Genomic DNA, 72089 nt, shown 5'->3' on the forward strand with positions numbered 1-72089 from the left:
AAACCAAAGTTTTGGCCATATAAACCAAAGCAAATGTGTATACAGGGGGTTTCAACGAAGACAATCCAACAAAACAATGCCTGCAGGTGCTAGGCTATCATTAGGCAAGTGAAAACTCTTGCGCAAACAGCACAATGATCTGCCCCAATGGAGGTAATGTAGCTGGAAGGTGGTTTTCTAATATTCACTCCAATTAGGCTCAAGAATGGTGTAAATTACCCTCAGTCAGAGAAGATGGCAAAAAAGTCTCAAAAAGGCCTAATAGTCCAGAGTTTTAAGCTTACATTTCAACTAAGGTGAAGTCTGCAAGGTTGAGGTAGGATCAGAATGGCAGGGGGTACATCCCATTTCCCTTATTTGACTCGATCCTCCTTGAACTGGAAGTTGTTGTGGTCTGCCATCTTGCAGGCCGTCCCAGAGCTCTGATTTGTGCTCAGAGGATACACCACAGCTGCCTTCCTGGAAGATGCTCACTTGGCGCATGCTGACGTATAAATAAGCCGCCCCCAACCTCTGGCACATTTGAGCACATTGAGAAGCAATTTAAGTGTAAGTACCAGTTATTGTCTTCCTTGCAATGAATTGCTGTAATTCAGACGTGACTACATGAAGAACTCCAAAGACCGATTACCTTTGGGTTTATTCCAACCACATGAATCTCAGCATGTGTGTGATACATGTGATCACTATTGCTCAGTATTCCATTGTTGACTGGACCTTGTGTTGTACAGTTACATTACGGCGGTAACAACATCACAGGCCTTCACATGGCTGCCACATGCGTAGCTGCAGAACCAACTGTCACTGATATAAACCACACAGAGTGGCCAGTCATGAATTGTTGTGCGTGTTATATGAGTGAAGTAATGCGTTTAATAGGTTGTAGGTTGCCCTTCACTGGCAGGGCCAGATGAGGAGACCAAGGCGCTAATCAAGCACCATAGGGAAAGTGACAGTCTCCTCACATGCAAGAAGGCCTGGGAGAGTACACTGTTTTACATCCGTATACACAATGCTTTTAAACTCACCAGCACAGGTCTACAGTGTGTTATAAAAAATGTAATAACAGACTTTGAATTAATAACCCTCCACAGTTGAACATGTTCAACATCTTCAGAGTTGCTGTGATAACAACAGATGCTTTTTATTAGTAGGCTATTGAACATGAATATCACACGTCTGGGATCATACCAGGGAGTTAACTCTTAACAGCACAGTCATTAGGTTGATGGGTATGGAGGGGAGGCTTCAAGCCACACAGCTTGTTATATTGTGAGGTGGCCTGTGCCCCAGGCCTTCATGTTCTTGTAATTCGACAGGGTGCACACACGGAGCAGAGAGCAGCCCTGCCACGTGGTCCTGCTGGCCATGTCCGCTTCGTTCCCTGCTCACTGGACATGGCGGAACCGCACTAATGTTCCCAACAAACAGGCTCAAGGATGTCCCCCGCTGTGAGGCAGGTGTTGTGGAGCACTGCACAGACGATGATGACCGTAGGGACAAAGGTATAGCTGACCGTCAGAGCCCTGAAAACAGTGATTTCCAACAGGTCCTCAACATGCCAAGGCCCACTGTATGATGGAACTGGCCTTGGCATGATGTGGTTAAGGCAGCTGCCTTGCAGTGGTTTTCTATATGATGTGATGATGGCCACAGGTATTTCAATGCAGGGTAGCAGCTATCACCCACAATGAAATATCCTGAAGGCAGTGGGACACCAAAAATTTATATTTTTATTGATGAATAGATGTATAAGAAAGTCACTTTAGTATCACCTCAGGATACAGATCTTCTCTAGATCCTGCTGTTCTTCGGGACTCCGGTGTCATGGATGGAGCCATGTGTTGATGAAGCTGCCCTTGCCATCACATACTCCTGCAGCTGTATGAATGGGAAGAGCTTTCCGTTGAGGTAATCCTGGCCACCGGATCCTGGGGGGGCACCCACACACCTGGAGTGCACTGGGCTGTTGGCCAGCTCTGCTAATGCTCAGCCAACCTAATCAGTTCCTCCAGGGGTGGGCAGATTAATGGTTCCATGGCGAAGGGCTGCGATCCTCTCCACTCCAGTATGCACCAGTCAGGCTGTAGACTTGGGACCATGAAAGGCCCTGGATACCTCACTGTATGATAAGCTTTGTGCCAACCAGTACACAGTGACCAATATACGTACCTCATGTGACCAGCCTTGTATGTACTTCAGTTGCAGAATACTCAATAATGCCTCCTTGAACTGACGTCACAGCCTGTAGTCAGCCATGATGTCCTCCTGACCATCAAAGTACACAGCAAGGTCTGTTCAAACAATGAATCCTTAGATTTGTGTCATAATTACCTCAAGCAAATACAGGATTTAACACAGCCGTTGTGCTCTCCTGCATCTTGACTGCACTTGAACATTGTGGAGCATGTTCCACGTTGCGGTGGCCATTTTCTTAGTGGACATCTAGACTTCTCTACTTGTGGCTTCCTGACATCTTTCCATAAATCCTTGCTGGCTAAGATGCAAAAAAAGACAGGGAAATGTGGATGCAGTTTTAAGGGAAAGGAGATGTACCCATGGGCAAGCAATTCCCCATCTCAGTTAAGTCCCAAAGAAAGGGCTTCATCAAACACTGATTGGTGAATGGGGGAATGCATCAAGCTGCTTTCAGTTATTATTCAGGAGACAGTCTCCGCACCCTGTAACAGGTGATTTGAATACCCATCCAATCAACTTAGAGGAGATTTGCTGATTAGCTAAGAAGAATTGGAGGGAAAAGGGAAATGTCCACAAGCACCAGAGAATGGAAGACTGCAAAACTACAACTACCACCTCACAACAGTGAATTTGATGCAGGACACTTGCTATAATTACTTGTACTATATACTACTATAATACTTAATAAACCGACTAGTCAATCAACTAGCACTCAGTAGAGCACTTACCTCCACCAAGGTCCAACAGTCCCCTTTAATTCAATCAAGACTAATCCAATATCAAACTTGATAGCACCATTTTACTCTAGGATCTACTGTACATCAAATTGTAGTTGCTCACAGATACCAGCTACCTAAAAGGGATTTTTTTTTCATCAAGATCCATGTATTATGCAATGAAAAACTGTTGAAAAAAATGTTCAAGAAAGTGAGAAATGAGAAATGTTTATATGTGTTTATATTTCTGTTTATATTTCTATTGAGTGTATTTAAAAACCACTGCATTAACTGGAAATGTCAATGCCAAGCCAAAAATCAGACTCAGCGGTGGAAACCGGGTCTTGCTATCCACCCAGTTCAAGAGAAGCAACACAGTGGGACATGAGTCAAACTCAGAGGAAATCAGATCAGCCCGGCACTCGTCTCTAGCGTTGGTTACCAATGGTGCTCAGTGCTGTATAAGTTGCAGCCTGTAAAGCTGGTATGGGTGCATGGTTAAATGTTAGTAAATTTCCTTAGATATAACAACTTATTATTTATCTAAGTGAAGTGCCTGTCCTTTATCCAGTGCCACAACACTATCAAAACCTGGATACTTGACCCCAATGTCGAACATCTGTCTTGGCCTGTTTGATCACATCATTACTGCAAAACAATCTACTTATAGACTGGCTGTTTTCCAGCTGCCTTTAAAACTACCTTGAAAAAACAGCACTTTAGATGTCAGTAGCATTAAACCCCTTGAAAAATACTCAAACGTGGTTTTTCGTCAGCCATCATTCTTAAATTCTCCAATAGTATATATTTTTGAATTACACATTCAATGGTAAAGCTAACTTGCTGCCCAGGAACAGTCAAATTTTAGCATAAGAAGTTCATACATTTTTGACATTCAATATGTGTAACTTTTTCCACATTCAATATACTGTATGTGCATTTACTATTACAAAAATTAATTGACCCAGTGGTCGTTGACATTGCAACATTCACTTCCATGTTTCCCTTACCAAACAGCTTGTTTCTCAGTTTTCTCATTTACCACAATACCTCAAAGATGAGTACATTATCTTGCCTGTTAACTGTGACATTGCAAGCCATTGGTCCAGCTGACATTCATATATCATATGAGGTCAACAACTAATTGCAATACCACAAAACTATACTGTATATTTCTAAAATCTATTTCAGGTGAAAGAGATGAAAATTAATGAAATGAACATTCTTGCACATGCCTATTGCATCATTTTCTGTATCATACAAAACAATATCTTTATATAAGACCAGATCTGGCCCAATCCTCCACTCAGTTTTCTCCCGAGTGTATTTAGGAAGCCCCAAAACAGATGTACACTGAGGTTTACCGAGGCTGGGCTTTTATCTACAGCGTGTTTCATCCCATTTATGAGCCTCAGAGTAACTGCCCTGGGATTCAGGGCTGTTCCTGGACATACCAAAGACTCAAATGCGGCAAAGGAAATACCTAATTCATAATTTCTGGATTTGACAGAGTCATAATTTGTGCATTTGAAGATGTCAGAGTTGAAGCTGCTTTGACCTCACCGAAGTGAGACATGATGGCCCACAGGCCCCCGGGATCTGTGGATGTGGCCATGGCTGGAGCAGACCACACCACATGATTCCCATACTCATTACCGCAGCTCGGTAGGTGGCTGGCCGTCTGCGTCTGTGCTGGAGTCTATGTCAGTGTCTCTGGACTTATCTTTGTGTTCTGAAGGTTCATATAATGCATGTACCATCCAACATTACTGTGTCCTTTCTGATTACATGATATGAAGGATTATATTAGCCACCAGGTTTGAGGGTTTAGTTCCACCCACAGACACATCACATCTGCCTTTATATTTACTGACATGAATGTTTAGTAACCTAGATTTTACTCATCTATGTATCATAAACCCTCAAAGTTTTTTATATATGTATATATATTACATTTATTTATTTGGATGCTCATAAATGCTGCAGCACAACAGCTAATATCGCCTTAGTCCACAAGAAAAAATAACATTTCATGTGATTATGTAAATTTCAAATTATGTGAAAATAGAGAAAATAAAGTGAAATAAGATTATATACAGATGCATATGCACATACATATAGAGAAACTGTCACAGAAAATCTGACCCAAGTCCTTCACAAAGAAATCCACAGCTCAGCAGTATTAAACAACTTAAACAACTTGTCCACAGGCTTGTATAGGCGGCCGAGAGAGACGTGAAGGTCTAATTTTTAACACACACATTTCCACTTACATATGACTAATATAGTGATTAATAGAGGCCTCCATGTAATTGCTACAAATTGTTACATATATAATAAAAATATACACTATAATCAGCATAATATGCAGTTACACAACTATCTAATCTGCAAATACAACAAAGAACACTTCACTTTCCAGTTACATTTTTGTTTAAAAAAAAGAATAAAGAAAGGTTATATTTTGATTGTCAGTTCTAATTAATGCAAAATGCATAGATGTATAAGTAAATATTTCATTTAAAAAGAGGAATTCAATGTTATTTATGTGGGTTTGTGGAGTGAATTGTATGTTTTGTGTTGTATTTTGTGTTTTGTTTAATCATCTGTACACTGTGCTGCCATTTAGGCCAGGACTCACCAAACTATACCACTATAATAATTCATCTTGCAGTTCTATTAAGTTTGATATTTTTTAAGTTTTACACTGAGTGTACATGTTTCTGCAATAGGCAGTCATGTCAATAGTGAACTGTTCCAGAAATACCACTAGAGTGCAGCAGAGGACATGATATGCAGTCTAACACACAGCCACACATGCCTGTCCTTCACTTTAACTGACTGGCCAATATGTCAACATGAACTAGATCCAGATGTGCTGTGATTCTATTAATTCTAATGACTTATCTTCTACAATATCCCAAAATTTGGACGAATAATAGATCATTCCTATCATGAATAATCCAATATTTTAAGATATTTTTTGTAATATCACTGTCATTTTGTTTTTCTGTAAACATTTCCATGAACAACTCTGTTCCTCTAAGTCCAGTAAACTTGACCACATACGCCTGCACAGCTCCACCAAAACCTGATGGGGGAGGAGGACGACTGTGAGGTAGCCCAGGGAAACAGGTTGGAGGAGGGTGGGGGGGTTCATCAGGAAGTTGGAATGTGGGTCCTTGTGTGTGATGTGATTGTTAGCAGAAACGTGTCAGCCCCGAGCCCACCGCCACCAACCCACCACCACCACCAACCCAGAGCCCACAGCCCGGCTCAGGTTGTGAAAGCAGAGCTCTGTACGTGAATATGTGTGTGTGTGTGTATGTGTGTTCATCTGCGTACACACGATATACCTCTGAGGCCCAGATACCTTATCATTGCCTTTTCTAGTGGAACAAGGGTAAACTCGCTCACGAGGTCGGCATTGGAGGAGCTGGCTGGGGTGGGGGGCAGACCACAGGCCCATGTGTGGCCATGCAGGGTGAAACCATACTGGATTAGAAGGGTGTTTACAGCTCTTTATATAGAGAAACTGAAAGACAGAGGAGGATGGTGGTGGCTGAATGGGAATGTTCATTCACCTCACCAGCATCAATCAATATACATCACTTCCCAGTCCTTATAATAACCTCACATGCATTGCTTCTTTTTGTCACAATGCTCAGTTTTGTGCCTTCAGAAGTCATGTAATGCTGCCAGTTCATATAAGACAGGAGCTACATGCCAGATTTAATTTTCTGGCAGCTTGAATTTATTTCAGATCAGCTGGCTGGACATTAAAGGTGCAGTCTGTACATGAGAATTCAGCCTCTACTATCTTCGAGCAGCATCTGTCTCCTCATTTGACAGTGGAATGTTTGCTGAATACACAAACAGCCGAGTGCTGACTATTCATGAGCAACAGAACTTTATCCCACCAGAATGAGTCATAATATTCCTTTGTTTACATTTTGGAAATTGGTCATAAAATCCTCTCCATGCTTGTGTTAGACCCATTAATACTGTGGAGTGCAAATGAAAACACACTGCACACAGGAATGACTATATTTATACATCTTTGAAATGAAGAGATTTCAGTCTCATACTTGAGGGGACTCCTCAGTGCCACCTGGAAAAGATCTAACCCCACCAAAAAAAAAAAAAAAAATGCAATTCTGCAGCTTTTGTTTTCCTTCTCTCCCTCTTCCCTCTTTCCTGTCCTCTGGCTCGGCTCCTGAGAGCCGAAACTGCGGATGGGTTTTCAGCCACAAACCTCACAGCTGGTCTTTGGTGCGGAGCATCTGGGCAGGCTCCCCTCCCCAGATCCAGGAGTCCTGGCTGCACTGGTGGTTAGCCACACCAGCGCTTTCACCTGCCCGTCTGCTCAAGTCTCACCAGACTTTAAGCGGCTCTAAACAAGCGGTAACATCAGACCACACACTCAATAGTGCTGGACAGCCAGGAGGTAGGGAGGATGTATTTAACCCCTGCATGTGTGTGTGCGTGTGTGTGTTTTTTCCAGCATGCAGTTCACACAATCACTGGTTGTTTGCTCATAACCCTGCAGGTTTATCACCTTTTTCAAAATACATATATCTCAAAGTTTTGACACCTGAGTGGGGATTTGTAGTTCTTTAACAGGAGCTGTTCCTGCCACACAGTGTGTCTGGTCACTGGCTGTATGCTTATTTTTGAAGATATGACGTGAACAGGCTGGAGACATCCAGCAGTTTGATGTGAATGCTGCACATTTACAGTCTATATGAGAGCAGCAGTGAGACCGTTTAGATGCCACTGGTCAGTATACTGTTGCTCGCTGACTTTTGTGGTTGATGCATTGTATGTCTTCCAGGCTACATTTAGATTTTATGTTTCAGAGTAAATACTAATTGGCCGGCATGGTCACGCAACATGTCGAGATTTATTTTTTTTAGAAGTGAGGACAGGTTTTATGTACTTTACAGTATTCATAAACAGGCTCTTTAAAAGGCTCAGTATATTCTGCCACAGCGTGGAGAAAACTGTCCTCTGTCCTTTTTCATCAGTTACATAATTTTGCTTTACAACACACTTAAAGTTCTTTTTACATAATAATTTGGTCTTGCTGAACTTTAGCTGCTTTACGCCCCCTCAGCTTCTCTTTCATGCAGACTAAGTGATAAAAACTACATTTCTGTGTCTGCAGTTTCTCTTTGCAGAATCTTAAAAACACACACAGTTTAATTTTTATGTTTTTTTTATTCGTTGGAGTGTGTGAAGGAGCTGCACATGTTGAATATGCGTTGTGTTACTTGGAGGATAGGGGTTATAATGTCAAATGAGTGTATGCAGTGTGTGTTTATAATGCTGTTTTCCATATAACACCTGGACCTCTGTAGTTTTGTGGAGCCATTACTGTGTCTTCTTTTGCTTTGATTTAATTTCATGTACAGTTTTACTTCGCAGTGTGAGTTTTTTTTACATGCGTTTTACAAGGCAGCATTAGATCTCACGTGTTTAGGTATTTAAAAAAGTTGTGATCTCAAAAAGAGGCATTTTACCAAAGTTGTTCATGGTGTGCAAAGAACTATTCACGTGACTTTAAAACGAATGCAACCAAAAATCTGCTCTGATTATTTCATTTTATTTAACTTTTACTTGAATAACTTATTTAGATTTATTTGCACAATACTGAACGTGCCACGGTAGTGTTCATGTCGTCGATTACTTCAGCTGAACTTTAACAAATCATTACGCAAGGCCGATTCAATTCCACTACTTGTGTAATTAAACACTCATTGTTCTTGTTCTTTCTTCTTTTTTTATTCTTTTTTATATTGTGGCAGTGGGATGTGACTCATGACTCACACAGAAAGCTACATTACATGTCAGAGTATTTTATATTTGGCTGCCTATATTTTTGAAATCATAGCTTACACGAATGAATCTCGTTTTATTATTTATGTTACATTTATTTATTATAATTTACCTGTTCGCACAGAATTTATTTACCATACCTGAGGCTCATTTTGACAAACGCTTTTTCTGCGCAGCACAAGAGACGTGACACCTTTAACATTTCATTCCTCGCTAAATTTGTCCATTTGTTGTTTTTTCAGTGTCCAAAATTACCGCACGTACGGGTTTAATGTTTAAATGTTAATGTTTTTTGCTGTTGTTGTTTTTTTTTATTCTAACCGGGATGTAATTGGTGTGACGCAGCGTCAACGCGCCTCTTGTCGGAGGCAGAGTTGATTCTAGTGAGTGAAGTTTTTTCTCGTCCACGTCATCTGTTTGTGAGCTCTGCCTTTAACTGTTTAAAATGATCAAAACATTTGCGCTTGTTGAACCGCTCTTACCGCTTTTTTTCCCCCCTTCCCCTTTGCTTTCTCATTAGGCCTGCTATTCATTTCCACGTGCTCCGCTCCTCTTAAATAACGAGTTTCACTGCTGAGCTCTAATCAGATCCTTTTATGGAAGACAGCTTTTTTTTTTTTTTCTCGGTTATGTGGCTCTTTGGTATTCTACCACCTAAAAAACTTGTGTCGATGAATATATTTCCTGAATGGCTTTAATGTCTCAATTAGTAGGGTGAAAAAATACAATGGAGGTGCAGGATGTGAGGCACAACTGGCTGCTGGGACGTGTGGGTTTGTGGGGAAATCAATTTCTAGCACCAGGACATTACAGACTGGAGGAAGGTTTTAACTTTAAAAATTGTTTTGACTGTTTTTAATTGTTGCGCAATGGAAACTCTGAACCTGACAGCTTCTTTCGTTTTCTCTCCTACAGAAACGCACTTTTTTCCTTTTTATTATTGTTATTCAACAACGAGATTTATGTAACTCACAGGTATTATCTTACAATAACACAGTAATGTGAGGACAAATTAGAGCTCCGATAATCACACGTGTTCACTGATCTTGGGCCAGTTTTTAAGGCCTGTACGTCCCGGCTCATGTTTGAAAACAACATTAGTGCAGTGCAGGAGTTCTCTGTGGCCTCGTCCAACTTCTGCAAAGCCTACGCTATTTGTGTTGGTACAGTAATGGAGAGGCGCGCACTCGGAAGTTGGTTTGCAGCTGCGCGTGTGTGACAGTGAGTGTGTGAGAGAGAGAGGGAGATGGGGGGTCTTTATACCTTACTAAATATTTTATGAGACTGATTTCAGAGCCTCTTTTAGCTTCGTTTTCTTTCAGACCCTTCAGTAGACTACATCGTTTTTATTCTAGATAATGGCAAAAAATGTGCAGGTTTGCTATCAAGTAAAGTTTGTCTTCATACGGAATTATCCGTTTTTGTTTTTTGTGAAGTTTTCCAGGAGAATGTAAGACAAACACAGTGGCGGTTGCTCTCTCAATATTTAAAAACACTCAGTAATTAATTCACATATTTTCAAATAAATGTTCTAATACAAGATGTAGACGTTTACCTTCTATGCTTCCATCATCAAGAAATGCTCATCAAGTGTCAAACATGCAGCTCGTGTGTGTGTGTGTGTGTGTGTGTGTGTGTGTGTGTGTGTGTGTGTGTTTGTGTCTCTCTCTGTCTCTTTGTGTGTCTCTGTGTGTCTGTCTCTCTGTCTGTCTGTGTCTCTCTGTGTCTCTGCCTCTGTGTGTGTGTGTGTGTGTGTGTGTCTGTCTGTGTCTCTGCCTCTCTCTCTCTCTCTCTCTGTCTGTATGTGTCTCTCTGTGTGTCTCTATGTCTCTCTGCGGGTGTCTGTGCGTGTCTCTGTGTCTTGGTGAAATTAAATCATGTGGGCGCGTGCGTAATGAGACAACAGCCTCAAACGCAAATGAGAGGTTTCAGTGCGCACACTGCAAAAAATGCCAACTTTAGCGAGTCGTGTTTTGTCGCAGTTGATGTGTCGCTTGTTTCAGGGGGAAAGAAAACCGGCCAGGCAGATTTACACTTCATCCATTTGAATCACAGCTTGAGAACAACTCCGGTTAAAAGACATTGAGAATGGCCAAATGTTGAGACTTATTATTATTATTATTCTTTTTCGAGGCGTTGTACGCAAAATGTAATAGTTTCTTTGCCACTATGAGGTAGGCTGTCCGGTAGCGTGGCTCCAGTTCTGAAACCGGCGGTTTATTGTGATCATTAAAAGTCAGAATCTGAAGTCCAGTGTCCTTTGAAACAGCCCTCAGTGAGCAGATTAAACCCGTGTGAAGCCACAGGCCTAAACATAGCCTCCACTCACCGCCCCAGGTTTCTGTTTTTTCTCTCTGTGGGGACAAGTATCCAATTTGTGACTTTTAGGCCTTCTCTCAGTCATGGACGCTGTTTTGTACCTTTTTTTTCTGCAGGGTGATACTGTGAGGTTCATTCATAACATTTAGAGACGAGCTGCCCGGGCAGACGCTCCGTTAATTGGCACAGTTAATTGTTCAGACGCTTCTGGCGAAAGAAACATGGTCGATTAATCAATTAATCCTAATTATTCGTAACCTGTTGATCGACTACATCTAATGATGCGCCTATCAAATTTAAATCAAGCTTAATAAACTCGATCTTCTCTGTTGTCTGGAGGCTACGGCGAAGCGGAGGTTGCGTAATGGCGCATGAAGCAGCAAATGTCAAATGGATCCCGTCCACCAGCCTGGGATTATGGAGAGGTTCAGGACACAAACTGGGGTGGGGGGGGACTTCGGAGGAATTATCATTTGGGGCATAAACCAATGCTATTCCTGCACAGACGTCTCCCCCAGCACCCCCCTCCTCGGTCCTACGTCGCGGACACAGCTTCCGCTTCGCACGGTTGGTCATTGATGCGCAGTGGAGGGTTGGAGAGGGGAGCGCGCGAGAGGGAGAAAGAGAGAGAGAGAGGGGAGGGAGAGGTAGGATTGACAAGGCAAAGAGACTGCGAGAGAGAGAGGAGGGAAGAAGGAGGTGACGGACCTGCTCCTCTGGGACTCGGCTGCAGCTCACTGCTAGGTGCTATCAGCGGGGTTGGCTCACAAAACGCTCCTCGGCTGGAAAATGCGCAATACGGCACCGAGTAGCGCCTCGTAGCTGTCACCGAAGCTCCGCCAGAGTCTCCACACGGTCGCTGCTCCCGTTCCGCTTGTGCAGGAAATCTGGACTTACTGTGAGAGGGAAGGATTCATGGAGATTCCCGTCGAGGGAAGCGTCTGGATTATCTGATTTGGGGGACGAAGCGTTGAACATTTTTTTTTTAAAAAGTGGTGTTTGCGCGTCGTGCCACCGCCGCGTCCAACTGCAGCCCGCGACGTGTTTCTGTTTTTTAGGTAAGCTGATCCTGCTCTGATCCGGCTACGTGTGTATGTGTGTGTGTGCGCGCTGCTGTTGCACTTCACAGCGGTTTGCATCGCAGCACCGTTACAGGCTGCTCTGCGTGGCAGGAATCGCAGCTCTCTGCAAAAAGTGAGTGTGGAGGATTGGGTTTGTAAGAGGATTCATTGTGTTCTGGACTTCAGCGTGAAGCGGCGGAACAATACAGCTCATGTCTTTTGTTTGGGGGGCATTGGAAAGGAAATCGCGTTTCCTAAAAGCGAATGTGCAGCCTTGTTCCCCTAAAATAAGTTGGTCACGGGCGAGATAGACCGTGCACAATTTCAAAAATATATTTGTCAGTAACCTGAAATGTTTGTGATAGGCATCCCGACACAAGCTGCCAAACTTTCAGCTTGTTGAAACAATGTAAAACACGCTCAATTGCATCGTGCTTTTAATCTGAAAGTCTTCCATTCCAAATCAAGGTCATGCGTAAATAACTTGTGCTTGTTTTTTGAGTGTAACTTGGTTTTTAAAGCTGATATTTCCGAGCTCTGTTAGCCTGTAAAACATATGGTGAAAAATAAAGTTGATCTGTGTGTAAACTTCTGTCTCTAACCATGTTTAAAAAAAAAAAAAAAAAAAAGTGAGGTCCAGTCCCTCTCACTGACATCTCTGTTTGGGTCTTGCAGCTGGGACAGTGTAAGCTCTCGGAGCTCCGGCGGTCATGGCGGACCAAGAGGAGACTTTTGGCCTTCAAAACTCTCCCGGTGGCTCGGATTCAAGGGAATTACCGAGCGATAATAAATCAGAGAAACAGAACGGGACCTCGAGCAAATCTCCATCATCACAGACAACTTACATCCAGCAGGTCAGTGTCGGTCAGTGTGAAGGTAGGCCCCACTCTCAGGCTGCTCAGCCGAGGACTAATGGGGGTCACACTCACGATAAAAGATGTTTATTATTCACCAGAACGTGCGCTTCATCCTCGACTCGGGTGTTAAAATACGCACGAAATCTTACAGAGAATGTGATAAAGTGATTTATCTAATTTAGCTTCTTTTACTTCTTCTGAAGTTTTTTTTTTTTTACTTTCTTTCATTCGATGTTTACTGTGTGCACAAATAAACTGACCTCAGAGAATTAATTTGAGAAGTGAAGCAACTTTTAAAAAAAATTTAAAAGAACTTTTCGCTCATTTTTAAGACTAAATTCCGAGAGGAATAAATTCTGTAGGAGAATAATGAACAAGGCGCTCTGACTGTGTGCATATTATTTATATGTGTGTTTGTATTAAGACAGAGAGACAGATCACAACCACATGTTAAATTAAGTGGTTCCACAGGGTTACACTGTCACTACATGCCCTGCATTATGTATTGTTTTGACTTTAATGTACAGCTGAGGGGTGCACAGTTTCTTGCATGGCTCTTGAATTTTTTTTAATCATATTTTTAAGACAGCAGGCGATTTAACTCAGGCGGCCTCACAGCCACGTTAGTGTTGCAGCAGTGCTTGACACCTCTGCGTAAAAAGTGTAATTGTTGCAGCGATGCTGTGCGCACCATGGGCACTGAGATGTTTTATTTTGAAGGGAATGGAGGGAATAAAGGTCTACTTGCACGAGAGGGAACTCTGGGCGAAGTTTCACGAGGTGGGGACGGAGATGATCATCACCAAAGCTGGAAGGTAAGAAGACAAACATAAAAATATTCATCATCATCATCATCATTGTTATTATTATTATTATTTAACACCTTTCCAGAGGATTGACTGCATGCACGGCTCCACGCAATTATAACACATGAATTATATGTAGGCCTGGATTGGAATTAAAATGTAGACTCACACTTGGCCGGGCTGGATTTTTTTTTTTTTTTTTCCTGCGTGGGGATTTTGGACATACGTGAGGAATGACAGAGAAAACACAGAGCATCTGGTGGACGCTTTAGAGGCTCTGCAACACCACGTGAGCGTAGCCTACATTTTAGTCTGGGTGGCCCTGTTGGGAAATGCAACAACTGCATCGAGCAACGAGAGAGAAAATCCAAAGAAGTGTCTCGGGTGTAAAATTCTGCTGAGTTGGAGACGTTTTTCTTTTTTTCTTTGCGCAATGTTTCTTAGAAAATAAGCGAAATTAAGTCATTTTAGGGGCATTTTTCGTTCATTTCTCTGTGTTGTGTGTGTGTGTGTGTGTGTGTGTGTGTGTGTGTGAGAGAGAGAGAGAGAGAGAGAGAGAGAGAGCAACACTTTACGCACGGACTGTACGTGTCACACTGCATCCAGTCAAACCAGTCGGTCCGTCGGCTGAGTGTGAACTTGACTGTACGCATCACGACCGATGGTGTGTGTGTGTGTGTGTGTGTGTGTGTGTGTGTGTGTGTGTGTGTGTGTGTGTGTGTGTGTGTGCGGCTCTGTTATGAATGATGAATATTAACAGTTGAACGCGGCCACATTTCACTGTACAGTTGTTTTCTCACAGCTGCATAAAGTCTCCATTATACTCCCGTCAGTCATTTCACTCCTGTTTCTGGCGTGAGCTGATATTACACAGCATCCCCCCCTCCTCCTCCCCCCTCTCCCTCGTCCTCTGGCCCTTCCCTTCCACTCGTGAGACTAACTTACTAAATTATGTGTTTTTTTTTCTTCCCTGCAGTGTGACAGCTACCAAATATCCAAATGATTTACTCGTCGGACGCAGCAAAGATCTGGCCCGCGCTGAAAAACGTTTTAAAACGCAGACCTGACGCCCTGTCCCGTCCTCAAACTAGTCCGTCCCTCTCCAAACCAAACAAAAGCTTTTATTTGACATTTTAAACCACCACACGCGAGCTGACCGCGTGCATTGTAATTTTGTTTGCAAGAAGAAAAAGTCAAAACGCTTATTCTCTATTTTGTAAAAGTTTGTGTTTGAAAACGGCTAAATTTGGATTTGAATTTCAGTGACTTCTTCCACAGAGCAGAGGCCCGTGAAAACGCACCACACTCTATTTCTGTGGATGCAGCAGCCTCCTTGTTTCCTCAGTTTGAGCGCAATAAACTGTGTTTTTTGTCCCTTTTTTTACAGGCGAATGTTCCCCAGCTTCAAAGTGAAGGTCACGGGATTGAACCCCAAAACTAAATATATTCTCCTGATGGATGTCGTTCCTGCGGATGACCATCGATACAAATTCGCCGATAACAAATGGTGGGTAAAATATTTTTATCTTGAGGTTTTTCTTGAATTTTACGCGCGCAATAATGAGGGTCATTGTTTTGTGTGAGTGGCTTGTGTTGAAGCCACTCTCTCTGGAGTTTATACTCCGGCAGGAAATTTTATATTGTTGTCCTGATGGACGAGAATCGGAAGTGGACATATTAATTCCCCGAGAATTATGAACTGTGTCTTTTCTAACGCTTGCCAAGAAATGTAGTCAGCAGGGAGACATGTTTCTGCCGGAGCTGACTTTTCAGCGCTGAATGAACGTTAATGACTGTTCCTATAGCTTCACCAGCCTATAGGCTATGTGCGCATCGCAACAAGGCTGTCTTTCACCAAACATTGCTATTTGTTTAGTGTAATGTCGATCTCCCTAACCTTGGTGAGGAATGTCTTGTTTGGGTCAGCGCCTCTCAATGAGGGGTTCCTCAAAGAGGATAATCACATGCCAATACTGCCGATAATGACCTGTCCAAAGCATGTCCTGGAACTAATTCTCCTCTTGATCTAACGATGTTGGAAAACAATGGCTACCAGCTCTAATTTGACCTCCTATAATACAAAACCCACTTCCCAAACTATTATAAACAATGCACGGTGGCACCGGGGGTCACGTTTTTGTTCTGTTTGACTTAAAGAAGCGAAGTTTTGACAGAGAGGTAAACGAGCGTCCTGGTGGCCTCTGAGGCAAGTGCGTAAAAATGAGATTCTTATAGAGTAAATTCCAGTAGCTGTAGAAGTTAGCAAGAGTATCCTCCTATTGTTTCTGAATTTTAGTTAATTTTTTAAAAAGATTTTCCTTGAAATAAGTTGCATTAAATTCAGATATTCCTGTGCGTAATTTCCAAATGTTTATACTGAAATAATAGCCCGCAGATGTTGTGGAAATGTCGACTAATTAACATTTAACACCAAGAAAACTGCTGGCACATGAGTCCAAGGTGTAACAGTGTGACTGTGTTGCTGTGATCCAGGTCTGTGACCGGGAAGGCAGAGCCCGCCATGCCCGGCAGGCTCTACGTCCACCCGGACTCCCCGGCCACCGGCGCGCACTGGATGAGGCAGCTCGTCTCCTTCCAGAAGCTGAAACTGACCAACAACCACCTGGACCCGTTCGGACACGTAGGTGCCTAGGCCTATCATCCCTACTATTTAACCCCGTGTCTGTGTGTCTGTCCATGCTGTTATTAATAACCCGCTGCTGCTCTGATCCAAGTCCAGGATATTTTGTTTGCGCATTTGTTGTGTTGCTCAGTGGCACTTCAGCAGGGAGGGTTGTTACGGACACGCGGCCTTTCAGGCAGCTTTTTTTCTTTCCTTGTTTTACCTTTTACAACAAATGCTGGTTTCCACTGATGGTCATTGATAAATGTTTGCTTTCCTCGATTCATTTCAAAACTTCGCTCTGCGTTTCTTTGTGAATTTTCGAAATTGGGCAAATCATTTGCGTCAAGACAGATCTGAATGTTATTATTATATTATAATTATAATATAATAATAATAACAAGTATAATTATTATTATTATTATTATTATTATTATTATTATTATTATTATTATTATTATCATTATTATTATTATTCAAAACGTGTGACTACCTACTTTTAAAACCCATTTTAAACAGTTTAAAGTTTATTTTTCGTGTTTCTGTTGAGACGTTTTGACAATATATTTTTAATTAAATAAAACTGTATCATATATTCACTCAGCTATTGCGCCCTGCACTTTAAAGGTTATTTTCCTCCTTTAATTGTGAAGAAAAAATATCCACTTTCTTTTAGACAAACAGTGATGTGGATGGTTTGGCACCATTAAAGCTTAATGTTGCTTGTAGAATATGCTTTAAACATTTAACAGTCACGCCCTCAGTTCTCCAGCATCAGGCCTTATAAACTCACTGACCCTGAGAGGTTTTGGTTTTGCTATTAAGTTTAATTTATTCATTGGACAAACAGTATGTAGGCTGAAGTAGTATTTAAAAAATCAAATTAAAGAAACTAGTAAGTTGTAACTATTTTGTTTTGTCACGTATTTTTGCTAATTTATTATTTCGTGTTTTGGTCTTTGAATGTTTGATTTTCAAACTTTCATTATTTATTTTCTAGTCTTTTATACAACCAAAATGGAAAAAATCTGTCTCTTCAATAAAAAGAGAAACAGAACACAGTTTATTATCCTTGCAGAGTTTCCTTGAAGCTTGCTGGTGTTGCACAGTTAATTAAAAAGTGTAATGCAAATGATAGTTTTAAGTGTTTGAGCTTCAAAAATTCAAAGAAAATATCAACCTCTTTTTTTTAATTGTCAGGGAAAGGATATATGATTTTTTTTTTAATGAATAAGCTATGGATTGATCGTCTTTATTAAAATATCTTTGTGTAAATTCTTTATTAAAAGCACAAGTAAACCCAGAACAGATGAGTTAAAAGGACAGGATATTGGTTCTTCCGACAGTAAATTATAAACAAATTTTTAAATTAAATAATGTCTGATGTTCTTTTGAAAAACAAGAACCAGGGAGGTGATTTTGAGGACATGTTTTTTTTTAATCCATCCACGAGAAATACATGAATAACTGCTTTGATAATGTGAATTTACATTTTAAACAACGTAAAATGCAAACAACGTACAGCCCGACTCCTCACAATATAAACAATGTATAATAATGTATCATAGTATAATTGGAGAAAACCTCAACTGTTGATTCTGATTCAAGAAAATCAACCGAATCTCGTCCGTCTGCCAAACGTTGATGTTAAAGTTGGAACAACATGTTTCGGTTCCAGCGTCCTGGAACCTCTTTGGTTCTTTTCGTTGCCCAGGTTTATTATAGCACCCCCTAGATGCATTAAAGTTGCAGACCTCCTGGAAGTCTGCTTTCATAAGTATAGGGGAACAGTTGGGCACTTTTTAGCAAAACGGAAAGAGGCAATTGCACCCCCACCCCCCTCTCACCAGTGAGGGACTGTATGGTACCCATTTCCTAACTTTAACTCCTCATTATTCTACACTCACTATCTGGCCCGGGGCTTTTGTGATTCCTGTCTTACCCAAAACAGAGAACACAAACATCACTTACTTCATCAACAAATGGGCCTGTTGGCGGCAGGTTTTCATAAAATTTAACTTGATGGGCACATTGAGGCCAAATTGATGTCTTGTTGTAGAAACAGAATAATTAGCCTTCTTACTAATAGGGCCCGGTCATTAAAGGGAAAAAAAAACAATTACGAAGTCGGCAAAAGGTACATCAAAAGCTGTTTTGTTTATAAGGAAGTGAGGTTAATGCTGAGGAAAAACACAAGAATTTAAATTAAGATGACATTATTAAAATAATGATTATAGGTGTTTAACTGATTTAAGTTCAAATCTGTAGTCAAGTTTAATAATAAGATGCACTTAAGTTGTTTTCCATGAATATATGTCAATAAGAGGCAGCACTAAAACATGCAGTCTTGTTCGTGATAATGTTTGATTTATTCTAATTATCATGACCATTAAACACAGACTGAGAATAATGTACACAGCCACAGGTATTCAGTTTGATTGTGATTCTAATAATGAGACTCTTTTTCACTTAATCATCTATGTTTTATTATCCAAGCATAAAAAAACAAAACAAAAAAAACATGCATATGTATTTCTACAAACACGAGCCACTATCTGTCCACATGGCACCTATAATGATTGTTGCCCTGCCAAAGCCCAGCTGGTGAAGTGAAACTGGAGCTCAGTCGGAATGTGAGCAGTGTTGTAAACTTGGGGTTAAAGTACATTTTTGATTGGTTGCAGTGGTTCTTGGCTCGCCCTCTTTCGTGCTGGGAGACAGCACCCTGGGATTCATAAATGAAACGCTGGTGGCTGGCCAGAAACATATTCCATCAGCTTGTTGGTCCAGCTGGTTGAAATAACCTGTGGATGATTTATAATTACTAGCAGGGAGACATGAGACCAATGTTGCTGATGTAGATTGGAGCGGGTTAAGATGGACCGCCTGCAGCAGTCATGAATAGAAATGTCTGGTTAATTAGACGCACGTCAGCGGGCCGAGCAGGGCCGAGCTCTCCGGCTCCGGACTGTTGTGAAGAAGTCTGAAGCTTTAGTGTGTTTGTGTGAAGTTAAGTGTGCAGCTCTGCTGTTTATTCAAATGAAACCATATTTGTGCAGCAACAACTTGTTGCCAGGATTACATTTTTGAATAGGATAGTGTGTCTGTTTTCTTTTACAACTGTATTTTTATTGATGTTAAGTTGACTTCAGTATCACTGGGTCTCTCTCTGCAAACACAATAGGGTGTTTCAATGGCATATGTAATGAGTTACATCTTAATATTTCTCAATATATGATATATTGATCACATCTTATGTGATGGGTTCAATTTCTCCATGCAATTTATTTCATTGACAATTACATTCTAATCGTGGAAAATGTGTTTTCATGGTATTTATTTATTGTACACATGCATGTTAAGACCAAGAACAGACCAAAGTAACTAAATACATTTACTCAACTACAGTATTTTAATACAATTTTGAACAACTTGTAGTCGAGTCTTTACATTTACACTTTAACTTCATTACATTTAATAAGGAAAAGTACTTTTTTTAATCAACTACATTTCTTGGACAGTTACATCACAGTAGTTACTCCACAGGTTAAAGCTGCTGTAGACATTGTCCTCACTTGAGAGAACTTCCTGTCAGTTTTGCATTTAGCAATCTCCTCCCTCCTCTCTTCATCACCACATGAACTCGGAAGTCGTCACCAGACATGACAGCAGACAGGAGTGTCCCGCTCTCTGGACCGCCTCTTCATGGGGTTCTCTGTCCTGATTGGATAAAGTGGGCAGGGATACCAGAAATTTTATTTTAAGAGACATGAGTTACCAACCAAACACTCTGTAACAACGATTACTGTTGGAACACGGAGCTATTCAACACTTACTTTAATAAAGATATATAACGTACAGCAGCTTTAAGATTCAAGCAGAAAACGTGATTGGCTCGTGAAATATGCTACAATTCTCAATTAAACTATCCAACAGGATAAAAGTTGCATACAGAAGCTCCATCTTGACCAAATGCATCAATTAAATGCCGCTAACTGAATGCATCAGTCATCATAATTCATATCATGTACTGTATATAATAATACAACACACTGGAAGGGGTCATCCTGTAAAATAAATATTTTTTTATAGTGTTCAAATTTTACTTAAAGATCCCCTCCACACGTGTATGAAAGCACACATATAAACTCTCTATTGTGTGTCTGACATTGTTTTTGCAGAAAAAAGTCAAATTACCACAGCAAGATCCTTAAAATGGCACCCACTCCTTCTCCCTCATTAATAAATCCAGAATATATGAGTATGCAAACATTTCTCATTCTACGAGTCTGACTGCTGAACACAACGTGTTTTCTACATCAGCGTAAAGTCCGTAGTCAGTGTATGTGTACCCTGAGTATTGGACCAGGATCAGCCGCCACACTATTTGTGATGTCACAAATCCTGCTCGAAAGCCCGCCTCTTCAAGTCAGATTTGAAATGAGCACAGAAACAACTTACATTTTTGAGCAGTGAATGTGAAAACAGCCTTCTGCATGAACATCTTTTCTACACAGTGAAGCTCAAACATTCAACTGTAGGAAGAAGAAGAAGAAGAAAAGCACATGTTTGACTGGAGGAGACTTTAAGTGAAACTTTACACGCAGTATTACATCGAGGTATTAGTAAAAGGTGCAAAAACTTCTCAAACCACCGCACTGGTGCTACTTTGGCCTCATTGTTACAGATTAAACTAACAAAATAGTTTCTGTATTTTGAATTCCTACAAAAATCATTTGTTTGTGTCTCAGGTTTCGTACCGAGCTGCACTTTCTTGCTTTGATCTCCTCCTCAACTTCTGGAATATTTCTCAGTGTTATTTGTCTCCCGCCCTCGGTTCGCTCCTGCACTCGTCTCCCTGTCTTCCCACACATGTTTTGGCCAGGAGGGTGGAGTGTGAGGATCGCACTGTTTATACTTGAGTGGCAGTGTGCGATGAGCAATAGATGATGGTGTGTACAAAGCCTGCTAATCCCGAGGCTCGGGGAAACTCTCTGATGTGGTGGAACTTGAAAGCAGAGGGCAGCGGCTCGGGACCCAGAGTGATCCCTCACTATCATTAAATACTATCATCCAGGGGCGGGAGGGGGAGGGGGGGCAGAGATACAGACAGGGACCCAGGCAGGGCAGCGGCTGGGCCGGGGAGACGAGGCGTGTGCTGGGGCCCCAGTGGGTGGTCTCTACACCCCTGCCCCCACAACATACTGGACTTTGGGATCCCACAGTCAGTGGAGCGTGCTCTTTTACCCGGTGAAATGTGCATTTAGATATTTCCACGCAACTTCTAACGTGGCAGACATTTTTAGCTTCCGCACTGAAGGGGCTTGTTGTCGTGGTTTGTCCCAGTCGTCGGCGTATCTCTGCAGACCTCAAGTGAATCCATTAACGAATGCATGCATGGGAAAAATGTTTTGTGTCACCCACTTCTTCTCTGCACTTTGCTCGGATAGTTTTGAGAAGCTTCTTCGTGGCGCCTCGAAGCCTCAAATGAATCCCAACAGAATGCTTGCGCTGCTTGATAGTTTGGGACATGCGGTCAAGAGCATTTTTAATTTGCAAGGGACCAAAACAATCCCAGGATTTTGCTTTTCTCAACCTGAGACTTTTGGTGAAACTATTCCCAACTTAGATCCAACTATGCAGCCTCGTAACCCTTCCCTGCAGATAGTTTATTTATGGTAGATTGTAAAAATTGTAAAAGCAGAGTTTCCATCTCCAAGGCATCCAACCCTCACTGATATTTTCTGCACAGGGTCAGTGCTATCTCCCATTAAATCATCCTGCATCCACACTGTGCATGGCAGGCAGTTTAAACACACTTTCAGCCCAGTTTCTGCCCATTGCAAAAACCTATCGCACCATGAAATGAGATCAGGTTCAGCTGGATATTGATAATGGATGACTGTTGTATCCTATGTAAGCCCCTATGGTTCACTTGGCTCTAAGAAAGGACTTGGGGTTATGTTATGTTTAATGCTACAGGAGGGCGATCCCTTGTCTCTCCTCATGCTGGCAGTGAAAGGCAGGTACAAAAACAAGCTTTAAGATAACAGAGTGGGAATGCCTGTGGGACAGAGAGGTGGGGGTAGGTGGGCGAAAAAAGGAGAGGGGGGGTATTAAGTGGAGGGGAAGGGAGAAATACAGCTGTTTTTTTTTTTAATCTTAAGATATACATGGATCTGATGACAATAAAAAACCATTAGATCTGCTCCAGGCTGATGACCGTGTCCCCCTCGCTCCGTCAAAACAATTAGACTTAAGACCCACGGATGAGGGGGCCTCAAAAGAGAAGTTCAAGGCTCAAGTTCAGCTGTGCGGACCGCGTCTTAATGTCGCCAAGCTAGCCACCGGTAGTAGCCATCAGTTAGCACGAACTAGGTTAGTCAGGTTAGGAGAGGGGCGACAAGGGAAGGGCTTGTGTCAGCCTATTATCCTCCTGGGACTGCTCATCTATCCTGCGTGACTACTGGGGAACAGTTATTGTAATGTAGGGAGTTAATGGAGTCTCAGTCTGACCTTTAGTTCTTTTAAATTAGAAGAAACAGTCATATAGCCTCCTGAAAAAAATTAATAAGGGTGCATGTGTCCCGATTTTATTTGAATATTTACGAAAGCAATAAAGCGTTCATTAGATTTCGTAGTGCCATAAAAGTTTTACCTTTAGTTGACAAGTAATGTCTGCCACAGAAAGTTTTTTTTTTTTTAAAGTTCTGCTTAATTTGATCTATTTCCCATCAGCGAGATTAATTAAGTATATTGCTTCAATCTGAGTAGCTGGCGAGCATTTTCTTGTTTTTTTCCACCACTAATGTCTGAATTCATACACAAATTATGGCAATAAAATGGCTTCATTTCTGCATTAGATCGCTCCACATTACTTTCATCTTTGCAGTTTGCATTTCATTTCAGTCCTTAATGTAATAGATAAATACATAGAGTGCTAGAGCTGAGCCTTAAGATGTATTGCGACATGCTCACCACACAAATTCAAGAAAATGTGGTAGTTGGGCAACTAAAAAGCAATTAAAAGAAAAAGAGAAAGTTAATGTTCATGCAGTCAAAACTGATTTAATGTTTTTCTCCTTCTTTTTTGCATTGCATTACTTTGTCAAAGTAACTTTGGCTTCACTTTTTATTTTGACTTTTTCTTCAGAGGAGTGTGAATCTAATTCTGGGTGTTTTAGCAGCTTTTCTCTGTGATAACATGTAATCAAGTTTTTCACGCTGGTCTCTTTCTTCTTTCCCTCAGATCATCCTGAATTCGATGCACAAGTATCAGCCGAGGATCCACATCGTGAAGGCGGATGAAAACAACGGCTTCGGCTCCAAGAACACGGCCTTCTGCACTCACGTCTTCCCCGAGACGGCCTTCATTGCGGTCACGTCCTACCAGAACCACAAGGTGAGTCCTGCATGGAGGAGGTTTCTTTTGGATGCGTCTATTTTTTGTTATTGCAGTGTGGTGACTTTAAATTCACAGCGCATTTTATGAGGCTATTTCTTTTTAACAAACGTGGCAAGGAAGGAAAACACTGAGGAAACGCAAACAGAGGAAAGTCAAGTAAAGGAAAGTAAGAATTAAAAAAAACACACAAGTGGTCTATTGAATTTTGCGCACGGAGAAAATGAGAGGCGCGGTTCCCTGTGAGGTTTAAGTAAAAGCCTTGTCACTGTCAGCTGAAAATCTCCGATATCACGCCGAGGCACTGACAGACGAGGGAAAACTTCAGATACCCGACCAGACGACGTCTGACCTCAAGAGACTTCTTCCAAGTTACAGGCCCGCGGCGCGCTGCAGAGAGAGACGAGCTGCAGATAAACACAGGATCCACCCTGGCGTCAGTGCGCGACATCCTCAGGAGGGTTACCTCTAAAGAAAACCTGCACAACAACACAGGAAAAACAGCGGAGTACAAGGATAATCATATTATTATTATTATTATTATTATTATTATTATTATTATTATTATTATTATTACAGTTGTTGTTGTTGTTGTTGTTAAATAATAATAGTAAATAATAATAATAATAATTCGTTATGCAACCAAGTTAGTGCGAACTTCCACGACTTTATGAGCACTTTTAAACAGTTTCTGCAGATTATTTAATTTAAATTTGAGGGTTTTTTGAAAGTTAATTTGACATTTAATAGCAGAAAAAAAAACTGGAGTTCATTAACTTGATTACAAATTTGATAGATTAGCGTTTGGCTCCCAAATTAATGGATTGCCGCTTAAGGCTTCTTTTTTTATTCAAATTGCTCTGCGCCTGTTGCTGAGATTTGCGCAACTTTGAAGTGTAGTTTGATTTAAAATTAATATATATATTTCATTTAATCGTTTTAAATCTATACTTCTATTTTCTTTTTTTTCTGTTTTGCATCCTCTCTGTTAGTTTTCTTGCGGTCCGTTACAATCATTTGTAACGTTAATAAATATTAAATTAAAATTGTTTTGCTTGAGAATATAAAAGCTGAAAAAAACTGCAAGATTTTTATTTTTATACTTTTACTCACCAGTTTAGAAAAAGGTTGTTTATAATAACATGAAATAAGAGTTTTCTTCAGGCCGGGCAGCCTCACTTGCGTGTCAAGCCTTGCAGAAATAAAACTCAGTATTTACTCTGCGCAAATTTCTGGGAAAGAAAAACAAAAACAAAAAAACCTGTGGAATACAGATATGTGTAAACAGCGTCTGTTTAACATCATTTAACCACGCACGCAGGCCTATATGTTTTTAGTTTGGGGAATAAGGGAGAAAAGGGGCGAAAGCTCGTAATGTCCCCGCAGCCAATCCCAAGTCTCCGCGCTTTCTGGGAACAGGAAGCGCAAATGACCGACATGCTGTAGAAACCATTCATTATTTCCAAACATCTTATTGGGGGCTGAGATCGTAACCCCGGGGCTAATTATTTGGGGCTTTCCAGACCTGCAGAAAAAACAAGCATTTCTGATTTCCAGGCGCTTTTACCACCACAACTGTCTAATCAAACACTCCTAACATCTGCCAAAGCAATATGTGCTGCAGGCAGGCAGGCAGGCATGTGTCCAATTCACCTGTTAGACTCTCAGCTAATGAAAGTGGTCAAGGTCTCTGGTTTCAAGTCTTTGTCGTTAATTAAAACACGTCTCCAAAGTGTGTTTTCTGAAATAATATGTTTTTTTTTTCTTTAAGAATAAAAAAAAAAAGAGCTTTTTTAATAAATCTTATTTTAAGGTACTTCACTTCTTGTAGCTAAAATAGCCCAAAGCATCTGGAAATATGTTTATATAGGCCTCAGTTTTTTGTTTGTTTTTTTTTAATGAGCGTAGTTTGGATACAGTCTTGTAAAAAATGTGCAGTCTTTGAAGCCGTGAATGAATTTTGTCTGATTGTCTAGAGTCTGTTTTCATATTATTTTTTAACAATATTCATATTCTCCTCTCTGATCATTTCCACCCTCCAGTCAGCCTCTAATGTGTCTTGCAAAATATGTTATTTTCTTCTCCTATAAACTGGACTGAGGCTATCACTTTGGAGCGGGTGATTGTTTGTCTAGCTGTATTTCTTCTTGGAACGCCCGCAGAGGGTAACAGGAGTTCAACAGGACCCTGAACTTTTTTCTTATACTAGAGATGAAACAATATATAAACGCTCTGCCAGGCTGCGAGTATTAACAAGAAGCTAGCGAAGTGTCACACGAGAGATTTTACAAGGTTTTGGGGGGAAAGTGTCAGCCAGCGTGCAGACAAACCTCCAGTCTTGTCAGAGAGCTGGAAGCACACGAGAGCTGCCAACTAATTACCTGCCAGAAACCACTGCTCATGAGAGGGATATCCCTGGATTGTGTTTAACCTCTTTGGGATTAACGGACTATTTCGGGGTGGCTCTCTGCATTCAGTTTGTCCGATATTTACAAAGACGTTTCAAGCAAAATATTATGAATCGCTTTATTTGCATCTGTCAAGCAACGTGCCAACTATCTGCTAAGCTTTGAGACCATCAGTTGTAACATTATAAATTCTGCAATGAAAATATGTCAAATTGGGACTTGTTTTTATTGAGTTGTTTAGCTTCGGTTCCCTAAAAGCATCTTAGGTTTCTGGAAATGTATTCTTCCATTCTCTTGGGTAACTTGTGAGCAGTTAGACGCATCCAAGAAGATTACCAAAATCCAAACATGCTGTAATGTTGTCATCATACGAGCCTCAAGCTGTAAAATACTTGTCTATTGATACATTTAACAATCTAAGCTGCTGTGTTTTAGGACAAAAAATATGATGCACATGTGTGCTGATTTTAATTGGAGCCCATGTGACTTTTTAAAATACTTGAAGATTTTGTAATGAAGTGATCTGGCCAGCGCAGCAAATGGTTTTGGGTTGTTTTTTTTTTTTATTGCACATCATGTTGCTAATTAAGTGTTTTTGCTGTTTTAAGATAACCCAGCTGAAGATTGAGAACAACCCGTTTGCGAAAGGCTTTCGTGGGAGCGATGACATGGAGCTGCACCGGATGTCCAGAATGCAAAGGTAGTTAAAGAAAACGTTTGTAAAAATTGATTCTGATTCATGGAAACACTGACACAAACCGAATGATGTCAGATAAGTAGATAAATGTTGCATGGATTACTGACATCCTGGCCACACTGTCACTTAACAAGCCCTAACTTTAATCCTTCAATCATCCAAATGCGAGCCAGTTATGAGTGTTATTTTCAGTGAGTTTTATTTTCAGTGATGTAAGTGTAGTTCTTGATCTGCCGCCAGTTTTCATGCTGAAGACTTTTATGGCTGATCTGGCAGAACCTCTGAAACACGACTGCAACATCTTCCTTCCACACAGCTCCCTCCACCAGGATGTTCCAACTGCTTATACGTCTGCTGCATGTGTGTGTGTGTGCCTGTGTGTGTGCATGTGTGTGTTGGTATCGCTCGGTCCGGCAGCCAAGGCAGAACACGACCACATTGCTCTCTCTCCCTCTTTTTCTCGATTATTCAGTCCAGATGAGGGATGGAGCATGCGTCCGTACTGCGTGGAAAACACATTTTCAAAGGAGAAAATCTGGTTTTGAAACTCACAAACCCACCCACCCCACCCCCTCCTTTGTGCATTCAAACGTAGAAATCCCAAATCAGGAGAAAAAGCTGGAAAAGCTGTTTTCCACAAGGTGCTAAAATCCTACCTCCTTCCCACAACCTTCACTCTGAGCCACAGAGTAAAGTCTTTAATTAAGCATTTCAGATTAATGTCATGGAGGAAAATCCCAGGAAATCAAGGAGTGCATTTCTGTACTTTCAAGTCGTTTTAAGAGATTGCACACTTGATTGTATCAGACGCACGTTAAGTTACTTTAAGTGGGTGCATGCCACAGTTTAATACGACATTTTTGAGTGAAATGCATTTTACCTATCCAAACTTGTGTAGAGCACGCTGGAGAGTCCCAAACCACAACATCCATCTTACATGCCATTGTCCAATCCTACCGATTACAGTAAGCTATGTGCGTCTGCTCTTGGTTACATTTTGGGGGGGAGAGCTTATTGCAAAACCAGGTCACTGTTTCAACTGAGGCGATCCCTGAAATCAAAGAAGCAAAAGTAGCAAAATGATCTATTGATGGATCCTGTGGATTAATAGGAGTGAAATGCACACTGGAAAGGGTTTTTTTTTCCCCCGAGGAGTGTCTCTCTGTGTGTCCTAAGTGGGTTTTATTCACTGATGATGGATGTCATCAAGTACAAATCTCAAACTGCACAGAATCAAACTATTAATATTGTCATTTTTTCAAATAAACCATTCATAGCGGCGTAATACTTTACAATAAGGGACACAAAATATTGAGTAGTCACTGGAAAACAAATGAAGAACTATTTGCAACTAATGAGCAACTCTTTATTCAATTTTATTGAGTAGCTAATGATTACTTAATGATTACTTAATTAAGAAATGAGTGAGGAATTAATCAGAAACAACTTGATAATTGATGAAGTCAGCATGTAAGTAAGTAACTAAATACTCCCCTAATTAATCCCAATCTGAGACAAAATAGTAGATATAGTAGATCAAGTGTTAATGAATCATTAAAGTAGCGCTATGTAGTTTAGAAATTAAAAGTCAGAATTGTCATATTTATAATATTAATTAGGTAATAATACAAACAGAAATGTTATATTATATTCTTCCTATAACTGAATAAACAAGCTGTTCTCGGAGGACAATAAGAACACTGTTTAAAGCTAGAAAGATGGCAGGGTCCGCCACATATAAACAAAGTAAAACAGTATGAAATTGTGTTGTCCCTTAAGGTCAGTTTGTCTATTCAGTTTATTCAGTCATGAAAACGAAGAGAGTTTGTTTATTTAATTTGTTTAGGCATAAAAATATATATATCATAAATATCTGTGAGTCGATCTTACCAATCACTTTCTTCACGGGTGGTTCCTGACTCGTAACCACCCGTTGAACAACACAAAACTAGTAATGACTGTGACATCACTAATTACTTAAACATTAATTACTGTTTTTGCACAACCCATGTAGTGAAACATAATATTGAGTAGTTACTAATTAGTCCCTCATTACTTCAACATCATCTTCCGATTACCTCCCTTTTTGTCCCTTCAAGTGAAGTGGTGCATCGTTAGTGAGGAATGAATAATTACTTCACGAGTACCTGTCCATAAGTTAACAAGTCTCATTTTCTCTTTTGTTCCTGATTTTTTCCTCACTTGTTTCTAAATTAAGTAATTATTTGCTCCTCTATAAAATTGGAATACGTGTCACTCATTAGCTAATGGTTAATTAGCAGTTATATCCTCATTTGTTCCTAATTTGTTCCCTCGTAACTACAAAATAGGTGATTTTACATGTGCTGTATAATATTTTGGGGGGCCAAGTTCAGATAATTACTAACAAATGTATTTGGCTGTTTGTGTGTGTGTGTGTGTTCCTGCACATAGTACCAAGGAGTATCCAGTAGTGCCTCGCAGTACAGTGCGCCAGAGAGTGGGCTCCAGCCAGAGCCCATTCAGTGGAGAGGTCCAGGGCATGGCCACCCCGAGCACCCTGAGCTCCCAGTACTCCCAGTGTGAGAACGGGGTCACGAGCACCTCACAGGACTTGCTGCCTCAGTCGGGCTCCTACCCCCTGCCACACGAGCACGGCCAGGAGTACCATTGCATCAAGAGGAAAGGTAGGATGTGAACTCTAAAAGGATGAATGTGTTCGCTCCGATGTATCAAGAAAACAGATTAATGTTAATGTCTTTGTAAGATGATGACCCCGTTTCATTAATTGGGTGTTTGCAGTCACATGATTTTGATTGTGAGTGGTAAGCAGAGTGGACCAGATTGAGGGAAATTAGTTAGTTATCGTTGCTACATGTTGCTGTTCTGAGCTACAAACTCCAGCAAAGGAAATAAACATTAACTTGAATGTTACAAAGTAAGGAAACAGTTAACACTACATATTAGCCACAAAGTTTTGAGAGTTTGTATTAGTGCTTCCTCATACATCACTTCCTGCCCTCCATCTGCAGTTTGTACCATGGCAATGGATTGACATGACATCATGTGCAAACAAGCTATGGGATACATATGCAAATACACATAACCACGAACAGCCCATCAAACAGTTAGCGATAAGTGAGAGTCACATATGTTGTACATTTTATAATATCTTCTTTATATATGGACAAACTATGTGTTTTTTCATGACAACTTTTACACAGACTTTAAACAAATCTATGCTAAATTTGTATTTATTATTTATAACAATTAATTATAATGTAAATACGCCTGAATTTTCCACGGTTTTGTGTATGCTAGCACATGCTTATATTATGTTTTGTACAAGTAAAATAAAAAATAACAGTACACAGTGCAGAAACAAGTAATGGGGGTGGAGTGGCTGAGACAATATTCACTCTATTACAAGACACTGTACCATCACAATGATTTTGAAGCTGTTATTTCAAGGTAAAAAAGTTACATAATGTTGCTTTAAAAGTGCAAATATGTAAAATACTTGATTGCTGAGTATCATGACACTTTGGGTTGGTGGCAGCCTGACCTGCCAACCCAAAGCATTGGTATTTGATAACTATCAACTATCTTTCTCCAGAATCACCTTTGGCACCTTTAATATAATTTAATAATTTTAACACTGTAGGAACGCTGTTCTTTAACTGTGTAATTCTGCCTGCAGTGGAGGATGACTGTCACTCAGGTGAGCACAGCTATAAGAAGGCCTATCTGGAGAGCTCGTCCAGTGAGGAGGATCATTACTACCGTCCTGTTGGCTACGCCCAGAGCCTTGGCCTGGCCGGAGGGCCCTACCGCAGTGAATCCAGCCAGCGGCAGGCCTGCATGTATGCCAGTGCCTCGCAGGGCGCGGAGCCTGTTCCTAGTTTGGAGGACATCAGCTGCAACACTTGGGCCAGTGTTTCACCCTATGGGAGTTGCTCCGTCACCACCATGCAGCCAATGGAGCGGCTGCCCTACCAGCACTTCTCCGCTCACTTCACCTCAGGGTCTCTGGTGTCCAGACTTGGCGGGGTCGGGGGCCACGCCTCTCCGCAGCTGGGCGATGGCCATCACGCTGCCATGTACCAGAGCTCCATGACCCACCAGACTCTCGGCCGCCAGTGCAGTCCTGGGGCTGGGATCCAGTCACCGACAGCTGGCCTACAGGGAAACGAGTACCTCTATACACACGGCATACCACGTACGCTATCGCCACACCAGTACCACACTGTACATAGTGTCAGCATCATGCCAGAGTGGAACGAGAACAGCTAAAAGGGCTTTTTCACATTCAACAGATACAAATATTAAAGGAAAAGAAGAAAAAAGGACCAAAACAAGGCAGGGTTTAGATGAATTTATATTTATATTTTTAGAGGACATGTTGCTGATCATCTTAATGTGATCAGTGTTGGTTCACTGACAACAGTGGATATTTGTAAGACTGTGTTGGGCAGGAAGGCAAGCATCTTATCACTTAATTTGTCGTGACAGCATCTGCACTTATAAGCAAATATCATGAACATGAACAAACAGGAGCTGGACCAGAATATACACAAAGACTGCTCAAGTGCAGAGAAAGTGAGCACAGTGGAAATTCAGACACTGAACAGAAGAAGACAAGTACTTCAGATGCTTTGCCAGCAGTCCCCAAGTTGATCGTGTTCTTGTGTGCTGGTGTTTTTTGGATGTCATTGTATCAGAGTGAATATGTTTTCATTTTTCTTTAACAAGTACAAAACTCTTGTTCTGTACTCATGTCCCGAAATCGCGTAAAAAAGGACGCCTGTCTTCTGTCACAATATCCTGAGTTCTCATTTTCTTCAATGTTTTTGTAGTTAACAACTTACTTTATAGTCAAATTGCTATAAGTTAAAAAATGAAACAGCAGATGGGAGCTTTTGTTGTGGCTCTCTCTGTTGAATTCGCTTGCCCTTAAATCTGTCAGGACGGTTTTTATTTTCCTGATGCTGGGTTACATTTACATGCACGTTCAAAACATAATCTTAATGCCATTATGAGAAACACAATAGGATAGCACTTCAATAAAGCGTTCATTCGTACACAGACACACTTCCTCTGCGTTCCAACAGTGTTATGACCAGTCACAGTTGAGCTATACAAGATGAAACGCAGCAATGTAGCCAATGACATTAAAAAATACAATAATAACCAGATTTCTAACCTTATGTTGCCAGTTTTTCAGATACTTTATACCTCAGTTTGCATGGTGTACTGCACTCCAGAGTATTGCAGTCAAGACATGGCAACCTCACAACACTAAGGAATCAGTAAAATGTCTCTTGTCAGCACCATAAAACCCACACAGTAATTTGACCTGCCTCCATCCAGCTCTCCTACTAATTTTCAGGTATGTTCATACTAATACAAAGACGCCCATTGACAAATTGCTACCATTCATTTTTCTTTGATTTGAGAATGATACTCACAGTTTGGAAGAAGTGAAGCAGGAAATATGTGAGCAATGATAAGAAAAACCAGGACTGTCAGAACCTCAGCATTTATATTAACAGTTAATCAAATTGTCAGTGAATATATGAGGGGATATTAGACCTCAAGTCATCATGTGGCCAGAAACACAACACCCAATGAATGTAAATGTCTCCCTGTGTCTACTGGATGTAATTAGGCAATGGGGTTGCTAACACATTACAACTTTATAAGGTGATAATATGTCAGGGCTGCGGGTTTGTCACCTTGTGTGTGGTGTTCTTCTGCCCCCATGTGGCCGAAAAATTAAATCCTTAATGCAGCTTTAATTGCTGCAATTATTGGATCACAGCTATATAAAAATTAGCTGTCTGAGTGTGAGTTCATTAAGTCGAAAGGGCATGTGTTGACGACTGTTTGACTTTGGTTTCGCTGGATAGTGCTAATTCATGGGGAGGTTGTTAGCTCTACAGTAAATGAACTTGTGAAATTCAGGTCAGAACAGCATGGCATTTTAAAAATTTTAAAAATATATTTATTGAGGAAATGAATTACACATTAATGCTGCAATTTAAGCATTACTGAGGACCATTAAAACATGCTCAGTTGCAACTAATTGCCAAACCTCATTTTCATTTTTTGTTACAGATTTCGGTACTTTCGCACAGCAGTGCAAATAGAGTTTATGGAAGTGGAGGAACAACTGCCATTAGTTATTATCAATTAACTGTGTGCAAAATTACATGAAAGTGGGTATTTTCTCACAGCCCTTGTGCCAGTCTTCCGATGCCCAAAAAAAATCTGAATTACCCTACATGAATCGTAGGAAAGGGCAATAACATAAAAGTTGAACTATTCCTGTTGGCACTAACATAAAAGAAGTGTCATAACTATTTTTATTACCATTTAATGAACTGGCACTAGTGGAAAACACAGAAACTTTAATGTTGCAAGCACGGCAACAAATGTGGTTTTAACTCTAACTGTGTTTTTATGATGCATATATGATGAAACATATTTTCCATGCCAGTATTTTAACTTTTTAGAGAAAAGTCTGAGAAAACATTGGTTTCAAAAAGAGTCATTAGCGTACAACTATCAGGTTTTACCAAATCTGGCACCATGCCACGTACTGATTTTGAAATGTGCTTATTAGTTTGCATAGTATACAGTAATAGGTTCTCTCTGAGTCTATCTGATATTCGAAGATTCAAAGTCTCACTGAGATCAAGATCTCTTTTATGAGACAGACCTGGCAAAGGGAGCAGCCGTACAAAAACACAACATAATAAAATGCAAAATATAAAACACAATATACAAGAAAAAATCACAATAAAATAGAAGAACAGGGACAGGTTGTTGTTCAGCTTGGTGCAAAACCATGCCACAGTCTCTGTTGTTGTGCATACCTGTATTTATTTGGATTATACATCATGACACACTCTTTATGGATGAAACTGCTGTGACTCTGGATCACTCACATCTAAATTATATTGATATATAAAGACAACTAACTGTGCAGTTTTGCTTTGTAATCTCAGATGGTTTGGTTTTGTTCGTGCCTTCTTTCTGACGTAACAGCCCTGCAAAGTTTGAAGGATATGTCTCTTGTCTTCGTCTCTATTTGTGTGTTTCCTGCAGCCTCATGCTGTTCTCAGTGAATGTGTATGCTCTAAAATATCATGTATTAATCCCCAAAAGGCACTTCTCTGAGAATCAAACTAAATCAACATGTAAAATAGCAGTCGGACACCACATAGAATGTAAATTTGAAAATGCAAACAAGATTTACTTGACACACGTTATGAAGCAAAGGTCAGTTTCACCCTCCAGGTGAGTGTATGTTAGAGGTATGTTTTACATGTGGACAAAGGCTAATTCTTAAATGCTTGTAGTTGATAGAAATGCTATTTGTCAATAGTATTTATTTTTCAACTATGTAAATCAGCTCGCTCCTGCATGTATCGAAGATAGATGGTCCCATTTCTTTTTTTTTATAGCCTGTTTTTTATGATTGTTTATAGGATTTTCTAATCATACTTATATAGAAAACAGGAGATTACTATACAGCTGTCAGAAAGTATCAAAATAAGATTGAAACACATGGGTAACTTTGTAAATAAACATGTACATAACAGAATACCTGCAATAAATTAAAAAAAATAATAATAATGGTTTTTTGTCTGTTCTTGACAAATTCTGTCTCCATTTTGGCTCTTACTGATTTTCCTGTTTGTCTTTCTGCACCTGTCAGGGCAGGGAAAATTACATCTTTATCATTCCTTTCAGTCAAGTCAAGTCAATTGTATTTATATAGCGCCAATTCACAGCAAAAGTTATCTCATCTCACTTTTCAATTGGTGCAGGTCGAGACCATAAACATTAATGAGTTCATTTTAAGAGACCCAACATCTCCAATCACGAGCAAACACTTGGCGACGGTGGTGAGAAACAAACTGCCTCTACTACCTGGAGCATCTTCAACTCGAGCAGAGGTCTAATCAGAATTACTGAAAACACCTGTGGGCCTTTTAAACTGTACCATTCATGTCTTGAGTCAGCATCATTACACTTCATTGTTCTCAGCATGCCTTTACCCAGTAGATAATCCAAGGGATTAAATGTCTGCTGTCTGGACACCCTCCCTGCCCCAGGCTCCTGGAGAGCTACAGCCCCTAATCATGTGTGTGTGTGTGTGTGTGTGTGTGTGTGTGTGTGTGTGTGTGTGTGTGTGTGTGTGTGTGTGTGTGTGTGTGTGTGAGTGAGTGAGTGAGTGTGTATGTTAAACAAAGATAAGATTAATTCACAGTAAATAACACTGCTGCTGCCCTGAGTTGAATCTTTGAATGATGCATTTCTGGTCTCAACCAAATTAGTGATGCTACTGCTTCTGATAGCTGATGGAAAACACCTGCTGTGGATTCACTGTTGGGCCACAAGAGGTGGAAATTATGCTGGATTCCAGTCAACTCTGAAAACAAAAATGTAACCTACCTAATCCCCTGCTACAAAAAGTACAATGGAGCGCAACTCGAAGTCGGAGTTCCTGTACACTTGGGGTATTTCCGTCCACCCCGACTTCGGGAACTATTTTCAGACCCAATGGGGAGGGCCATATAATGTATTTGTAGACTATTTGTTATTAATATTTAGATACATTTATGTTATAATTTATAAAAGTGCCGTAAAATAAAATAAAAAAAATGTAAAGATGTAAATGTTTTATACCTTATGCATCATTTATCCTCCTCTTTTTTGTTTATATATGCGAGGAGGCTGCACTGCAGAGAGTCGTTGTGCACCTAGAGGGCTTGGAGGTCAGAAGTTGGAAACTTAAACTGGGAAACCTCGACCTCCAACAATGACTGGAATGCAGTTTTACAAATGACTTTGTTGATTTGAGTCATTTTATTCAGCTCAAATATTCATAGTCACTATTTAATATGTTAGCTAAGCAATCACATTATCGTTCATACCACCACCATGTTGGCACTGATTCTGGAAAACATTGTGTTTTTGGTTTAAAATAGCTACTTTGCTTAAATAACTTCAGTTACATAAGTACCCACAGTACGTGCATGACTTCAGTTTCCTGATGTATGTGACCTAACTTAACTACGTAAGTGTGTTCGCTTTCACACTAGACATAAACAGCGATGTCCTGGGTGAAAGTCTTGTGATTGTTTGGCTCGACCATCCATCCCTGACCTCTTCCCTGTGTGGACTTTGTCGCTCTTTAAACCACTTTGCCTGACTTCTTCTTTAGCTGTCAGCGACTAGAGGTCGCCGCCTAATAAGAAACGTAAATATGGGTCATAATTAGCAGCTTTCACAGTCAACCTCTACGGTTGTTTTTCTGATGAGGATGGGCTGAACACTGTTTATTAGGTTGACAGCTCAAAGTGTTCTTGGCAGTTGTCACATCATGACTGTTTGTGGTTTTTAACAAGGAACTAATGTACTGCCCGTCCTGTCTCCTAATACCACTTTGTACCTTGCTTACGGTACCTAGTAGCTACAACCAAAGATAGCTACTTACCTTCCACTTGCCTTTGTTGATGAGAATTTGTTACACATGTTTAAATGTTTATGGAACATTAGAAAATCAAAACTTTGCACTTTCCATCATTACCCCCATCATTCGACCCTCACAGTCTCTAGGTTCTTACTCCTATTTATCTTCCCACTGCATCTTCATCTCTTTTATACTCCCCGTGATCCTCTTCCCGATCCTTCCAACTACCCCTCCACTCTCCCCACCACCCCACGGCCAAACACAGTGACCTAGACTCCCAGCCTCCTTTGATGTGAGCGATGTGACCCCTGCGCTCCAGATGCCCCTACACCGCCAGTCTTATCCTCTCCGAGAGCCGGCACAGCCCACAGAGAGGGCCGGTCATTAACCCCGTACAACCTGGGCCTCCCTTCCACTGCTTAAACACATGATGTATCACAACACCCACCCCCATGCATCCCCCCACGATTCACCCAAACATGCATGTGTGGGCGAGAAGCGGTGATGCAATAGGCTCTTTAAACATTTAAAGAACAGGTCAGCTTTTCAAAGGGGGGAGCTGGAACCTTTGGCCACTGCTTCAGTTATCATGGTCAGCGGTTGAAAGTCTCGAGATATGTCAGCGGGAAAACAAATGAATGTCTAATGAATGGAACGCCTGGATGATGGATGAAACTTCACGCTGGTACATTGCTGGTTTATTTGGATTATGAGTGTATATCTTTGCCATACCTTGGCTGATAAGTTTAGATAGGATTAAAGGAAACAATGCTTTTATCTGCTAACTGATTGAATATGATTAAATGTAGGGGAAAAGTGCATCTTAGGAGAACTGTTTATTATGATATGTTGACATATAAATGTGCACAGACACTCTGAAATACCTACAGCAAGTATCTTTCAATAAACCCTACATCTTTTTCTAACTTTAGCACAGAGAAATTAAAACAAGTCATCTCAGAATAATGATGAGTCATGGCCTCAGTCAACCTTCAATCTGAAACCTAAACAAATCATCGTCTGGGTGCCCCGCATGACAAAGGAGAAGAGTGCAAGAACAAGAGCATTCCTAGGGGTAGAAAAACGAGGGAGGGGATTACTTTATTAAGATGTACTGAAACACAGATCACCACAGATGGATGAGCGCCTCGCACAAAGAGGGTTTTCAGAGAATCAAATCCATCTCGTGCGGGAGTCACAAACATCTGTTTGAGGAGTCAAACTGTTGCAACTTTAGGTCTTTCATTAGAGAGTGGGAGCCCCCCTTTTGAAAACCTTTGGACAACAAGCTAAGACATCAGTGTCAGAGGGCTCTTTCTAGGCTTAAAAAGACAAAGGGGAAGGGACAAAGAGGTGAGTTCTCCTGATAAGCACAGGGTTGTGCTTCTCCATGCGATTCTAATAAAGAGGCTCCAACCCTGGCCTCAATCGACAGAGCATCTGGGCTATCCTCGCAAGGAGGCAAACGCTAATATTGCTCTTGCTGGCAGATAAAATAAAGTCTAGCACACTTTTCTTGGCATGCTCCCAGGGCAGATGTTTGATGCCTGGCCTGAGGCTTCTGGTGAGATGGCAGTGGGGGTCAGTCTGGAATTAGGAGAGCCCTCCATCAGATAACACGTTTTCTGGTTCATGTAAAGACGTCCAGCATATCAACGGAGACATGCATCACCGTGATGTGAAATCTGCAACTGTGCACGGCGGGCCGTATTATGCCTCCTCAGCCGGCTGAGACAAGTCTTGAGACGGGAGCGCTGAAATGGGAGCACAGACCCTTCTATCTCCCACCATTCAGTCTTTCAGCACCACTCCTGGCCAGAGTCCTGGTGAGAGAGTGGGAGGAGAAGGGGGAGGGCAGGGAGCGTCCTCGGAGGGAGGCAGACGGGGACGGCGTTGTTTTGATATGGTGAGAACCGGAGAGTGTCTCATAGGTAGAAAGCTGTGTGTAAGCCGTTAAGCCGTTTCCAAACAGTAGCAGGGAACTTTCAACAGGAACTGCTGGCTGTGCAATCTTGCACACGACTTAAACAACAATCTGCCTGTGTCTAAACTGTCCTGGTAAATCCTGAAATCACTGGTCAACTCAAAACTACGAGCCTTTTTGAAGGATAATAACATTCTTCAGCCACAGAAATCAGCCTTTAGAGTCAAAGTACAATAACTGCTGTAACTGCTCTTGTGGATGACATTGATTTTGGTAGATTAACTGCTTCATGGGTTCTTATAATTCTGCTTTAAACCTGTTCAAATAAGCTGGTTCAGACTGTTGTCGATGCTGGTTTCAAATCAAGTCCAAAGAGGGAAGATAAAGGTGTCCCACAAGGTTCAATATCAGGCCCTGTGCTATTTATTTACTCTATACAAAAAAATTGTGTTGAGTAAATTTAAATATATTTACTTAGAAATATATTTACTTATTTATGGAAATAAATATGTACATATATTTCAATAATATAATAATATTTATTTCCAACAAAACATTGCAATATCCATCTTTATGCTGATGATACCACGAACAATTGATTTTCCTACTCTGACCCATGTCCTCATGGAAATCGAGTCGATAGAAAACAAATTCAACAATAAAAGTTCAAATTTTACTTTTAAACCATATCAAATATTGTTTCATACTGTATTTTCTACAAGCCACAATTTTTTTTCTGCATGTAAACTGGATTATGGAAATATCCTATAGCCTTATGCTGCTACCATGACTCTTAAACCACTGGAAGCCATTGATTGTAAGGCCAATTCAAATCATTACTCAAGACAACTTCCCACGAGCATTGGGCCCATAAACGATGCCGTCACCCATTGCTGATGGTTGACAGCCATCAACTACTGAGCCTTAACCATCATAACATCATGATTTAAAAGCGCAATAAAGTGGTGTGTCACTTCAGAGACATGTATTTTCTTTTTGAACCTGCCCAGATATACAAACCCTAATAAGTAGGGTTAAATTTGTGGCAACTGTGTTTCTTTTTGCAGGCCGTTTTTAGTGTGTTTCTTTCAACCGTACCGTCCTCTGTATAACTAACTTTATTTCAAGCTTCTGAGGGTGAACACAGAAAAGTTACAAAGAGGCTTTTAAAGCTGGCACGGGGATGTATGTTGGTGGTTACGGGAGACAGTTGGAGGTTGCCATCAGTGGTGAGCTAATGAGCAACTGCTGCCTTAAGACAACTCTGAGGGCACAGTGTTTCACTGTGGACATCGCCATATGCCAATTCAGCAGACATCGCTCAACCCTACCCAACACTGTCAGTTATATGAAAGGGTTGATTCTCATCGCTGACATGTAGAAGCCATCAGCATGTGTTTCTATTGCCTTACTACTGGACTGAACAGCTAAATAAATTGAAATTATAGACACTGCTATTGTTTTAATGACCGACCTTGAGTGACTGATGAGTGATCAAGATCGCTGGATAAAGAAAGCATAATCAACAAACTGCATGGCTGAGTTTTGAGACCAAAGCATTAGAAAATAGTCTGATATGGAAACAGAAAGGAAAGAGGAGGGGAAAGAGTCTCAGTGCACTTTTCATCTGACAAAAAACAGATTATAGTACTGGTGAGAAATATTGTTTTTATCATGTAAAGGAATATTGAGAAACCCTGTGTGATGTCTGGGCCAAATCAATTTACAGTAACTGATGAGAAGTCTTCTTTGACAGGTAAATTATGAGCCTGCAAGATTTCTTATCCCAAAAGCCAGCTCAGTCAGTTGAAATATCGTGCTGTACCAACCATGCTATCCGGTTTAGTGCAAAGAACACACATCTATTCATCAATTACACCAAGACGTCTCGGTGGAGACTCTTTTTAATCACAGCGCGCATTAATCAGGATTTGATTTTAACATTATGCTTTCATCAAACAAAAAGGATTCACTGCCCCGCAATGACAGACCATTTTTAACCAAAAGTCCGCTCTCAACTTCAGCTCTCCACGGAAGATAACCAAGAGTGAGTGAAATTATAGCATTTGCTCAGTAAAGCCATCATATCAGATTTGAATGAATGGTTAACGTTGCAGAAGTCTCATCCATCCTTGTCATGGGGAGCGCGGACAGGGTAAACCATAAGTGTTTCAATGTCAAAGCTGGGCCCAGCTGGAAAATGGCCTCCAGCTGTCTCATCATTAGAGCTGATAAGGCACCGTGACCAGGCTCCCTCCACTCCTCGCTCAGTCTGTGGGAATTACAGGTACAGACTGTAGGTAGAAAACAATCCTTTCTCTCATCCACCTGGCTAGTAGTTTCCCCATATGGAACACATTTAGACTTATGTCAGTCCTCTGAGATCTTGAGCATGCTGGTTTGTTTCATTTTAAACATCATCATCTGTTTTGTCCTGGGAAGATCTTAATGTACTGTATTTGTTTTGTTTCACATTTAACAGAGCAAATACAGTGGTGGAAAGAGGCAGAAAATGATGGAGTAGTCTTCTGAAAGCAATTATTTTTTAAAAAAGCTTAGATTTACCATGTAAGCACTCTTAATCGCTTTCGGTCCCAATCTTGATGTGCTTACTGGGCGGCTGCTGAACTCTCTGTTCAGGGAAATTCAGTCACCTAATAGGGCCACTAGATGCATGGCTAACTGAGCTAACGGCAGCTAGTAGCTATAGCCAAAGATAGCGATAGTAAAGAATATAGTGAGTGGTACAGTTTGTGTTTACTGTAGTGATATGCAGTCCCTTATTTGTTTGGAGTAACGTTCGACAGCTGGCCATTTCTTACAATTTGAAACTTTCAATAATAAAAGCTTTTTCACACCAAGTAGGGATTTTCATCCAAAAAATGTATAAAAGTATTGTAATGGGTTCTTTTTAACATATGCACACCACTGCGGACCTCAACATCATCAGATTTCCGCTATTTGTATATAGAGAAAACACTGTATTTGATAACCCATTTGCAAATGTTAGCATTCAAACACTCTTAGCTAAAATTAGTCTTAGTCTTAGCTTGGAAGCGGTTGAATGCTAATGTTAGGGCTTATCAAATAAGTTGTTTAACCTTGAAATATGGTCCAAAGACCCCCCAGATCTTCATTATCCATCACCTCTTCAGTTGCTGATAAATCAGCGAACTGTGAAATGACACTAATTTCTCAGATCCCCTACTTTTAAACGACCTGCAACCTAGATCACAGCAGCATAACATTATCCTAGCATTTGAGCTGCCCGCCCTGAATTTTACGTTACAGGAAAATGGCCGTCGCTTGAATGTGGTCCATTACATAGTAGATATGAAGAACATAAACAAATAAACAAAGGTGAGCTTACACTGTAATGTTGTTTCAACTTAATTAAAAAATAATATTGAATACATTACTGTGGAAGTTACTACATTTTTTCCTCAACAGAAGAAAATGGTCACATTGTAAATGTTCAAATTGATCAGCTATCTTGGTTAAACAAGGTCGTGTGAACACTGATCACACCTAATCCAATACCAGGGTGACACAGAGGGCGTTAATAATCTGGTCATACAAACCTGTCGAATGAGCAGCCCTGTGACACGAGTGTACCACACCCTCGTGCAAAGACCCTGCTGCATGTTACGAACTAGCTACAGGATACCTCGGCCGTGACTACGGCCATGGCTCTAGAGGAATACTCAACGGGTGGGGGGATCAATACCATGCCTACAGAGTAACTGAACCTAAGGGCAGTGAGGCAGCAACCCTGCATGACCCGTCTGAGCCTTCAGAGACACTGTGTAGGTCAATACGTCTAGAAGCAGCAGTATGGGGCCATCACTTTTTGGGACAGTAAGTTGACTTATCATGCGTGCCACAGCCAGACTTGTGAAAACTGTTTGTTGGAATTATGTTAAATCGTGTGTCAAAGGTTTGTTTTATGAAAGTTTTTCAAATTATTGTAGTATATGCTTTAATTACATTTGTTGTCAAGACATTTAATCCCTTTTAACAAAAAAATGAGATCGATCAAAATGCATCAAGTTAATTATATCATCTTACATACTGTTGACAGTGTAGCCATGACAATACAAGGTGACAGGAATGGCTGAGTCTCTTCTGGGATTACTAGAATTTTGTTTTTAGAAAGATATAAAGAGCTGACTTGAGTGGAGAATATCAGAAATATTGTCTCGTTCTATTAACACCACTTCCGAATCAATAAATGCTTTCCTCCAGGGGCACTCTGAGCTGTTTGTGGCAAGGTATTGATCTCCCTAAATGCAGGTGTCTGCATGTTGCTCTTGGAGAGACACTGTGGCCTCTCTCTGTGTGCCAGTATACCCCCGAACCCTCCCCACCCCCTTTGCCCTTTGCTTTCACTCCCTGTCTCTCTCTCCCTCTCTCTCCCACCAACTGGGCTAAGCAGCCAGCATAGCACCCCCACAGAGGCCGATGTGTGACTTGATGCCATCAATAAAACCATCATCTGAGATGGACTTCCATCGCGCCCCGCACAGTTAGTCAGGCCCTCTGCGATGAATCACCTTGATAGAGGCAGCCCTCGAGGAGACAAACACTCAATAACTCACCAGTAGGTTTTCTCAAATCCATACCAGTTCATGTTTCTGCTTCTTTTTCTGTTTTTTTTCTTCCGCTCAGTGCTCTAGGTCTTTAGGGTTCTGGGTTAGTCAGCAACAGGAGTCACCAGATCGAGGCATAGTGGGTTTGAAAACTATTAATGTTTAAAGTGAGCGGTGGATGAATGATGGGGAAAAGTCAAGAAGAGAGGACAGGTAACAGTGCAGACATACTGTACGCAACTTTTCCTATATTCATATATTCGGATAAATTCATATCCAACCTGCCTCAATGATCCTCAGTGAGTGTTGAAACTTTCCATTTCTTTATGTTGTAACTTTACATTTCTTAAGTTCAATTTTCTATTTTATGTTGAGACAGCATTGTGCTTATGCTCTGATTACGTTCAGGCACAAAAACCACTTGGTTTGGGTTCAGAAAATATCATGTCTTGTTTTGGTCACCAGGAACACAGCTGGAAAAGTCCCCCAGGTCTCCTTTAAAAATGTCCAGTGCTTACAAATGATATAAAACATATGTAAAAAAAATCAAGCTGTTTCACACATACACATGTTGAAACCTTCTTGTCCTTCCTCTCCTCCTGATATGAAAATCAGGTCATGAACATGTAATGGCGACATGACATGATGTGTATTGTAGAAATATCAATATGGTAGGTAGCCTAAGTTTAACTTAAATTGCATTTCTGGACGTTTTATCCAGGCGACTGGGCTGAACAATACTGTAATTGGATTATAGACTACAACACAACTATCACTATTCTTGCTTTGTTTTCCTGGTTGTGCACACAGGTGTCCAGAGAGTCGCCAGTGCTAGAGCTTTATTGGCTGTTTTTTTATTTTTTTACTTTTACACCAAACATCATGTATGCAGGTTTGTAAAACCTGGATTAAAAAAATAGACTCCTGTCCCATTGCCAGGAGGAATATTTCTGTTGTGTTTTTTTTTTTCGTGTGTCACGTTCGTCATCACAAATGTGCCTGGAAAAACAGGGAACAGTAGAAAGACAACCTCCAGAAGGCATTAAGTTGATGGAAGTAGCTAAGGAGTGAGACATCTCGCTTCTTTCTCATCTCTGTTGAGAGTTGAACATGTTCAGTGTCGATCAGGCAGCTGGCAAGGCTCAGTTACAATGAAGCCACTGACAGAGTAAGTGGTTAGTGTTTCAATATCTTTTACCTCAGTCTCTCTTTCAAACCCAGCATGCTCTGTGGAGCTAATCAACTGCTTTCAATAGACAATGAATGAGAGTGAATGTGTCACCAGTCAGATGGCACCTTAAGACCATCTTGAAATAAAGAAATTTTGACCTGAAAGAAATATTTAAAAACTGAAACAGCTGATCAAGGATGGGTTTTTTGTGTGTTTGGAATTTAAAATTTAAGCTGTTGTAACGCTGATAAAGGTAAAGGTTTATTGCAGGATAGCTGAGGACTGATGACTACTGAGCTTTGTGTGTGTGTGTGTGTGTGTGTGTGTGTGTGTGTGTGTGTGTGTGTGTGTGTGTGTGTGTGAATCAGCTGTTCTGCTTTTATCTTATCCCTGACAGGTTGTTTGGTTTTTGTAACAGCTTATTATCAATGCATGTGAAAAAGGTCACACTTTTCTAAGTGTGTGTGTGTGTGTGTGTGTGTGTGTGTGTGTGTGTGTGTGTGTGTGTGTGTTAAAGAGAGAGAGGGAGAGAGAGCCTGGGAGAGCCTGTGATATCGTGCTGGTGGTCTTTTTCTTTCTCACACTTGAAAAAAATAATCTGGCTCTTTGACGAGATAAATCCTTGATCTGCAGAAGACTTATTTCCACTTTTACACCATCAAGCATCACGATGCCACATTAGAAGATTTTATAACCTATGGTCTTCGGTGAAAGGATTTAGTATTTGTTGTACAAGCCCAAGAAAGATTTATTTGGCATGCAAGGTAAATTTTTCTTTCTAACAGCAAGCGTAGACACAAATCAAACTGAGAAGAAGCCAGCACCTCTTTTTATAGCCAGCAGAATTCATTTGCAGGTTAAAAGCTTTGCTTAATGGTTAGCGATGTGAAGCTAACTAATGACAGTTGACAGTAACAGTATGGAAGACACCCCACGGTCCCATATCTTAACAGAGCGCCCTATCAAGATTGATGGGCATGAAAGGACACTAAATGGCTTAACTGACTGATAAACCAACAGACAGACACCAGTCATGACAGACGAGTGTTTCAATCCTGCACAACATGTAAACAACTGTAGTCTCTAGGCAGTGCTGGAGAGTAACTAAGTACATTTCCTCAAGTACTGTACTTAAATATAATTTTGAGGTACTTGTGCTTTACTCGAGTATTTCCATTTTCTGCCAGTTTATGCTTCTACTCCACTACATTTATTTGATGATGGTTTCATTATTCCAAACCCATTACATTGTGCAATCAGCATTTGCTTTATAATGACACACTGAAGCGGAAATCTTAACTGTTGCCAGTTTAAGTATATTTAGATGATAATACTTCTGTAGCCTACTTTTACCTAAAAGTGCATATGTAAGAATTTTAGTCAAAAAATTTAAAAATCGACTAAAATTATCAACAGAATGTAAAGAAATAACAATTTTGACGTTGTCTTCTGAAGTTAGCATGCTAACCAGCTAGCCCCAGGCCTGAAAACCTCTTCCCCAGCGGATCAAAACTCCTTTCCTAGAGTAGTTAACAAAAACATTCCTCTGGTAGTCTGGCTAGCTGCATGGTTAACTGAGCTAACAAGCTAACAGCAGCTATAATCATGGATGTATAAACAGGTCACAGTTAGCAGCAGTTAGCAATAACTCTGGTGATATGCTGCCAATGATATATTTAAATGCACAACTTTTACTTGTAACAGAGTGTTTCTACACTTTGGTATTGTTACTTGTAATTAAGTACAAGATCTGAGTACTTCTTGTTACCTCTGTCTCTAGGTGTCATTTAGAATATAGTGGTCTGGTCTTGGTGATACATGAGCCTCTAGTTTTCACACCAAATGTGACCAAAGAAGGAACTAATGAAGTCTTTTGGAAGAAATTTGACAAATGAAGTGCTGCAGATATAGAATCTGCTGATTTATGAAGTCCGTTATTGCCATTAAAGTCTGGTAAAAGGTATGATGTTACAGAAATTCCCATCATAGTCGCTGCTATGTCTATGTATACCCTTGCTGGTGTTGTTTATATTATCTTTTTCTCTCTCCTTCCAAGATCCAGACTGTAGGTAACCTACTTCAGCAGTGTTTGGGCTCTCAGGGAGAGAACTGCTCCTCCCGGCGTTGATCCAGAATGTAGCTGAGATGGATGAGTGTATGACAGCACTCTCCCTTTACTCTTTCTATGGGAGGCTCGCACTCAGCCACACAGTTTGTGTGTGTCTGTGTGTGTGCACACTGGCTGTATAAACTCACCCAGAGGGACCCCAGGCCTGTGGGAGATAAAGACCTCTCCGAAAATGTAAACACTCTCTGAAGTGGCGAGCGGGGCAGCTGTAGTTGCACACACACACATTTAGAGAAATGCAAGCCCAAGGTCAAGGTTAAGCGGTACACTCTTTCAAGGCTCACTTTCCCTCTTGACCCCTCCGTCTTGCCGTTGGATCTGCCCTGGGGTTTGGGTGCTGAAACATGGACCGCCTTGACAAAAGAGAAACAGTGAGAATGTGCAGAGGGCGGGTGCTACAGAGCGGTGGTACAGCTGGACACAAGAAAGTTCTCATTTAGAGACATGAAAGAAACACAGAGCAGGCATTCAGAACTTTAAAGCAAATGAATGTACAGTATATCATAAGTGCATTGGTTAAAGTGAAGAAAAATTAGGAACTCATCATAAAGCTGCTGTATTTAAAAGAAAGCAAGATAAAGATTAAGCTTGTGATACAAATCTGCCATTTGAGGGACCTTTTTAGAAAATAAACATGTACATTTTCCAAAATATGGCAGAGAGCAGAAACCACAGATTGGGGTTGCAAGTATAAATTGAAAATTGAGCAGATACAGACATTACATTCTTTGAAGCCTCGCTGAAACACTGCCGACCAAACATTTGGCTTTGCACTCAAAGACTGAGAGAAGGAGTTCATGACAACATAAATAAACAGATCAGGCTTTTAATAAATCACTCAGATTAAGGCCAAAATTCTCCAAGAGCATTGCAAAGAAAAGAAAAACACTGTGGTATCATTAATGAACATTATCTCTTTCCACTTGAAATATTTTGCATGTTTAATTTCTACTCTAATCTACAATCTACTCCTACTTTATGTTAATTTCAGACCCAATGTCTATATCAACTTTTTAGACTGAAAAAGTATGCATTGCTGTAGTTAAAGCCTCTAACCGACCTTAAACAGTTACTGCTTCATTACAGCAGTAAAATGAAACATAGAAATCAATGCTGCAGTAATAATAATCATAGCATCATATATTGTGATGATTGTGGACTTTTATAGTGTTTTCTTTGTTTTTTTTTCGTTAGTTTTGTTTTTGCTTTTGTTTTGTGTCTGTATGCTGTGAGCCTCAAGACAAACACCTCTGTGGATCCACCTGCCTTGCCACTCTCCTGTGCCTCCACCTCAGCCTCCACCTCCCATTACCGTGAGCCCCAGCTGCACCATGCCGAGCCACACGCCTGAGCCTGAGCCACTATCAGCTATTATTGCACCTGAGCAAATCAATAAATTCCTTTAAACCTTTCCTCCCGTCTTGGTGACCAACCTCAAAATTGTAACAATATATGATGTGAAAACACTGTGAGGAAGCTTTTTTTTTTTTTTTTTTTGTTCAATGAGTACCTTAACTTTGGATACTTTGAGCCAATTTTGCTATAAAACTTACACACTTTTAATTAAGTAAGGCTTTCAATGCAGGATGTTTACTTGTAGTGGAGTATTTCCACATTTTACTTCAGTAAATGATCCGAATACTTCCTGTGAACTGATACAAGAATGAGCAGCTTATCACCCAAGCGCATGTACAATAGTATCTTAAAACAAATAAATAAAAAACAAAATCATAGAAAGATTTGAATGTTATGAAATCATTGTGTTATAATGCATGAAAACCCAAATTCATTTTGTAAACAGAGTAAAAGTAAACCAAAGTGTTGTATCTTCCATCGGGGCAACACTTGTTTGTCTGAATACAAAAAGCCATGTACAAATGCACACAATGACACTCAGTCAAGTGCTGTGTAGGTATGCTATTACCCGGGAGATGTTTGTGTACAAAGAATAACACACTTAACAAGTACTTAACAAAGTACCTTCTGCTCAGTGAGAGTGCTGTGAAAAATGAGTGGGGCTGCTCTGCAATCTTTGCTTGAGTCCATCTTTATTATCTCAGTCAATGGACAGAAGTGGATCCTGAGGTAAAAATACCGCAGTCTGCTTCTCATCAATGTGATGCTCTTATCTGACGTTTGCAATACATTCAGCAGGATGAGTGAGTGCGTGAAGTCTGGAGCCTGAGATTTGTCTACTGCATTTATACATGATGTATTTAGATATGTGTAATTTAAAAAAAAAACTTTTGTAGTTTAACTTTTCTAATATTTTTTTCATTAATATGTGAAAAAGCCAATAATGTGAAATTCACTTCACAGAGGATGCCATATCTACTGCCCTTCACTCAGTCTTCACGCACCTGGGAAATAAAAACAGTTGAAGTTAATTGGAAAACCTAACACTCTGGGTTTGAGTGCAACACTCTGCAACTGGATATCGGACATCCTCACAAGCAGAGCCCAGAGAGTACGGATTGTGGAAATTTTCTTTAATATGTGGAAAAAAAGCCAATCACTCCTGAAAATGTTGAGTTCACGTGTGCATTCAAATGTGAGGAGGCAAATTGAACATGCAACATTTCTGTAAAACTCTTAAAGGTCCCGTTTGCAAGAAAAGTTGATTTTTGAGTCTCATTCTGGACTCGTCAAAAACTCACACTTTGGGATTGTCGGATGGGTTGGACGCCATCCCAATGCTCCACATTTTGACGAGTTTGGAGTGCAAAAAATGTTTTCCTTTAAATGTCTCATGAAAGACACATTGTCATTGCACAAAGTGCTTTTAAATTGTTTTTACCGATATCACTAAGATACCAAGAGAGAAAACTGCACTAAATGTTATATTTTAGCTTTACAATTCATTTGACATTATGTTTTACTCAAGATCAAGAATAAAAATATACATTTCTGTTATTCCCGGACAAGGAATTTGTAACTTTTGGGAAGGAATTCAAATTTTTCAAGAATGACTTTTGTTGATGTTTTTTGACTTTCATGTGCCGGAGAGACTACGACCGAAACAAATGAGGTCAGGACAAACTTAAAGTTTATTTTTGTGACTGACAGACAAAGTAAAAGGGTTAACAAGAACAACCATCTCCATTTATGAAGCGCAACAGATATCAATCCAGCACAGCGAGACGACAGGGGGAAACATTAGCTGCGTTTCAGAAGGACAAGGTGAGAAATGGCAGCTCACGGTCTACAATAGTTCCACTCTAGTGAGCTATTGATTCTGTCCCCAGTTTTTCATGTGCTCTGGACACTCTGCGGTCTTCGGTGGCACTCTTTCGTTCTCCCCCAGGATGCGGGATGAAAGGACGCCGCCGCTGAACAAGTAACTCAAATGTGTGGTGAGTCATTCAGGGAACACCTCCAGAGATGGCTGTCATTTTGTGAAAACGGAGACAATAGTCCTCTTTGTTTGCTGCCGCATCTCTAAACTGCTTAGGGATGCAAACACTTGCTCTGAGTCAGTCAAGTGCAAAAGCAAAGAGACAAGGACCTGAAAACAAATAGGTCTCGCGTGAGGAAAATGAAAATTGCAGTAAGTGCACCTTGTACATCTACGCACACACACATCGGGGAGAGTCAGTGACATGCAAAGAGAAGTGAGGATGGAGGACAGAGGGAGCACGGAGAAGCACTGAAGCAACCAATAAATGTCACAACATAACTTTCTTCATCTGCCTGAATGTTTAAGTATGAAGAAGTTTCAGAAATGTATATAAGTTAGTCGTTTATATATGGAGGCTTTTTCTTATTAACATGCAAAAGTCTCGAGGGCACTTTATCATATTTTATCCATAGGGACATCCGAGAGAGCACTTTGTATTGTTTTTTTGTTTGTTTTTTTCTAACAGCATTTTGTTTTATCAGATGCACCTTGGTATTATCAGTACAGTCAATTGCCCATTCACATCACAATTTCACTCCTGCCCCCGTGTCTTCAGGGGTCCTATGCAACCACATAGCAAATATATAGCATAAAACGGCTATGTATCTCATCATGTTGTCATGTCAAAACTCATGTCAGAAATAATAGGTATTTTCATCTCAGCACAACAATAGTAACACTATTGTCAGCAGACATTGTTGAATTAACATATCTGTGTTGGTTTGTTACCACTTTCTCAGTGGTAACAACTTTGTTTTGTACATGACATCATGATTTTCAAGACTTATGTCTCATCTACCTTGAAAACTCAAGTTCAACCCATCCTCATGTAAGTTTTCTGGCACATCCAACCAGAAGACAGCAGCTGCTGAGTCGAAATTTAGCAAATGTGAAACAGAAAGATGGCACTCGCACCGCAGAGCTCCAATATCCACTTATTTCATGCACCAAAGTTGTGCCGTTTCAAGCAACACTGCTCTTCATCAGACTGATGTTTTCCCTCGAAGTGTCTCGGTTATTTTACTGAGTTTCTGCACATTAAGTTGTCAAGAATAGCTTAAATGTAAAGAGGGTCTAATCAATCACAAGCAACAGATATGCTCATCAGTTTTTATACGAGCAGCAGAATGGCAGCAGCGGTGAGGGCATTAAGGCAGCCGGCAGGCAGGCAGACGGGCGGGCGGCAGATAAAGACGACTCTATTAGTCTCGGCTCATTGTGCCACTCTGATTACTTTCTACTTCCTAATTGGCTGGCTTCTGTAGGCTTGGCGGCCATATTTCAGTTTAAAGGGGAAGGCTCCGTGGGTCACGGGAATAAAGGGGCCCATTTGACAGGTCAGCAGGCTGATGTCTACAGCGTAGTCTTAGGTCGAAGGTCAAACTAACATCAAGATAGGCCATGGCAGCGTGGGTCAGCCCATACACCCGAGAGCCCAATAAGTAAGTCGGCAGACTGGCTGGAATGTTGCATCTTAGCATTTTAGCAAGGGTATCTTCATAAAGACAAAGGAGGTAATGAATTTCTTCGAAAAAATCTCTTTGTGTGAGCCACAATTTTGACTCAGAGTTTGATTTCAGTTTTAGAAGTTATGGAACTGCCAAAATAAAACAGATTTACAGATTTTAACTGTAGTATTTTAGGAACAAATCATGCCCATTGCCAATAATGTACATTATGTGCACTAAGATTTAGATTAAATCATTGTTATCCTTCAGCCCAAAAACTGTAATTAAAACATGAGGTTTAGCTTCAGTCCTCCCTTGGTTTATTGCCCCAGCTTTAGTATTAATCCACTAGCTGAAAAACAAAGATTAATCTGTGTTCACACACGCACAATATTTACAAGTGTAACTCTGCAGGATCCAGAGCTGATAAATCCTACACTGCTCAATCTGATTAACACTAAAGCATGTCATTTGCAGCTGTTTTGCACTGCAGTTGATAAAAAGCATGAGTGAGACTTGAAGTTCAAGTTAGAGCCGACAATTTGAAATAAATTGTTGATTTTACTCATTATTCTGTACATTGAGTAAGGCAAAAATAACTAAAGTAATCCAATTATGAGTAATCCACGAATTTCAATAGTCAGCAGGCTTAAGTAACTGACAACAGTCTTTAGGAGGGATTTGGTTTGTCCAACAGATCACATTGGAATCAGCACCCTCCTAACTCGATTAGCATTAACGTTCACCTCTAGGAAATGAGTAGCCCGAAAACATGAAATTCGCCATGCGCGTTTGCACACACGCATACACACACATACGTGTGCACACACACACAAGCGCAGGACAGTCTGCCTGGCACCAGACAGCAGTGCGCGGCCAAATGAGATGTGTGAGAGCCCCCTGCTGCCAAGAGGCGGACAGGAAGAAGAAACAAACCCTCTCTAATGGAGACATGACATGCTCGCCGGGGCGGAAACTCAAACAAACGATTAATGGGCCATGGAGCCTTCAGTACAGCAGCAAAATACCCACCACTGCACCCCCCCTCTCTCTGTTCTCCCTCGCTCTCGCTCTGTCCCATGTTGGCCGAGGGGGTCCAGCGTTTCAAGACCCAGGCCCCTACCCCGAGGCGACATATTTCTGCCACCCCTTTACCCCAGTTCAATCCCCTCATGTGAATAAAGTCGACAACGCAATATTAATATCGCAAACATGCGAGAAGAACCTTGTGCACCAAAGGATTCAACAGTTAGGACGGACGTTTGCTGTTGTTTTGAGCTGGACCCCAAAGCTATGATAGGCAACTATACAACTTATCTGCATGTGAGCAGTGTTGCAAGGCTGTTTCAGGGGTCAAGAGACAGACAAGTTCTGTTGCTATCTAGAAAAGACAAGAGTCCTGTAATCGTGTCTTCTGGTAAAGAGCAGCTCAGCCCTGTTTGGCCCCCAGTGGAGGTGGTGACGCAGCACCAAATGAGACAACAGGGTCTGGGAAAGACAGAGGGCAAGAGGTGCACACCCCCTGAAAGCAATTTAAAGCATTGTAGAAGGTACTGATGATATGGTACATGACTGAAACGGTGGTGAAAGAGTGTTGTGTAAATTCTGACTTTAATTGAGAAACACAAGGTTAGTCAGTGGCTGGTAAAGGCTGCAGGAGCAGCTTGAATGAGTCCAGGAACTGATAGGGTGGGGGTCCTCCATTCTCATGGGGCCACGGAGGTCCATCCAGTTCGGTAGCTGGTGCAGCCTCCTCCTTTGTCTCGCTTCCTTCGTAGCGAAAGAGAGGAGAAGGGAAGCCCCTTACGTTCATGTGTTTTGATTAGCAGGTAATGATCTTTGATCTAATGCGCTGACTGGGAAAGTGCCGCTCCCATTGAAATCCGGTGGATGCTTGGCCGACCTGGAGCCAGTGTCACTTCTCGTTAGGGCCTGCAGCTCCATGACCTCCCCGTTGCCAGTCCCAGCCCCCTCCTCGCAGCATGTGCACCCCGCGTAATGATATCAATAGCAGCAGGGGTGCAATGAATACAAATCCGCGTGCAGAATGTTTGGACAAGAATTCGCTCCCAGCCCTCCCTCCTCCTGCCGCCCCACTCACCACCGTTCAACCTCTATCCCCCACACAAAGGGCTAGGTTAGGCTGTAATCTGGATGGTTGATTTCACTCAAAATAGTTGGGCTACTGCAAAGAACAAATGCCCCCTGCTGGCTGGCTGTAGCTGCATATGTTTCACAGAGGACCCAGCTAGTGCGTTGTTACATCCCCTTCCATCAAGGTGAGCCATACCGGCCTTAAAAATCAGCGTGTGAGAATGTGTGTGATCGGTACTGAATTGTTTAAATGTGTTCATGCATGCAACTCAAATCATTCAGGCTGCAAAGTGTAGGATAATGACTGTTACATGCTTAGTTGAAAGAATACAAAACTCAGTTGTCTATTTGCATGAAATAGGGCGCTTCGAAAAATATTGTTTGTTTCGCGTTGTCTGAAATGAGGCACACTTTCCCCCATGATGTCATGTAAACCATTTATTATCTGTACACCAGAGGACTCACTTGTTGTTCTTATGACCTCCCTGCAGAAAATATACATTTTTACTGTATGTCATATAAAATATACAACACCACTACACAGTTCTGTGACCCATATCGAACACTCTGTCCAGTGTTGGACCTGACATGGCAGCCACCTGATTTCCGTCTCTGGTATTGACACAGCCGTTTCAAGAGGCCTGGCCACAAGTGCCCATAACAAAGGTATGTTCATGGAACCAGCCAATGAAAACCTCAGTTAAATTCAGGGAGGAAAGAACCAATGCATTTTTTTTCTGAATTAACAAGACTGGAAAAGCTATAAAATCCCCGCTATGAGACCTGTTTATTATCAATTACTGCGGCACAATGCAGCCACCCTGTGAACGCACATACATGTGCTGCAGCCATGTGCCTCTCTGCAAGGATTGCATGCCATGTGCACATGCCCGGCGCACACAGAGTCCTCTCTCTTCTTCACTCGCCCGGGTGAAGAAGTCTGAACACACCTCTGTTGCTTTCTACAAAGCTCTCGGTTACATGGTTCAGTGTTCAATGTGCTGTGAAATGCAGCAGTGTCAAGAACAATGTCCAAGAAGCCTCAGTTTTAATCATAAGTTAGGCAGAAGGGATAATTGAAGCATAGGAATCATCCCAGAAAGGTGAACTTTAGTGGTTGCTGAGCAGCGCGGAACTATGAAAGTGCTCAAATTCTTTCATCAAACATGGAAGTTTTGTATTTCGTGCAAAATAAAAGTTAAAGTTCTTGTCTAAAAACTTGAACTTACATTGAACTTTTCTGATGTTTCGACATTTTTGTTGCTAACGTTGCTCGAGGCTGCAGGGGTTTCACAATCTCATACAGAAATGTATGAGATATAAGCCCCTATATCAAGAGTGATGCTGCCGTACATGTTACCTATGAGGCAATATATGGTTACTAAATACATACATCCTCAGGATATATGGAGATAATATTTGGCAATATTTGCACATGTGCATATATGCCAAAAATAATTGTTTTATTTGGTGTTATAAGTATAATGTATAACTAATTCATATAAGTTTATAACATATATGAAATACCCATAGTAAAATGTATATATGTACATACTTTAAAATAAAGTATATGTTTTTTTCATATATTGAAAATATACATCATATTATATGCATATATATTGTTTGTATACTACAGATTTATACAAATACATGTGTTATATATGTATGAATAATTAAATTATATAATATGATTTATATTTATTATAATTATATTATGTCACGTACATATAAATATGTGATTTACATTCACAAACATACGTATTTGTAAAGGCTTGACACATATGTCAATATACGAAATTGCTACAATTTTTATCAGGTTTCATGTATGGCTTTGTACCTATACTGTATGTACATATAGATCAAATATGGGAATTCCATATACATACATATATTACTTTTGCGTATGGGATAGCTTCATGGTGTTCCTATCATTGCTTGTGCAATATGTGTATTTTTTTAAATTACTGCTATGGATGCAGCTAAACATGCACAGGGGCGCACCTAGATGTTTTTTATGGGGGTGGCTAGAATGGACCACTGAAAATCTGTATATGTGCTATGCATTCCTTATTTTCATTACTGATTCACTGTTAATGAATAGTACCTGATGTTAAATATCAGACAGAAGCATATTAAGCATACAATACTCATTACTCAGAAGAATAATATCCATATGTAACTCACCCACAAGGAGGTGGGCACTCGAGATGGGGACCACCACTGTACATGCACAGCATTTTGAGTCAGGGACAGTAAAGTATATTGAAAAATATTGAATTATATCATATTGTATCGTATTTTGGCATTAAAACAATTCAACATTTATGCACGTAATTTCCTAAACCAAACTAGTGAGTGGTGAATACTGCAGCGGCATAACAAAAGTAACCGTCATTAGTTGTTGACCTGCCACAAAGACGATGTTCTGCTTGTTACCAGGCTGTTTTTCTCTGCGGTATTAGCCTCTTTAAATGAGCGCTTCCCTCCCGAGCAGCCATTAGGGATGGGGTGAAAACCACATGGTAAGAGATGACGCCGCTGCATCACTCGTCAATCAAAGTGTGGTTTATATCATCCTGTATCAAACAAGCTGCAGGCATGAGGCACCCTCATATCTGAGGCGTGTTCCTTGCCACAGTTTGACAGAAGTTTCTTAGCTCGTGGTCTGTCATCACTGAGGATGACATCATTTAAAATCTGTTAATTGTAAACACAAGTGAGCACACTGTCAATCTGTGGTGCGAGAGGCAAATTTATAACCTCCTGCAGGAAGTGCCTGCCTTCTGCTTCGTTCCTAAAATGCCTGTGTGGAAATGCAGCACATTTATTTTCTGTATTTTCTTGATTTTGTATTCATTTTTTTTTTTATCTTTTATTAATAAATATGCATATTTTAATTAAGGTTTTTAAGACTTATTGAATGGTTCAGATTTTAAATTTATATTCAAGGAGTCACAAAAGAATAGAGAAGACCACAGATCAGTCAAATGTGGACTGTGTTGAATATTTTATGGTGTCATGTATAGTCACTTTAAAAGACCCGGTGTGACATTTACACCGGTGTGAGAAGTCCCATCTCCTCTGACTCAACACTCAGGGAGTCGTTGTCTCAAAAGCTTTTTATTCCACTACATCTCAAATCCATTAGCATTAATACGACTACAGGAAATTAAATCTTTATGTGAACATGAGGAAGTTTCCTGGGGTCAAACCTGTTTTGTCTTACAGTGTCTAGATTGTTTCAGTTTATTTATTATCGCTCAGATTTTGTTTTTTTATTTTATACTTTGATTATTATTTTTGTGATTTTATATGTAATGCTGACAATGTAGTCAACACATTCGGATTATTTTGTCATGACAAGAGGTCCTTCCGGTGTTTGATAATGTAATGAAAAGTGAAATGGCCTCCAACTACATCTAGACTAAATGAGAGGAAAGATTAAGATGAATAGCTACATCTGGCTCTCACTTGAAACTCTAAAGGAAGTCGAGATAACCAAGGAGGGTCTGGTTATTCATCACCATCCAGACATGTGCCCGTACACAACTGTAACGGCTTAGAAAAGCAGACATGAACAGACGGAAACTCACCAGCCATGCATACTCGAAGGCAGCACCTGACTTTGGGCCCTGTTTTAAAAAAAAAACGTACAGAGTTTGCTGTAAAGGAGCAGAAGGGAAAGCAATGGATTGACAGCTGGGCCAGGAGGGCACCTGGTTAATTTCACCTATCATCCAGACCCTTAGTGGCCCACACATCCCCTTGCATGTCTCTCTCTTTCGCTCTCCACTCTTTTTCTCAAGGGAGCAACTTTTCCTCCAGACCCTGACTGACATAAACCCCAGAGCCTCAGGACCCCAAACTGAATTCGCTGCAGACCTGCTTGTCTTCTGTCTGCTTCATCTATCTCTTTCTTCCACCATTTCCATCCCCTTAACCATCGCTGCCTTTGTTCTTGCAGTCGATCGATGCACCATAACTCAGCCGGCCCCTGGTGTTTGATGTCTGAGCTCTGGATATCATTTCAACCGTTTTTCGTAGAAGCAGTGAACCGCACTGATAATACCACGTCTCACGAACACAGGCGTGCAAATGATGTGTGCACACGCATAGACACACATGCACTGACACACATTTACAGGCATAATTTATATACACTTAGTAATAAAAACAATATTGAGACGGAGGGATAACATTAGGGGGAAAAAAAGAAGAGACACCGAAGGCCTGAAAACAGTAGGTGATATGTCACAAGACTCAGCTCACAGTTTGAGACACAGTTTAGAAAAGTAATGTGAAGGTACCTAAAAGCAACATGATAAGTATATTATTTGCATAGACAAGCATAGAGCTTGGTCATGGTTCAAGTTAGTCTCCTCTCCTCAAGTATGAACATCATAGTAGTTTTCTTTCCCACCTATAAAGCCAAATCTATTCTTACTCCTATTTTGAACATTTTAATCAAAGCTGCCTTTTTCGGATTTGCGCAGAATCTCAGTCTCATTTAAAAATTTAGCTGAAGCTCAGCAAAGTGGAAATGCACGCACTGATATATTAAGAACATGTATAAAAAGTTAGAAAAATACAATTCCCCACAAGTTAAGTTGTGGCAAGAAAGCAGAAGCAGAGGGAATGCAGCGGCGCTGGCATTGACCTGCACGTCTTAAAACTTTATCCATATTAGGTTTGCTGTGGGATCTTTTGCAGCAACACCCTTCCTCATTCTAATGAAGTGCACACAATTCAACCCAACCACCAGTTTATGTGTTGGTCACGTGGTCACTGGATACCTGCCTCACGTGAGGAGTGGGTTAAAATGGTGTGTCTAATTCATGCTGATGGAGGATATATTCATACATGGTCGCAAATTAACAGTGCAATTAACCTGCGTTACTTTTATGTTAAGTTTGGCACAGCTTTCATTAGCCTGTGAATGACATCCTGTCCTTTTCTCACAATATAGAGATGAAGAGAAATGAAATCCTGATAGACTGACAGAAGTACTTTGTGAGTGTTATCATACAGCAACTTTGTCATGTGCCGTCGTACGGAGGATCAAATGTGCCAACCATTTTGTGGAATGTGAATATTTATAACTAAGTTGTAAATGTAAAATGTTTCAAAATTATTCTTCAAGTTGAAATAATTTTGAGTGACTAAGTTGTTGATTTTATCAAGGCATGAAGGCGATTGTCTTTTTTTAGATTTCAATCATTTGTTAACAAATACAATATTGTTTTACACAAATTACTGTATTTAGTAATTGTTACCGTGCTAAACAATTGTCCAACAATTTTGAGCAGACTTAGCATTAGCTTAACACCAGGTATTTGGCTTCTTCAGAGCTACAATTAACCTATGAAATAGCCAAGCTGAGATAAATAATAATATATGTCAAAAACTGGATGCCCAGAGGATTGGGGACAGTGGACATTGACAAACTTTGGAAAATACTGACATTCTTTCAATTCAATCCCTAAGCAAAGTTATCAAGATGCAGGCTGATGGTTCAAATTTCTTTAATTTTGCTGTTACTTTTTAATTAATAAATTATTTTTTGAATTGGCAAACAAACATTGCAGGCTATTACGTAGTTTCTTTTTATTTTTTATAAGGATGTTTACGACGAGCAGCAGGTATGTTAGTTGCTGGCATTCATTATTCTTAAATTAGGGTTTGTTTTGTGTGCAAATCTAAAACAAAAACAGACAAACAGAAGAATTAGATGCGAGTGAAACATAGTTATTTGTATTTCTCAGGCTGATTAAGTACATGAAAAAAAATCTGTAATCTGTGAGACTCCTACCTCATCTCCCTGGAAGCAGGCTGACTTACCAAAGCGCGGCAGCGAGCGATCCGATTTGACCTATCATGTCATGAGATAGAGGAGTGTGTTCAGGTGCAATGAGCTGGGAGGGAGTGCAGTTGTCATGTTCCCTAACGTGTAGCAGGATGTATTGCTGGCAGAAGCAGCAGGGGAGATCCAGAGTCTCTCCTGAACACTCACAGCCTCATGAAAGAATGATGGTTGATTACCTGCAGGAGATGAGCTACGTGGGCCCTCCAGAGTCACAGGATAGCACTTTAGAGCTGCAGAGCTACGGCACACCGCTGAGAAAGAAGGAAGGAGGAGATCCATCTTTGTCTTTGTTGTAAATTGAGTTTTTGTCCAGAAAATAAGACCTCACACATTTAAATGAACTCATGTGAGTTGGATTTTTTAGCATATCACATTAACTGGGTCCCTTTGAGTGCACATTTATTTGATTTTTTGTACTTTCTTGAACAAAAGTGCTACAAGAAACAGATTTGAGCCCAACATGTCGTGGTATGCGTGTATAACAGCCAATGAAATGACCAAAAATCTACAGCTGTTTTTCAAACGATGGCAACTTTCACAAATGTTGGTGGTTATCCATGAATCCACACATAAATGTGAATGTCTGAAACTGCTAATGCCACCAAAACCAAGTTTATTACCTGTTTACCCTCAAAACCCTGTCAACACTGTTACCTGACGCCAGTTTTCTTGCTTCAACAACAAAAATCAAGTCTTGTTTCCTTCATATATTCTGCTTACTTTACCGTCGATACCCCTTTTTGTGCCACAGCCCCGCTCTCTGGGAGAACAAGGTCCAGATGGCTCGGGGGCCCCGTCAGTTTCCCTCCACCAGCCACTCTGCTTATCGGCAAGTTCACTTCACTTCAAGGAACCACTGACAGCTCTGTTAATTAGCACCTTCAGCTCTTTTTTCCCAGACATGGACAAAAGTAAGACATTTATACGTCGATTAACTCCTCTCCTCTTCCCAGTTGGCTTTTCCTAGATATTCTGTTCTGCAAGAATATAGATTTAGTGGAGAATATTCCCACATGCAACCACCTATTTCTCTGTTTCATGACAGAATAGAATTGGCTGATAGCTGGAAGAGATCAGGAATACAATAAAATCATTATATGTGCAATGAAAGTCAGAGTTACAATTAGTAAACTGGTTATTTTCTCTTTGTTTGGATAAGTTTTGTCTTCCACATCACAAAGCGAGACCCATGCAAATAAGCTCTGCAACAAACTTGACATGGACTTTTCATTACCTCCAGATGTTTGCTGTAATTGCCACAATAGAGAAATAATTGAAATAAAAACAAGCCAACATTTTTTTACTTTGACCTCTTTGTTGTCAACATTAATGAAGATCTGACCACCACAGAATTTGACACAATGCGGACTATAAAAGCTTGAGTGTTATAAATCCATCATCTCATCATTATCATCACCACTGCCACCATCTGAAGAAAAGGTCTGCTTCATCTGAAACTGAAAGCCATGAGACACAGTTCATAGCACAGTGGCATCAGTCCAGGGTCAGTCCGGGGCCCTTGGCCTCTACCCTCAGCGGAACTGAGTTCCTGACCTGCCGGCCATTTGTCCGAAGTGCAGGTTGGACCCTGGACAGCCTGCAGAGGAGGGAAATCAACGCGGAGCTTTGATCTGCTGTTGGGAGTAATGAAAGTACCCCTGCTAAATTACAGTGGGGTTCAAAAGACTAATAAATAATCATGTCCAACAGATACAGGTGACGGATACAGATCTAGGTCACATTCTGTAATTAAAGATTAAACAAAGCTTGTACTAGATTTAGCACAGCAGTTTAGGAAAAAATGGATATGAGTCAAACAAATTTCCACCAGTTTGATAAAATAAGGAGTTCTCTTCAAGGTTTTCTATCAATGACAGAATAATAAAAATAGCTAGATGTTATTTTAGGTTTTTTCTTTTTCTGTCGAGGAATGGTTGAGTTCATTAAAACTCAACCATATTAGTGATACTAATATAGTGTGGTAATTCATATAAAAGATAAATAAAGAGAGCCGACCATGAGTTTAATCCTCCTGTGTGTTTGAAGTGGTCAGTCGTGGGGGAGGCGGGACAAAGGGTGTTGATTGATAGCCACTCGGCCTATAGGGCCGGCCGAGCTTCCTCCAGAAGGTCACGTCCTGTCTGGCCCCTGTCCACTGCACACTTCCACAACATATCCGGGGTCTCGGCCCTCCGAGCCGAATGAAGCACACAACATACACACACACACAAACTCTGTACCCCCTCGGCGCCATGCTGCGGCGGTGGTCAGGGCCTTGCGTGCCATCCAGGGTCTGGTGTGAGGGGGAGGGGAGGAAGCAGAGAGATGGGAAAATAGTCTTGAACCAATCACAACCCTTGATTCTCCTTATGGAAAAGGTTACAGCACTCCTCCTCCCCTTCTCCAGTCACTCTAACTGTAATTTTAGGTCATTCTGTCTTTCACATCTTTATTACTCAACACACCAGATGTAGAGTATATAACCTGTTAGCTCTGCACCTGGCTGTGTCTATATCAGCCTTTAAGGGAGTCCTGCAACCACCCAACCATACACAATGTCACTGAAAAGTAGCAGCCACTTTTCAAAGACGCTGGATAATGTATGTTAACTGTGAGTGATCCCTGATGAATGGCTCAAACTCTTCCACACTGTCCAGTTTGTTCGGCCCTGACGCTACGATCACTTCAAACCCGCTCGCAAACACCCAGAACTCAAACCACGATGGGAGGCCCAGAGAAGCTCACAGGCTCTCAGCCTTCTCTAACTGACCTTGGGCAATGGCTGTAGCTCCATCTTTTGGTGGGTAAGTTAAGTGCAGCTGTAAATGAGGACATGTGAAAAGGTATTTTTAAAAAACTTTGTTTCAAAAAAGTCTTGAGTATACAACACAAGAAAGACCGTCCAATCCAAATGCATTCATAAAGCATAATTACAAACAACAGTTGATGAAATTTCTTTGCAATCAAAGATAGCACAAACTATAAAAACAGCACAATATACACGGACAACAACATAGAAAGGCAATTCACAATGAGTTATAGGTCAAGGAATAAAACATCCGGCGATCAAAGAGTTGTAGGATAAAAAAATACATTTGAAAAAGGTTTAAAAAAAACTTAACATGTAACATGAAAGTAAATGTAAGTGTAGCAAAAGTATGTAATGTTAAAAAAAGATGAAGAAACCTTTGCTCAGGTGAAGAAAATACCTGAAAAAATACACACCTGTAAAAAAAATCACTTATAAACTCTTAGAAATCTATAGAAATGTAACATAATGTATTACCTTCTCAGTAACATTGACAAGTTTATTGTAATGTGCAATATTAGAGGAACGACAATAACAGCAATAATAATAGAACTTTTTATTTATATTATATTTATGACATTTTACAAAACTAGAGAAAACAGTCAACGCATATTGTTTGTGATTGTGTTTTATTTTTATTCAGTAAATGTGCGTTTAACTAGTGTTCATCACTGTGCATGAAATTAAAATAAAAGTCAGCCAACAACTAAATCAATCAAAGCCTCACAATATCAAACATTTATTTTACAGAGGGGTTTGTTCAGATGTTGTTCAGAGCCCGATTAAAAGAACAGTTTATTCCTAAAAACATGGTGAAAAAAGTTTGTTGACAGTATTTTCTGTTTTCAGAGAATAAAAACCTTTGACCCTTATATGTCAACAAAATGAAACAAGAATTTTGAACCTGCCCTTGTCCAATGAATGATGTGACAATAATTAAATGTGCTTTCTTTTTAAAGCGTCTTGAAATCCGGGTTAAATACGACCAATAAAATAATTGTGTGGAGTGGCCATCTTCTCAAGAGCTCTGTCTTAACAAGCGCTGTCATCTTGTTATCCAAGAGTTTGTCTTAAGCCTTCTCTTGCTTCAATGTCCAGTGATTGTTTTGATTTTTTTTTTTTTCTCTGATCCTGCTGAAGACAAATGAAGTGCGTAACCACAGAGAGACAAGAGCGCTCACAGAGGGTGAAAAGAGAGTCTGGGAAAACATTCCTACGACGAGGAAAGGAGAGAAGGGAGAAGAAGAACGGAAAGATGTGGTAATAACATTTTTCAGTATGTTCAGTCTTGTACAATATCAAATGAAAATTTTACAACCCAGATTAGGATGCGCTGACGTAAAGTTAAATTAAGTGTTAAGGTAAATAAATGGAATCTCATACCTTATAAACCATTTTTTCTGTTGCACAAATGCATGAACTAATAATGATTGCTGCTGTGCACAATCAGAGGTTTGACATTCTACATAATCACACTTACACCAAATGCGCAATCTAAGTATAAGTACAAGGATTTCAGTTTGGCTTTACACTGAAATCCCATTAACCGCAAGGCTTTGTGATGATATGGTCAAAGCCTAACACACCTCTGCCCCTGCTGATCATTAATAATGTAAAACAGATGAGAAAGGGGAGATGGATTGGGCTCGGAAAGTGTTGATGAGAGCGTATTATGCGTGGCAAAGGAACAAAAAATAATTACAGAGTTGTATTTAGTGAAGCTGGATTGACTGGTACAAGAAGTGCGGGAGGAAATGTGGTAGAAAGAGATGTAAGAGAGGCCACGGGTCGGATCTGTGCCAGAGAGGGAAGGTGTTGACTAGATGCAAACGAGTTGGCCCCATCGAGGAGCGACAGTGAGGCTGATAACCCACTTTCCACCCACCCAGAGAGGACCTCTTTATAAGGGCTTTCTGATGGGGCCCCAGGCACCTGAACATCCCCAAAAATAACCCTCTCTGAGTCCTCATCCAATGGGCTGTGGCTCCTTGCCAACACAGCACGACACACAGGGTAGTCTTTCTTGTCCTCGCAGTCATTCACGCAGACAGATCCTCTCATTTAATGTTACTTAATTGCAGCGATTGAATGTAACTAAGCACATTTACTCAAGTACTGTACTTAAGTACAACTTTGTGGTACTTTATGTTTCCACTCCTCTACATTTGGAGGCAATTATTGTACTTTTTACTCGACTACATTTATTTGACAACTTTGGTTACTCGTTACTTTGCAGATCACATGTTGCAGCAGAGCCAAAGCAGCACATTTTTCAATTAAGTCATTTTATCTGCAATAAGAAAAAAAATACTGAATCAACCATCAGAAAAATGCTGAATATCAGGTCGATAACGATAAATGTATGTTTGATTTACTTTTACTTGCGCTTTTGATACTAAAGCACATTTATGACCAGAAAATTACTTCTAATACTTAAGTTCATGTCATATCAGACACTTTAACTTAATATGTATGGGTGACTTTCACCTTTACCGCAGTAGTATTTTAGCACGACATCTTTACTTAGTAGAACCTTTGGGTACTTTTTTACAACACTGCATATACATCCATGTGAATCCCAGTGATGGGTCCATTTTCCCACTTTAGAATACACACATCAGCGCCAACGACCTCTATTTCAGGGTTTGCGGCCACAATGACACAAAATAGGGAACGTGTGGGAAGATGCAGAGGGTAATAAAAAAGAAAAAGAGGTGCAAAAAGAAAAAAGGGAAAAAGGAGAAAGAGGCCTTTGCGTGCTGACTGTATTTCATTTTCATGGCACAAAAGCGAGCAGCGGAAACACTGTCTTGCAGCTCGCTTTGGACGTAATAGTCCCCGCTGAAAAGCCTCTTTCCTTTCTCAGAGGGTGCATCCAGATTTACAGCTTGACAGCAGCAACAGATCATGGCAGAGTCACAGCTCTCTGGCAAGGAAGGATGTTCTTTACATTACGATTGGCAGGTAGTGGTTTCTGTTTAATCGGGGTTGGATACTTGAAAATTTAAGAAGGGGATTATAATGAGACAGCAGAACATTTATATTAAACATCTGTAAATCTAAAGGGATCTCAAATTGTCCCTGACTCTCTCAAAACAGACAGGAAGTCACTGTCATATTAAACTCATCATTATTGCGGTGTCCGGAATGTGCTCTCTTGGCTTTACGAGCTTTTATTGAACATCCCAAAATAATTAGCACAAATGAGAAGGTCATACAAGTAGAGGACATGTCAGGCAGTGCACGTGCAGTTTGTTGGGCCTGGTTAGGGCGAATGCTGGTCATCAGGAATGTTTTTTGAAAAGAGAGAAGGCTTTAATGGAAAGGACATAGTTGTAAACAAAAAGTTAAGTAAGTACATTACGTCTCAAATAGCGCGTTTTCATTCACAGTGTAACTGTTAGCGCCATTTCTGAACTCCAGCTTGTCACACTTCATCACAGAAAATTTCACATTTTCAAAGGGATTCAGATCTGTGTGATCATTCTCCCAATCTGGTTCCTATTCAACATACTGTAATGATGGCCTGCAGCCAACACAACCCCAACAGACATTTCTAGTCCTAATTAGGACGTTTCTGGCCTCGAGACAGTCCCACTGACTACAGTTCTTCCCTTGTGATCAAGCTAATTTAAGGTTCCCTTTAAGCGTCTGCATGGCAGGTTGTTCCAAACATCTTCGAGAGCCGCCTGTTTCCAAAACAAAGCCACAGCACTGTAATTAGGATATGACAATAAACCAAGCTAACCAGCAGTTGACCCAACAACATCTCAGCTCCACCCAGGCTGAGAGAGCAGCTCTGTGTGACCCTTACAAAAAAAGACACACACAAACAAAAGAATATCACACTGAGGATCCGTTAATGAGTCGTCAGCAGTTTTCTACATCGCTAATGTCAGTCATGTTGGCCCTGTCATTCCTCAAGTGGCCTTCTGCCTCGTAAGCGATAGCCTGAGAAAGGGCAGCAATCTTATCATCGGGGGGAGCACACGGAGAGGAGAGCCAGACTGCAGGGACGGCTGCTCGGGGGAAAAGGCACAACACACTCACATATCTGCAAACAGATAATTACTCTGATAGTGGATTAAGATTAATGAGATATGGGGATAAAAAAATCTTAATGTGACATCTGGACACAAAGTCGCGCTGCATGTTCAGATTTAAAGGCCCAGTGGTGCCAACGGTGAAACTTAAAGGTGCCTTGTGTGTGTGTGTATCCTTGAGGTCTAATGAATGTGTTGAATGAGTTTTGTTCCGCATTAATGATATGCAAAACAGACGTTTTATAAAATTTGAAACTTTCCTTGTTCACAACAGTTTCTGCTAGCTTGCAGTCTTCTACTTTGCTGCCTTTGCTGGGTGCATTGCTGCGTTTCTTGGGTGTTACTGCCACCTGTGGAATAATGTGAAACAGTTTGCAGGAATGTGCATTGCATCCCGGCATTTCTGATTGGTCCCTTCTGAGACTAGATTGACTCTTAATTATGCAGATCACAACCACATTTGATTAAAATATTTGCTCTAATAAATTAAATTTGCTGGGAGTTATCAGTACACTGCGCAGATCTTTTGCCTTACTTTTTTTAGGGCAGCCACGAGTCATAATTATTAAAATATTTCACCATATTATGAAAATCAACTTGCAGAGAGACATGAAAAGTGTTTGCAAGCACACCTTTCTTGTTAGCTCACTCAAGGGCAAGTTTCTAAGAGTCGGCTCATGAGCCACATTGTCAGAGAATCAAACCTAAAAAACAAAGTAAATATGTACGGCTGAGAAGGGTAACAAAAATGTGGTTGTTTTTTGATGGAAAGGGCAGCCATGTGGGGAAACTTAGATGTCAGAGTGTCCTTTAAAGCACCATTAGCGCTTTAACAAAAGACACTAAGATGAGCTGAAACAAATGGGTCAATCAAAGGGACGTGGTACGAGCTGACCAGCAGAAATTTTAATTTTACACAAATTTGTAAGTAATGAACCAAAAAAGGTATAACCAGTAATACAATGTCCTACAGCTTTATACACAGAGGCAGCACAGTCCAGCTGTAACAGCTGCCTAGCATTTATATCCCACTCTTATGAGAGCAGCAGCACTCTGATGCGCAGCCTCTTTGGCATATCTCAAGTGGATGCTGTGTCAGTCCTGGGAACCCTAAACAAAGATAAAGCTGCCGTTCCTGATGACTGGAAGGCTGCTGTAGCACAAGAGAGCCCTGGGACGGGGAGAGGGGCCATCAGACAGACGAGGAGGGTTTCACATGAGGTAAAGGCAGCTGTAGCTCGGTATCTTTGCGTGAGGATTAACTGATATCGCAGGCAACGTAACCTCCTTCACTCCAGTTTGTTCTGGTCCCAGATAGTTAGGGGACAGACAGTACAAATGTCCTATCTGGATGTTGTTCCCCACAAATTGCTTTTTATAGCCAGCTTTGCTCAGATGTGCATTTCATCTATTACCTCCTTCACATATACACACACTCACTTGTTTTATTTACTTGTCTGTCTGTCCGTCTTTGTCTGAAATTATTTTATTCATTTATTTTTCTGCATGTCTTTTTCTGACTTTATAAATATCTTAAGTGTTCTAATTGCAAGTAAACACTGAAATCTAATTTTGCACAATAACTTTAAGATAACCACACTGTAATTAGACATCTAAATACTACAGACATTTAAGGAAATTAACCATTCCAATATCCATGCTGCATTAAACACTTTTCAGTGGTATCTACCTCCTCAAAGACATACAAATAAAACAATTTTACCAGCCTCATTTGGACATTAAGAGGCCACATAATCAATTATTGTGCATTATTCATTGTGAAGTATTTGGTAACACTGTTTAAAAAAACACCAAATTAATAAAGTTTGAGTAGAATCAGATTCAAGAACTTTGTTTCACGTGTGCTTATATATTTTTTTTAATTTGGTTTCCGTTGTTAACATTTTCTAGATAAACATTATTATCTAGACTTTTTGTTTTAATAATAACATGTGGCTCTATTTTCTCTACACCTATGAGAAACAACATCATAATTATTAGTATTAGAAAATATAAAAGTAGTGCCTGGCATTACTGAGTTATAAATATACAGTGGATTTGTTTTAATATAATAAGTATTGACACAGTTGTGGCTCCTCATAAACTACACTGCAAACTGAAACTTTGCTTTACCCCTGAGACAGAGGAGCTGGTGTGTTTTATGAATGGATGTTACTTGGAAGATCCCCCTGCAATGAAATATGACCGTGCTCTGGTGTGTGTCCTGTGACAATCTCCATGGTGACTCTGCTGTGTTTGGACCAAATACATTACCTACTGTACCCACCACCCATTTTCTTCCATCTTTAGTAGCACCGACACAAACGAGTGGAAGGCACAAATCCTCACAGAGAAGCCTCCGCAGCCATGAATAACCTGTGATAGCATGTGCACGTATCATCAACAAACAGCTCGCACTGTAACCACATCCATATGGACAGAGCCATCGGTGTAGTGCTGCTCTTCCCTCTGAGGCTGCTGTGCATGTGGTCATGTTTTGCACCTTCCCAGCAGCTGAAGAAAAGCGAGAGAATCCTGCTTTGCCTGGATGATCGACTGTTGTATCTTCTGCAGGAAATAAATTACACGATCATTTGACATGTGGCCAGAGAAAAAATACAGTCGGATGTGATGCTTCTCAGATGTGAGACACCAGTCCATTCCTGATGACAGGAAAAACTCTAGTTTAGTACCAAGTTGGTGATGAATACAACTAAAGATTTATTTATTTTTTAAGTGACAATAACAGTCTTCATTCTAATGAAATCAACAGCACAACTTGTTTAATTTAGCTGGCTTAGCTTGGTTTAGTTTGGTACATTTTAAACACAGAGTATAGTAATGGCAAATGTCAAAAGCAATTCATTAATTATTCATAATGTAGTTAATCTATTACTTTAATTTTACAACACACTTCATATTGCTTCATTTCAGTATTTAACAAGACAACCAAGACTTACACTGTATGCACTTCTAAATATCACATCAGCAATTTCTTAAATGTTTCTAACATAACAGAAATGGATATTTATATTTCACATTAGATGCAAGTGAAAATACTTCTACTTTGCATTTGTTTTCAACGTTATACTATTTTCTTTTTAAATTGACTTCGATATTAAATTAACTATCTTAGTATTAGGTATTATATAGCATGCACTCGAGCTGACATGGACATTTGTTTAGGCGTCCTCACTGAATCTGGATACTCACATTCAAGGCAGTCTAAGCAGTGTGCCAGTGATTTTGCATCTCAGAACATTTATAAGCTATTTCAGTTTTCTCTTGCTGTATCTGCAGGTGATATGTGGTGAGTGAAACTGTGGAACACAGAGGTCTCAAAAACTTCTGCTGATACACTTGCATTGCTACTTTTCCACCAAAAGAGTGCAGCATTGTACATTAATGCCTGGACTATTTTAAAACAGTAATTGTAAGTGATGAACAGGAGGAAATCTGAGCTATATATATATCACAGAACCAGTGGCTCCGGGGCCTTCACTGCACACATAAATTTGGTGTATAATACCATTATTTTTTACAGAGGGGATGAATAATGAGAAGCTGAACGTTTTGGATCGTGCAGCCTCCCGTTAAGATGTGAGTGAACTCAGTTTTGAGGTTCATAGAAAAACCCACACCCACAAGCCTCATTTTTCCACTCACACCAACCACTGGAGCACAAACTGGGAGAACTCCAGACTTTACACCAGCAGGAAGAAACGACATATCGACAAATATGAAGGCCGAGGACGGGGGAACAAAGTGACATCACACAGCCTTCCAAAGCCTGTGGTTACCCAGACCAGGGTTTCGTTAAAATAGCGACAAAATGGACACCGGATAAAGTCTGACCATAGTTCCCCTGATAATTTGACCCCCGTTTAATGGAGCTATATTGTCATCCCATATGTAGCCCTGGTTTTTTAGATCTTAAAAAGATTTTCTTCCAGACACAAGATTCTGATCATTAAAAAGACTTGGAGACCTTTACATTACTCACTAGCCAGAGGAGTGAACTCACACTGAGGCTGCAGGTCTTCTCAGCACATTGCAGAGTCTTCAACTGTTCAATAAGCAGTCAAGTAGTGTGTATGATCCTTCATCCAAGTCCTTCAAAGACTTCAAATGACTTACAGTGTAAAAACCTCCTAAAAATGTCCTTACATCAAGAAAATTAAAGAGGCATTCCGCCAACTTCACTTGTTCTTTTTAACACGTGCATGTGCAATATTTTACATGAGTTAATTCTAGTCTTTGTAATTTATTGTGTTTGGGTATCACTGTCTTGGTTACCACTGTACTGTGCATCACTACTGCCCAAGCAAAATTTCCCCCGGGGCTGTTAAAAAATATCTTTATCTTTTCTCGTAACAAAAAGCTGCATTACAAACTGAGATATAGATTTAGAAGATGTTGTTAGCAGAAAGGGTGGGTCACAAAAATGATGCCATTGGTTGCATTATGGGAAATGTAGGATCTGGCTTTCTGGGAGCTTGATAATGAGAAGCAAAAGTGAAGATCAGGAAATATTTAATTTCAGCAAAACCAGTTGTAGAAGAATCATGCATGAAAGACATTTTGCCACATAAATGTACCGACCTATACATGACATCATGAACTCTCTTTACTTTGTTGTATCGACATGTAACTGACTACAAATGAAGACCACACAGAGTATTGTTTCATTAATATCTGTATTTTACCAACAGTTAATGATGCGTATAGACATATCTCAATACTGTTAAACATTTCATCTGCCAACATGCTCAAAACAGGAAAATCCAGTACACTGCATCATTCTTATACATAATCTGTATCAAATTTAGAGTTCAGTAGGCAATGAAGTAAAAGTTGAAGCTCATCTCTACAGTTAGAGATTATTTCCTCAACTCATTCAATCCATAGCATGACAGAATTATTGAAGGTGGTTGGGGATGATGATGTAGTCACAATCCGGTCCCTCATGGTACCCACCATCTCACACCGCCATCTCCTTCTGCATCCTCCTCAGAGTCTCTTCCTCATCTTACCCTTCTTTTGACCACCTCGTCCAAAGCCTGACTTCTTAACATCTCCGACAAACTGTTTGTTCTTGGCACGGAGTTTCTTCATGCCACCACCCTGCAGGAACTGCTGCTTCTGCTCCTTCTTGCGCTTTTTCAGGATCTGCTGGTTCGTCTTCAGCTCTGAGCGGATTTTTCGGCCTCCGGGCGTATGCTGCGGTGTTGCATGTTTCGGGAAGCTAGGACCTTGCCGACCACGGCCGCGGCCACCACCACGACCACGACCACGACCTGGGACATGGACGATTCAGAAAAAAGGGATTAAGAAAAAGTATTCACAGATTTTTTTGGGGTTACATGTGGACTGAAAAAAAAACCCACTTGTGATGTGACTCATCTTTCTGCTTGGAAATTCAAGCAGACAAATCATTCACATGTTTGAAGGTTGAAGGTTCAAAATAGCAATGTAATATTATGATTTAAAGGAATAGTTCGACATTTTGGGAAACCCATAACATTCTAATATCTGTTCATCAACCATAGCAACGGTTAGCTTAGCACAAAGACTGAAAAAAAATCATCTTCCTGAACCTCACTAATGTCACAATACATATCCTTTGTTTAGTCCGTACAAACAGCATGTAAAAACTACATTTGGCTGCTTGGAGTCTGGAGTTCCTCCTTTAAAACCTAGATAGTAGCCGTTTTTGGGTTTTTGAAGCTTCAGTGACAGTTACCCATGAAGCATTCTCCAAATTAGCTTATATTGTAATTTTGAGTCTGATGAGAGACGAAGACAGGAGGCAAGACATCACCCACTGTCTATTCTATCCCATAATAAGTGATCGTTGAGCAGAAATGCTCCCTCGCTGGGGCGCTTTTCTGCTCGCAGATACAGTTCCGCTCGCTCACATCACAGGCAACCTCCTGCTTTTTATCTGTGCTGGTTTTGAGACTTATTAAACCTCATAAAGAAGCTCAGTTTCTTGCTCTTTATCAGTCTTTTCCCTCTTTGAAAAAACAAAAAACGAAGCATCTGAATATTGATTTGGAAGTCGATTACCACAGCAACGGAAGAAGCTTCAAAGCATTCGGGTCAGCCCTAGTGCAGATGAAATGGATTAGAAGTATTGAGGCTACAGATGCTCTCTTACCTCCTGCTGGCCTCCTCCCTGCTCCCGTTTCTCCATCTGAGCCATCTGCGCCATCAACCTTATATTTCTTCTTC

General features: G+C 40.6%; 2 protein-coding genes across 2 annotated transcripts in view; one reads left to right on the top strand and one right to left on the bottom strand.

Annotated features, from left to right (window-relative positions):
• Positions 1-12843: 12843 nt before the first annotated feature.
• On the top strand, positions 12844-31198 carry tbx5a (T-box transcription factor 5a; the record flags this gene model as incomplete). Its single annotated transcript, XM_084382701.1, has 8 exons — positions 12844-12987; positions 13711-13805; positions 15184-15303; positions 16290-16437; positions 23669-23821; positions 26838-26929; positions 29360-29592; positions 30606-31198. 8 exons carry the CDS (start codon positions 12844-12846, stop codon positions 31196-31198), a joined length of 1578 nt encoding a protein of 525 aa, XP_084238827.1.
• A 39335-nt stretch (positions 31199-70533) lies between these two features.
• ddx54 (DEAD (Asp-Glu-Ala-Asp) box polypeptide 54) overlaps positions 70534-72089 on the bottom strand; it is an 8043-nt gene continuing 6487 nt past the window's right edge. The window contains exons 19-20 of the mRNA XM_084382380.1: positions 72016-72089; positions 70534-71152 (exon numbers count right to left, since the gene is read on the bottom strand). The exon at positions 72016-72089 is cut by the window's right edge and continues 12 nt beyond it. Of these exons, the coding sequence (XP_084238506.1) occupies positions 70866-71152; positions 72016-72089 (361 nt within the window). The 3' untranslated portion in view covers positions 70534-70865. The remainder of the gene's footprint in view (positions 71153-72015) is intronic.

The sequence above is a fragment of the Pagrus pagrus genome (genome assembly GCF_965226575.1).
Source record: "Pagrus pagrus genome assembly, chromosome: 19".
Taxonomy (NCBI): Eukaryota; Metazoa; Chordata; class Actinopteri; order Spariformes; family Sparidae; genus Pagrus; species Pagrus pagrus.